We start from the raw sequence: 72,089 nt of genomic DNA, 5'->3' as shown, positions 1-72,089 counted from the left end.
CATTACAAAGAGATGAGTGCAGATCATGTGCACCAACATGACCACTCTTACACAGATATAGATGACGTTGCCACTTAGCAACATTCTGCCCAGCAACACAATGCCGATCTCCCCCTACGGAAGTATCAGTTGGTCTGTGCCATCGTGACATAGGTAAGTATGCACATTGCTCAACTGATTTCTGATGCCATCCACTATTTGCAGGGGTCGCGCCCACAAGACACCCAGTGGACCCGGAGAAGTCCAACAGGGCCCTGGGGTTTCCAGCTCGGGTTACGGGCCTCTTTCAGTCCTACAGGGTGCCCGTCCCCCCTAGCAAGGTTATACCATCGTGACATATGTAAGTATGCACTTCTCTCAATTAATTTCTGATGTCATCTATTGTTTGCAGGGACCGCCCCCGCAAGACACCCAGTGGACCTGGAGAAGTCCAACAGGGTCTTGGGGTTTCTAGCTCTGATTACAGGCCTTTTTCAGTTCTACGAAGCACCCTTCGCCCCCAACAAGGTCATTAGGCCCCCTATTAATTGGGCTTTCATCAAGAAGTACTGTGCCCCCAGGCAGGCGTAGGGCGAGACACCACAGCAGCCTGGGGATAGCTGACAACGAGCAACAGGCACACCGCCACCACCTCTAGAGTTCACCATAGCTCATCCACAAAAAGGTTAGAGCGTTGCCTACGACACATGGCCGACCAATAGGCGACCAAGTCCAAAGCCAAAGGTAAGCAAAGTACTAGGTCCGTGGCCGACAAGTCATCACACGTCCAGCTCAAGACGTCAAAAAAGCGCTACTAGGAGGAAACCTAGTACCTTTTAAATTTCTGCTTGTTATTTGATCACCTTTGTTTCTCAAGTCATAGTAGGACACAACTAGTTGCTCATGATCCTAGGAATTTAAATAAAACAAGCACAAGCTCGGAAGGTAGTCATACCTCACAAAATATATATATGTATGTTTAGGTAGCAAGATACCTTGGATATGCATGTATATAGAAAAAATACCTCGCAAAACATATATATGTATGTTTAGGTAGCAAGATACCTTGGATATGCTTGTATATAGCAAAAATACCTCACAAAAATATACACATGTTTAGGTAGCAAAAAAAAAAACAACAAAAACAAAATCAAATTCCCAAGAACACAAAATATATCTTTCGGCTGAAAAGCCAGCATGCTTTTGAAAAGAATTAACTTCCAGCTTTTCTTTGAAAGAAATTCACTGATCATGACCAGTTTTTGAAAAAAAATGTGTATGCACTTGAAGGGTGAATGCTGTGAAAATTTTCCCAAACGTCCAAAATAGACTCGGATGAATGTATGAATTGATAAAAGAACATGTTTTGGAAACATTGGGTTGACTTAAATAGGAAAAAATGAATCTTGAACCCTAGTATCACGTGACCATAAAAACTTGGTGCTTGAGTGTCCACATGGGTGCATGCATGACCAGTTTTGCATGAAATTTCCTAATCATCATTGTTGCATGTGTATCATGGAAATAACGTGGGACATCCCCTTTATCCTCGAACCACTGGCCAAACCCTGACATATATCACGTCCAGCCGTTCTACAAGTCTTGAGCCAAAATCCCAACTTACCATAAACCTTGACCCAGGCTGAGAATGTCAATCCTTGCCATCGGAAAAAAACAAAAAAAAAAAGAAAAGGAGAAAATTCCCGATCAAAAGAATCGGAAGAAAGCAAAAAGAGAAAATTCCCAATCAAAGATTGAGAGAAAGCAAAAAGAAAAAATTTCCGATCAAAGATCGGTAGAAAACAGAAGAAATATGCAAAAAGGTCTTTGGACCAGACAATATCTGAACAATACAGAATTGTCACCAAGTAAACAAGAAAAGAAAGGAAACCATGACCTAAAGTGGTCCTCTCCCTTTGATTGCCAACCAAAATCTTGTGCGTCGGCGACTTGTTCACCTCACACTAAACAAAAACAGAAAAGGAAAAGGCCAAGAACACTCAAAGCCAAATTTCCCACAAAAAAAAAAAACCATTCCCAAGAAAAAGTCCTATTGATCCATGATCACGCATGTAATCTTTGATTTGATAGGAAATGATTTGCAAAATCAAGTCATGACATATATATGGTTCGGAATTAGGATGAAACACTTACCTGTGAGAGATTGATACACTTTGAGTGATTTTTTTCTATTTTTGTTGGACCCAGTGTTTCCTCTAAATGGTCATTTAGAAACGAAATGCTAACATCCAAAATCTCATTTATGGTTATGAGAAAATTTCAACAGCATACTCTCCTTCCCCAATAGACGCTTTGTTTTTCATAAAAAAAAAATCATATGTTGCTCTGTCAAGCACTAACCCGTGAAGTTAAGGGACAAGCGGAAATACCCAAGTGGTTATCCGTATAAACATTCTTTTGCTATCTCTAAGACTCAATGCATGATAGCATGCAGAGACTAACATCGTCTTCTGCACCCTTTGTCAATCGCGGCCAACAAGCCCATTGACACGCGAAGATTTATGTCATCTTCCGCACAGACAACCTCTGTCAGTACTAACCCGTGAAGTTAGGGGGCTGGTGGAAATACCCAAGTGGTTATCCGTATAAACATTCTTTTGCTATCCATCAGACTCAGAGCACGATAGCATGCAGAGACTAACATCGTCTTCTGCACCTTTTGTCGTCCTGACCCGTGAAGTCAGGTGACATGCGGGGGAACCTTATGGTCCCACACCTTTTGTCAACCAGGGGCAAACGAGCCCGTTGACGCGCAGAGACTAACATCATCTCCTGCACCTTTTGTCGTCCTGACTCGTGAAGTCAAGTGACATGCGGGGGAACCTTATGGTCCCACACCTTTTGTCAACCAGAGGCAAGCGAGCCCGTTGACACGCAGAGACAAATTATGGTCATCCGCACCTTTGTCTTCGAGAGGCGGCGGACCCGATGACATGCAGCATCGGGGGAACCTTATGGTCCCACACCTTTTGTCAACCAGAGGCAAGCGAGCCTGCTGACATGCAGAGAAAAATTATGGTCATCTACACCTTTGTCATCCAAAGGCGGTGGGCCCGATGACATGCGAGGAACCATTTGGTCCCACACTTTTTTCACATTTTGTCATCCAGAGGCGGCGGGCCCGATGACATGCGGGGGAACCATTTGGTCCCGCATCTTTTTTTTCACTATCCAGAGTCAATAAAGTCCAGAGCCCCATGAATTGATTGCCAAGCGCTAATCATGCATCCTCCACCATCAAGTCCGGAGCCCCATGAATTGATTGCCTAGCACTGTTCATGCATCCTCCATCATTGAGTCCGGAATCCAATAAATTGATTGTCTAGCACTGTTCATGCATCCTCCACCATCAAGTCCGGAGCCCCATGAATTGATTTTCTAGCGCTGTTCATGCATCCTCCATCATCAAGTCCAGAGCCCCACGAATTGATTGCCTAGCGTTGTTCATGCATCCTCCAGCATCAAGTCCGGAGCCCCATGAATTGATTGCCTAGCGTTGTTCATGCATCCTCCATCATCATGTCCGGAGCCCCATGAATTGATTGCCCAGCGCTGTTCATGCATCCTCCACCATCAAGTCCGGAGCCCCATGAATTGATTTCCTAGCACTGTTCATGCTTTTTCCATCATTGAGTACGGAGCCCCATGATTTGATTGCCTAGTGTTGTTCATGCATCCTCCACCATCAAGTCCGGAGCCCATGGAATTGATGGCCTAGCGCTGTTCGTGCATCCTTCATCATCAAGTCCGGATCCTTATGAATTGATTGCCTAGTGCTGTTCATGCATCCTCCACCATCAAGTCCGGAGCCCCATGAATTGATTTCCTAGCACTGTTCATGCATTTTCCATCATTGAGTACGGAGCCCCATGATTTGATTGCCTAGTGTTGTTCATGCATCCTCCACCATCAAGTCCGGAGCCCATGGAATTGATGGCCTAGCGCTGTTCGTGCATCCTTCATCATCAAGTCCGGATCCTCATGAATTGATTGCCTAGTGCTGTTCATGCATCCTCCACCATCAAGTCCGAAGCCCCATGAATTGATTGCCTAGCGATGTTCATGCATCCTCCACCATTGAGTCTGGAGCCCCATGAATTGATTGCCTAGCGTTGTTCATGCATCCTCCATCATTGAGTCCGGAGCCCCATGAATTGATTGCCTAGCGCTGTTCATGCATCCTCCACCATAAAGTCTGGAGCCCCATGAATTGATTGCTTAGCGATGTTCATGCATCCTCCACCATTGAGTCTGGAGCCTCATGAATTGATTGCCTAGCACCGTTCATGCATCCTCCATCATTGAGTCCGGAGCCCCATGAATTGATTGCCTAGCGCTGTTCATGCATCTTCCATCGTCAAGTCCGGAGCCCCATGAATTGATTGCCTAGCGCTGTTCATGCATCCTCCACCATAAAGTCTGGAGCCCCATGAATTGATTGCTTAGCGATGTTCATGCATCCTCCACCATTGAGTCTGGAGCCCCATGAATTGATTGCCTAGCGTCGTTCATGCATCCTCCATCATTGAGTCTGGAGCCCCATGAATTGATTGCCTAGCGCTGTTCATGCATCCTCCACCATCATGTCCGAAGCCACATGAATTGATTGCCAAGCGCTGTTCATGCATCCTCTACCATCAAGTCAGGAGCCCCACGAATTGATGGCCTAACGTTGTTCGTGCATCCTCCATCATTGAGTCCAGAGTCCCATGAATGGATTGCCTAGCGTTGTTCATGCATCCTCCATTATCAAGTACGGAGCCCCCAGTGAGGGGAAAATACAGTTTTTGTTATTTTCCCAATTGGTTCCTTCACCAAAAAATGTTTATACGTGTATATTATGATATTTTTTGTTCTGTGTTGTTTGGAGAGAAAGAAGGAGAGACGGGAGTCAATTATTTCAAATCTTTTTGGATGGAACTATTGTAATTAAGATCAATTAAATCCCCATGATGGGCAAAGGATGGCCTTCGGAAATCATCATAGATTAATTACGGAAAAGGCTGAGACAGACGAAATCAGTGTCTTATCTTTACTTTCCTCCTATCTCTGATAAAAGGTAAGTAAATAAGGGCAACTGTCATACCCTAATTTCGTCTGGGGACCATTGTTTGGTGGCATGCAACCTTCGCTTGACCGCCTTGATGTACTTAACCCACATCATTAGGGAATCCGTAAAGTTCCGCAACATTCCGGAAGTAAAAAAGAAACATTGTTGCGCAATCCGTAAAGTTCCGAAACATTCCGGAAGTCAAAAAGAGCATTATTGCGTAATACATAAAGTTTCGCAACATTCCAGAAAGAAAATGGATGTCGTTACGGAATTCGTAAAGTTTCATGAGATTTCGGAAAGAAAACAGCTAAAAACACAAAAATGGGGGGTGAACTTATCAAGATAGGGGTGTAAATAGCAATTTGAGTCTAGGCCCTTCCGGAACATTTTGGAAGTTGGATTGCTTAAGGAGGAAGCAACGGGGCGGCAAGCTCCTCCACGTTTTTGAAAAATGGTTTCCGGGGCTTCCCTGGCTTCCATAAAATTTCTGAAAACCTTGGGTAAGCATATTTCACTTAACATTGATGAAAGGGAAGAGAAAAAAAATATGAAAATCAAATCCAAAACACTTCCGTAAGGCTTCCGTAACTTTTCCGTAAAATATAAAAAGGGCGATGAACTTAGTAATTCAGGTGCGCTTAGAAATCTTCTTCATTAAGTCTTTGGGCGGCAAGCACCTCTCTTTTTCCCTATAAATAGGGGAGGGGGCTGTTCCAAAAAATACTCGTCACCCCTTAGCTATGCATTTCGGCTATTTTGGGCAAAAAACACGATTTCGTGAAGAAAAAATCGAGTCGAAGTGCTTCCGTAACGCTTCTGTAAGCGATTCTGTGGAAATTTTTCATCATTCTTCACCATTCTTCGTCGTTCTTCGGTCTTCAACCGGTAAGTTCCCGAAATCGAATCTTTCAATTCATTCTATGCACCCTTAGTGGTCCCTACTTGTTTTGTGTACTTTCACTTTAATTTCGCTTACTTTCAGTTTTCTTTTCTTCCGTTTTCTCACCTAATAAATGATAAAATGAATTTCAACCGATCATTTGCGTTGTAATCTCGTTTAATCACTGTTAAAATAAAATCTAACCGATCATTCACGCTGTAATCTCAGTTAAACCAAAAAAAAAACAAAATAATGATAAAACAATCAAAATATCTTGAAAAATAATAATAAAATAATCAAAATATCTTTGAATAAAATAATAAAAAAAATCAATCAGATGTTTTTCTTTGGAAGTTTCCTTGGATCAATAAACTAATAACCAAAGTGAACCTAAGGCTAAAATCAACTCACAAATCAAGCTTTGTCCGCAAAAAATCACTAAAAACCGTTTTAAGGTCCAACGCCTTAAACGATCCTCTTTGCTTTTATCGGTTAACATGGACCGTTCAAAAACATAAAATCAACATGTAACTTTACCGCTTTTGCGAGACGCATGGGGTGCTAATACCTTCCCCGTGCGTAAATACAACTCCCGAACCTTTCACACTTAAAGTTCGTAGACCACACCTTTCCGATTTTTCCGACGTTTTCCTCGAATAAACGTTGGTGGCGACTCCGCGCATTTTCCTCCCATGGAAGACGCACCCATGAGCCCCGCGTCGCCCTCCCGCCGAAGGGTGGGTTGCGACACACGTGGTGAAGCCTCGTCGTATTCTAGATCAGCATTGCACTCCGCAATTGACAGAAAGTGCTCGTATATCCAACACTATAGAGGTTACATGAAAATCATACAAAATTCAAATGAATGTCTAAAATACCCTAATTAGAACATTGTTGTAATTAACTTATCAAAAACATGTTAATTACCTGTAACAAGGTGATGTAACCAGCAACCTGTCAGCTGGTGCTGGTACAAGCATCATTCAGGTGATCGTATATATACACTAGTGCAGCAGCTCCCCATGCATACCTCCCAGACTAACTGAGGTCGCACAGAGCATCCAAGAACACAACATGAACATGGGTTGCACTCTTGTTAGCAAAAAGAGTGCAACCCAAAAGATGAAGAAGATATGCACGAGCTGCAGCTGTCCAATATCCAGCTTGACATCTGCACTGATACATATCTTGTAGCCAAGATAGGCATACGTACGGTCCATGACAATGTCCAATCTCGGCCCTAGCTGCCTCTGCTGAGACCAACATCAGCATCGCCTCATCGACGTGCAGAGGCTGGAAGGTATGGAACTCGCCAACGATAGGCAGATGAATAAGAGACGCCACGTCGTCCAGTGTGATGATAACCTCCCCCACAGGAAGATGGAAACTACTCGTCTCCCGGTGCCACCTCTCTACAAATGAGGATATAAGTCCCTGATCGCCGGTGTCTACTGAACACGCGATCAAAGGACTTAGTCATGTCCCAGCAACTAGCCCCTCAATGGCAGGGATAGGCCTACCTAATTTTTGCACTTGCTCCCGTGGGAGGACAACTTCAACTCATGACGTTTTTTAATTGAAGTATAAAGGAACAAACAAGTCATTAACATAATATTTTAAAGGAACACAAATTTCATTTCAATAATAACACATACTTAACAAATAACTTTAATTGAAAATTATAAATACCTCTCCCATACACACGCTGGCTGCAACATGCTCAACATACTCGGTAAGCATGGATGTGTCGGTCGGTCTACCAGGAAATCCCTCAGCCTCATCTGCAGCAGCCTCTGCACCGGTGTTTGCACCAGTGTCCTATATGTGAGCATCTACCATCGACTCATCAGCAGCTACCAAAGGCTCAGCCGCAGGTACCACAAGCAAGTCCGCAGGTACCACTGGCTCATCATCAGCAACAGTGACCGGTACCCGTTGCCTGCGTGCCGATGCGGTAGGCCTTTGCTGCTGGGGAGCACCGTCAGAATCATCACGATCTCCTTTGCCCAGACCTCTGTCAACAACCCTACCTAAGGCATGACCTAAGCCTCTAGTCCTAAGCATGATCTGCAAATGTCTACCACAAATTCCATCACTAAACAACACAAATTCATCAAAATATTAACTTGTTCAAACAAAACAAAAATTGAAGGTGGAATTAGTTCTTCATGGGAAGGCACTCAAGAATATGACAAGTTGAAGTTAAAGGTGGAAATTTAATAGCTTCTAAAGTTCTTCATTCGAAGGCATTAAAGAATATGAGAAGCAAGTTGTCAAAGTTCTAAAGTTCTTCATTGGAAGATGTCGCAACATGCCCTTTTGCGGGCGAGCGGGACGAGGCTCACGGGTGCGCTTTCCAAAGGAGGAAAATGCACGGAGTTGCCACCAACGTTTATTTGTGGAAAACGTCGGAAAAACCGAAGGAAACCGGTCATAAAGAATATTCCAAGTTCGGGAGTTGTATTTACGCTTGAGGAAGATATTAGCACCTCTCACGTTTGTCCCAAAGGACAACAGCCTTAATTTAGAATTGTGTGAAATTGTGTATCTAAACGTTTATTTCTTTTTATTTTTTGAGGTTGAAAAAAGCGGGGCTCTTGCTCCTACGTACCCTCCATCAAAGAGGAAATAAGACCTACGTAGTTCTTTTTAAGGGTGCATCATGCGATTCTTTTTACTTGGAAGGTGATCATTTTAAGGCGTTGGACCTTAAAAACGATCCATTTACTTGGTAAGAAAAACTGAGATATTGAACTTTCAAATCCTTTTTAGTGATTTTTTGTGGACGAGCTTGACTTTGCGAATTGATTTTAGCCTTAGTTTCACTTTAGTTATTAGTCAATTCAATTAAGAAAGAGAAATCCCAAAGAGAAATGTCCGATTGATTTTTTCGCTTTATTTTACTAAAAGGTATTTTTTCATTATTATATTATTATTTTATCTCTTTTTATTTCCAATGTGGTTACGGCATGACTGAATGGTCGGATTTCATTTTTATAGAAATTAACGGATATTACAAATCAAACGATCGGTGGAAATTTATTTTATTTTTTTGATTAGGCGAGAAATAACTTAAATAAATGACTGAAGCACGTCAAAAGGGGGTATGGAAAGTAAATGAAACGAGAATAAAAGTACACGAAACAAATGGGGACCACCACGGGTACATAGAATGAATTGGAAAGCTCGATTTGGGCTACTTACCGATTGAAGACCGAAGAAAAACGAAGAACGAACGATGAACGTCGAAGAACGGTTGAAAATTTTCGCTTAATTACCCACGGAAACGTTACGGAAACGTTACGGAAGCGCCTCGGCTTGGATTTTCTTCACGGAAACAATTTTCCTCATAAATTTCAAGTGAATATGAAGTGCCAAGAAGTTTGAACCCTTTTCTTCTTCACTCCTCCCCCTATTTATAGCAAAATAGGGGATGATCTTGCCACCCAGCTCGCCCAGGCGAGCCAGGTTGCTTCCTCCAGAAGCAACCGCCTTCTGGAGGAAGAATCTGGAAGGCCCAAGTGGGCCTGGTTGCTATTTGCACCCTTTTTTTTACTAAATACACCCCCTTTTACTTTTTTTGGTGATTCTTTTTCCGTAACGTTATGAAACTTTACGAATTTCATAACGATACTTATTTTCTTTCCGTAAGGTTACAGAACCTTACAGATCATGTAATTACTCTTTTTTGGCTTTCGAAAAAGTTACGGAAACTCACGGATTGCGTAACAATACTTCCTTTTGATTTCCGTCATGTTACGGAAATTTATGGATTGCGTAACAACGCTTCCTTTTGATTTCCGGCACGTCTCGGGACTTCACATATTGTGCAACAAAGGGTGCCAAGTACTTGAAGTGGTCAATTAAAGGTTGCATGCCATCAAGCAATAGTCCCCGGACGAAATTAGGGTATGACAGTTGCCCCTCTTTACTTACCTTTTATCGGAGATAAGAGGAAAGCAAAGATACAACATTGATTTCGTCCGTCTTCGCCTTTTCCGTGATTAGTCTATGATGACTCTCATCTCTCCTTCTCTTTTTTCTCTGCACAACACAAAACAAAACACAAACAACAAAAACACCAATAACATAATATACATATATACAGGCTTGGCGAAGGAACCGATCGGGAAAATAACAAAAACCACATTTCCCAGTCACCGGAGGCTCCGCACTTGATGGTGGAGAACACATGAACAACGCTAGGCAATCAATTCACGGGTCTCCGAACAAGATTTGAGGGTGGAGGATAGGCGAATAGCGCTAGGCAATCAATTCGCGGGGCTCCAGACTCATTGGTGGAGGATGCATGAATGACAATCAATTCATGGGGCTCCGAATAAAAGTGGAGAATGGAGGATAGGCAAGCAGCGCTAGGCAATCAATTCGCGGGACTCCAGACTCGTTGGTGGAGGATGCATGAATGACAATCAATTCATGGGGCTCCGAATAAAAGTTGAGAATGGAGGATAGGCGAACAAAGCTAGGCAATCAATTCGCGGGGCTCCAGACTCATTGGTGGAGGATGCATGAATGACAATCAATTCATGGAGCTCCGAATAAGATTTGTTGGCAGGACCAATGGTCCACCGATTTTTTCCACCTAAAAAGGCAAACATGCTTTTGCAAAGAAAAATAAATCATTCGCGAGAGCACCATATCTTAGAGAAACAATATACCCATGCCAAAGGTAATTTTCCTTGTAACTGAAAATGAAGGGCAGGATGTCAACATTTAGCTTTTAAATGAACATTCAGGGGAAACATCGGGTTAAACTGAAACTGGGGATAAATCACTCATAGTGTATAAAAACTCACATAGGCAAGTGTTTTACCCTAATCCCAAACCATAACTGCACCTTGACTTTATTTTGCACACGATTTCCTATCGAACCAAAAGATCACACGCCCGATCACGGATCAATAGGATTTTCTCGAGGGTAGTGTTTTTGGAGAGGAAGCTGGGTGTTTCGATCTTTTCCTCTTTGTTTAAGTGGTACGGGATATCACCAGACGAGAATGACTTTGAATGGCAATCCCAAAGGAAGAACCACCAAAAAAATGGGTTTTCCTTTGCCGGCAATCATTTACCTTGCCAAAAATTTATCTGGTCTAGAGATCTTCTATTCTCTTTCTTTCATTGATCGGGAATTACTCTGTTTTCCTCCGATCTTTCCTTTTTACTTTCTTCCGATCTTTTGATCGAGAATCCTTCTTTTCCTTTCTTTTACTTTTCTTTCTTTTCATTTCTTCCTTTTCTTTCTTTTTGTTTCTCCCTCTCCATTTCTTTCTTTGGGAAATCCGGTTTTAGCATTCGTTATTTGCTCTCCCTTGAGGAGATTCCGTTGTCCTTTGCTTCGGGGGAAAGGATGAGGATTCTTTTTATAGGCCAAGGTTCAAAGTAGTCTAAGGTTGGGTCTCAACGGGGTCTTTTATCGTGGGAGCCCAATCTTGATATCTGGGGCAAAACAAATTCGTGGGTCAAGGTGTCGGTCTCGGATTGAACTTCCATATTATTTCCGAAAGGCACGCGCAACAATGATGATTTGGAAACAACGTGCAAAATTAGTCACGGCTACTGCTAGGTGGGCACTCAAGCATCCAGCTTATGGCATTGTGATACTACGGTTGGGAATTTACACAAACAGACCCAACGTTTCCAAATTACGTTCTTTCATCAGTTCAATGAGTCCATCCATTCTTATCTTGGTTATTCGAGAAAATAAACTCTTAGCGTCAGTCCCTTGTTTCCAAAAGATATGTTTGCTCTCTACGAATGATTTATTCTTCTTAACCATAACATGCCGACCTTTGAGGTCTTTCTTTCTTTTTCCTTTTTGTTTCATTTTTATATTCACAAAACTATACATCCATTGCCATCTACGAGAAAAACTTTTCTTTGTACACCTACATTCCTATACATGACGAAATTTTTCTATATACGCATTAGAACTCTTTCTTTTTACATGAACACGGTCTATATACAAACCCTATTCATGTTCAAAGATCTCTTTTTTTCGTTTTTCCCAACACACACCCGTAGTTTATACAAAAATTTCTTTACATACACTTGTCGCTCACACACACAAGAATTTCTTTTTCACACATTATTCACACACACAAAATCCTTCTATACACATTTTCTTTTACATATATAAAAAACTCTTTTCTTTTCTTTGTATACATAGACACGACATTTGTTCACAACAATTCTTTCTTAGTTCATTTTATTTTTAGGACGACGTCCCTAAATGAAAAAAAAAACTCTACACGGTTCCGGAATTTCAACAAACTCTATTGCCAACAACGAAGTAAGCACTAACGTAATAGTTCAAATGACATGTATGCACAAAACAAGAGTCAATCAAAACGAAACAAACGTTAGTCCCTCAGTTATACAAAATAAAACGATACATAACAGATAAAAGAGGAAACATAAAAAGAGAATATGGATCTAGGGATCTCCTGGTCATGTGGCTCCGCTCCCTCCCAAGAAATCGAGTAAATCAGTCATCTCCTCGTCCATGCGGGCCTCGTCTGCATCGCCGGGAGCCTCTGCGGGTGCCTCCCCTGCCTGGGCCTAAGGCCAATCTCCGGGCCATGTGACCTCTGCCCTGAACTGATCCGGAGTAGGGCATGGAAAAGAAGCGAGACCCTGGCTCTGCAGGCTGAGGCTGAGCTGGTAGAGACAGTCATGGGTCTGCACGTGCGCCCTGTGGTTGGTCGCCTGCTGGCGAACCAAATGTCGTAAATACCGCTCTGTGTCAAATGACCCAGCTGGATCTGCTTGAGGAGGTGGTGGCGGTGCGTCAGGGGCCTGCGGGTCGCCACCTTGTGCCTGTCTTGGCGTGCAATACTTCTCTATGAAAGCCCAGGTGATCGGCAGTCGAATCACTTTACTAGGTGTGACAGGAACCCCGAACGACTGGCAGAGACCCGTGATCAATGCCGGAAAACCCAGGGCCCTGTTAGACTTATCTGGGTCTAGAGGGTGCCTGGTAGGTGGCATACCTGCAAATAAATAAATGGCGTCAGCGATCAACTGAGCCACATGAACGCTCATCCGTGTCCGGATGGCATACACCAGCTGACAATTCGACAGAGGGAGGTAAGAATTATGATCGCTGGGTAGGATGTTGCTGAGCAGCAATGTCATCTAAGTCTGGGTCAAGGTAGTCATGTTGGTGCGCATGATCCGCACCCATCTCCCGGCAGCGGTCCGGGCAAAATCCTGACCTGGTATACAGAGTAGCTGAGCAATGGCCTCCTCATCAAATCCATCGGCCCAGTTCCGTCTCTGACCATATTCGCACTCCTGGCCCTCCTCCAATACTAGTGGATATCCCAGGAACCGACTGAAGGCGTCTGCATCGAAAGGAATCCACTGGCCCCTCACCCAGGATCGCAGGTCCTGTACGCCCTCCTCTGTAGGCCAAGCATTGGCGTAGAACTCGAGAACTATATCTGGATCAAACTTCGCCATGGGCGTGACCAGCGACGTCCAACACCGGCGAGCTATCTCCTCCTGGAAATCTGTGTACTTGTTGTCCCTGAGCTGGACGCGTCTCTCTCGGTGGAAGGACCATCCCTTGATGGCTTTGAAACGCTGTTGGTGCTCAGCGCTCCTGAAACGATGGCTATCAAACTCGGGAGCGGCACTAGTCTCTGCGGCTGCGGCGTCCTTCCTAGATCTCTTCGAGGAAAGCTTCTTCGGAGCCATTTCCTATGAAGATAGACAGTTGCAAAGTTAGTCTACAAGAAAATGCTTATTTTAACACAAAAATGACATGCTAATCTTTCCGATTTAGAACAAACTCATGCACACATTTAATGTAGCACATTTATGAACATGCGTATGTGTAAAATATCCTACTATTTATGTCAACATACAAGGACATTCAACACATTCTAGTTACCACACATATATACATCTTTGAAAAGAATACACATTCCCGTGCTCAAGGCATTGTGTCAAAATTACACCTATTCACATCCTAAATATTTTGTTATCACAAACTACCTACACATATTTGAAGTACTTAACATACAAATTTTTGTTGTATAACTCGCACTTATTCATATGCACATTGGAAAGCTAATTACGTCATGCACATACTTGCATTTGAAAAGGGAATTCCGTGCCATCATATATTCATTTAGGAAGCTACTCATTCACACTTTGCAAGGGATTTTATGCCATATATTCACATATATACACACCATCGAAAGGTGTTTTCCATGCTACCTATATTCACACACATATATACATACCATTGAAAGGTATTTTTCATGCTACCAAGGTGCAAAGTATCCCTCATGGGGCAGCCAAATTCGAGTAAAAACCCTCTCAAGCATGTCCTAATTTTCTTGCCTTTCCACTTCCAAAACAAAAATTTAGATTCTTAGCCATAAGTATGTTTCCTTGCATTGAAGCTAAGAGCTTGGGTTCCTAAGCTTAGAATTGCATTTGGGCACCCATTTTGAATCCTTTATGCTGTCCCTATGTATACAAAACGGTCCCACAATCCCAATCTTACAAAATCATATTCATATGTCATTGGGGCATTTCACCGAGCACTTGGTGGGCGCATGTTTAGGCATAAAATGCAACAGAATGGGGGCAATGTGGCATGCCCCATTGCTTCAGAATACAACATAGGCCTAAGGCCATCCCCTACAACCCCTCAACTCTAACAAATCAAGCATAAAAAACAACCCAAAACTGCCCCACAAATATGAGCACATTCTCACAATTTATAGCACCAAAAGATGAACAAAATGCACCAATGGAAAGCTAAAAACTCAAGGATTAAATACTTACTTGCTGGAGTGAGTAGGAATACCAAAAATGAAAGCAAAATGCAACCAAAAAGTGGCTTGGAGGAGCAAAAACCGCAAGCCTCGTGAGCTCTCTCTTTTTGAATGAGGGGGGGAAGTTTTTTTAGGTGCAGAAAACGTTCCCCTCCCTCGTTTTTTATAATCTAGTGCAGGGGTTGCTCGTCCAAGCGAGCTCAGCTCGCCCAGGCGAGCTAACCTGCAAATTTTTTTTTAAGGGAAACATAACCATGGCCCCCTACAGGTTAGCGTTCGCCTATTCGAACCTACTTAAGTTAGATCAGGCATCCATTACTTATTTTAAATAAACAATAGTAATAATTACTGTGAATTCAAAGGATACTGGGCTGCCTTGCAGCGACGTTTTCTGCTTGTCCAGCGCCGGGAAGGGACGACGATCTGTCGGTCGTGACCCTATCCTCCATTCGCATCCGTCCCTAAGTACCTGCAAGTAAGAAACAAACAATGTGCAGCCAATCGTGACCGGATCGTCATCTTACCTTGGTTGATTTCTGCCGTCAACTTTGTCTCGAGTTCTGACCGTGGCCTAAGATGATTTTGCCCCTGTTATCACAAGATATGCATGTGCATGCATGAATGTTTTTAATGCAATGATCTTCTTAGTGAAAGCTGATTAGGTTCAGTTTTATTTAAGCGTTTGGGGCACCCCATGAACTGAGCGAAAAAGGCTCAGGTTATTACAAACTAATACAAGGTTTAAAACCAAAGTGAGGACTGAAGCCTCAACCCATGTTCTCTTCTTTTAAAGAAACGTCACGGGACAATTTACAGTGGATGGGAATCCCTGGAGGAAACCAAGAAGAACAAAAAAAACTCAGAAAAAAAAAGAACATGCAGCGGTTCCCTCAATTGCCCCAGACTTCAAGCGTAATATTGCTTAACGACATCAGAGTTCACGGGCGAGGGTAGTTCCTCGCCATCCATGTTGGTGAGTACCAGAGCACCCCCAGAAAAATCCCTTTTCACAATGAAAGGGCCTTCGTAATTCGGGGCCCACTTCCCTCGATTATCCTTAACAACGTGGGATATCGTTTTCAGCACAAGGTCCCCCTCGTTGAACTTACGCGGGCGTACCTTCTTGTCGAACGCGTTCTTTATCCTTTGTTGATACAGGCGCCCATGTCTCATGGCCGTCAAACACTTACCTTCTTGTGTGGGGCAAGTTGAAACATGGATGCCAGGATGGCCAATGCATCGGCCATTTGGTTCTCTTCCCGAGGTATGTGGTGGAAAGAAATGTTGTCAAAGAATTTGGCTAACTTCAAGATGTGAGTTTGATAAAGTATTAACTTCGGATCCCTAGTTTCCCATTCTCCTCTCAACTGGCATATCACCAAAGTCGAGTCTCCATACACTTTGAGTAGCTATACATCAAAACCAATGGCCACTTGAATCCCAAGGGCGCACGCTTCATATTCGACCATATTGTTGGTACAATCGAAACCTAGCCTGGCCGTGAAAGGGATACACTGATCATCCGGGGATACAAGGACTGCCCCTACTCCCTGACCCAAAGCATTAGATGCCCCATCGAAGCAAACAATCCATTTGTCTATCTCCTCGTGCGTCCGCTTCTCTTCGAACAGGGCCATGATGTCTTCATCCGGGAACTTGTTGGACAAGTGGCCTCAGATATCTTAAGAAGGGGGGGTTGAATTAAGATATTACAAATTATTTCCCCAATTAAAAATTCTATTCAAGTTATTAATTCCCTTAATAATGAATTTCTTAAATATTGATTCAAATAGAACAATTTGAATATGAATATAAAACAATAATAAATGAAGGAGTTTAAGGGAAGAGAAAGTGCAAACTCAGATTTATACTGGTTCGGCCACACCCTTGTGCCTACGTCCAGTCCCCAAGCAACCCGCTTGAGAGTTCCACTATCTTGTAAATTCCTTTTACAAGTTCTAAACACACAAGGACAATCCTTCCTTTGTGTTTAGAATTCTTTCACAACAAGAGACCCTCGGTCTCTTAATCCCTTTTCAGAATAAAGAAGAAGAGAAGAAGAAATCTCTCTTGAAAGAGATAGATTGAACAATTTGAGCACTCAAATAATTCCTTATTGAATCACAAGTGTTTTGGCCAAGGAATTTTTCAGAGGATAAAACAATTTTTCTTTTTAAGAGGATAAGACCTTTTTGTTCTGAAAAACTCTTAGCACATTCGTGTCTCAAGTCACATATATATAGACCTTTGATGGCCATTCAAGAACCAAATGAAAAGATGTGACAATTGAGAATATTTTCTGAAAATCTCCTCTGGTAATCGATTACAGTATGTGTGTAATCGATTACAAGCTTTAAAATTTGAATTAAAAACGTTCAGTAACTGCTGGTAATCGATTACCAAATATGTGTAATCGATTACACAGTGCAAATTTTGATAGTAAACTTCTTGCTTAGATAGTAAATGGCTTGTTCCTTTTTCCCAGAGTCATCGTGCTGACCCAACACACACCCCATAGACTCGTCTAACACAGTCATGTATAGGAAAAGATGTCTTCCTGTTACAGGTGGCATAAGCACCGGGGGATTTGCGAGGCTCTGTTTGATCTTCTCGAAGGCCTCTTGGCAGTCGCTGTTCCACAGGACCGCCTGGTTCTTACGTAATACCTTAAAAATGGGCTCACATGTAGGGGTGAGTTGCGAGATAAATCTCACGATGTAATTCAACCTGCCCAAGAAACCTCGAACCTGCTTCTCCATGCGTGGTTCCGGCATTTCAAGAATGGCCTTCACTTTCTCGAGATCTATCTCTATCCCTTTCTGACTTACGATGAATCCCAGCAACTTCCCCGACTTTACCCCGAAGGTGCACTTGGTTGGGTTTAGCTTCAGTTGGTATTTCCGCAACCTTCTAAACAACTTACACAGATTGACGAGGTGTTCGTCCTCAGTCCGAGATTTGGCAATCATGTCATCTACGTAGACCTCTATCTCCTTATGCATCATGTCATGGAACAACGCTACCATGGCACGCTGATAGGTTGCCCCAACATTTTTTAGCCCGAAGGCCATCACTTTGTAGCAGAACGTTCCCCATAGGGTGACGAAAGTAGTTTTCTCCACATCTTCGGGTGCCATCTTTATCTGATTATACCCCAAGAAACCATCCATAAACGAGAAAAGGGCGAACTTGGCTGTATTATCTACCAGTATATCAATGTGTGGTAGGGGAAAATTATCCTTAGGACTGGCTCAGTTTAAGTCCCGATAGTCTACACACATTCGCACCTTGCCGTCCTTTTTTGGGACCGGGACAATGTTGGCCACCCACTCCGGGTATCGAGCTACAGCTAAGAAACCCGCATCGAACTGCTTTCTCACTTCTTCTTTGATTTTTAAAGACATCTTGGGTCTCATCCTTCATAGCTTTTTCTTAACTGGGGAAGATCCAAGATTCAATGGCAACTTATGCTGCACAATGTCGGAGTCTAGACCGGGCATGTCTTGGTATGACCATGCAAAGACGTCTTGATGTTCTTCAAGAAGGGTTATCAAGCCTTGGCAGATAGGTGCGGTCATACCAGCTCCTACTTTTACTTCTTTCTTTCCCTCTCTAGTCCCTAAGTTTACCAGTTCGGTTTCCTCTTGGTGAGGCTTCATTTCGCATTCTTCCTGAGCGATCAATCTCTCCAACTCTGGTGAAAGGATGTCCTCTTCCTCTTCTTCGTTCATCATTTGGCTTATATCTCGATCGAAATCGATTGCCAAACCCTCATTGTTAGGATCCTCAAAGAATCAACCCTTATATATATACCAATCAAGACAAAAGAAACAAAAACATGCAAAATGATATGAGAAAAGGTAGAACTACAAGAACAGATGAAACAAGATCTCTTTGTTTATTTAATAAGGTAGGTTTCACAAAACAAAAGAGAAAGGAAACTATAGCCTCCAATTACATTGAATCAGCGGTATAGACCTCTGACTGGCTTATCACGCGCCAGTTCCCCACTTGGGAATCAGGATGGCATGGTCGCATGAAATTTGGTGGGTCTTGAGGGAACTCCTCTCCTATTGCTGCCACCTCTTCCTCGAACATTATTCCGGCACTGGTGAAACACTTGTTTACATGGCCGGGCCATGCCCTATCCTCCCGGAGTCTTGACGGCGCATTCCTCCTTCCCGGCATTCCGGGTTCATATCCCAACCCATATTTGTATGGGTTTCCCCTAATATCGACCACGTCGGCATTCCCGAGGTCATCCTTGCCCAGACCCATTCCGGGCTCATAACCGTGCTTGAGCATCACCCGTGCCACCGTTATGACCGCATTAGAGAGAGAAGGTAGCAACGGGCTCGTTTCCACAGAGGCACAACTCACCACCTCGAAGGATTGGAAAGCTGTTTCCAATGATTCTTCCGCTGCTTCTACATATGGTGCGGAGGAGGAGCAGCTCACTAACATATCCTCTTTGCCTGACACTATCACCAAAGTCCACCAACCGCGAATTCAATTTCTGGTGAAGCGTCGAAGGGACCACTCCCAGCGCATGAATCCAAGGTCTCCCCAAGAGGCAGTTGTAGGCGGGATTTATGTCCATCACTTGAAAAACCACATTGCAAGTGTGGGGGCCTATCTGAATGGGGATGTTGATTTACCCCATCACTTCCCGCCGACTTCCGTCAAAGGCTCGTACCACCATCGAACTGGGTTTTAGACGCGACGCACTAAAAGGAAGCTTCTCCAAGGTGGTCTTTGGCATCACATTTAAACTTGAACCATTGTCGATGCGTACTTTAGCAACGACATGGTCCATACATCTGACTGACACATGTAGAGCCTTGTTGTACCCTCTCCCCTCAATGGGAATCTCTTCTTCCGCAAACGCGATATAATTATTGGTGGTTATATGATTAACAATGCCTTCAAAACCCTTAACTGAGATGTCGTGTGCTACGTGGGCTTCGTTGAGGACCTTCATCAATAGTGCACGATGGGGCTCGGAGTTTATGAGCAGTTCAAGCAAAGATATTCTTGCCAGTAGTTTTATTCAGTTGCTCAACTACTTTAAACTCGCTTTGTTGGATGAGACGAAGGAACTCATGAGCCTCTTCCAAAGTCACCGCCTGTCCTTGAAGACCTTCTTTCTTCTCAGCTCCTTTTACCACCGGAGAATCCACTTCTTTTGAGTGGGTGGCTACGTCTGTGTGCTCTTGGATCATGGGCGCCTTCCCCTTGGAGGGCAATTCCGCCGAGTGAGGGGGAGCGAACACCCGACCACTGCGGGTTACGCCACTAAGGCCGGTGATGTTGGTCACCTTGGTTGATAAAGAGTCAACATCGGTTGCAACTCTTTCTCCAAAAGCGGGAGGAGTATACTTCCACGGAACGGCCTTATTGCTTTGATATGCAAACGGTGTTGGCTTGGGCGCTGTCGGGGGGTACATGGGCCTGGAGCCAGTCCCTTTCCTAGTGAAACATATTACTAGGGCTTTGGGGGTTGGGGGAACCTTCTTTTCTTCCGACTGCATGCAAATCTATGGTTCTTCCCTACCTCTTTTGGATACTTCGAGCTTCCCCCAGTCCATGATTCGTTGAAGCAATTCTTCCACCGCGGGACAGGTTTCAATGTCATGTGATTCCCCGAGGTGAAACAAGCATTTGTCCCTTTCATCTCCGCCACGAGAGACCATGCATGCCGCTTGCAGCGACTGGTAGATGAACCGTCTAGATGTAGCCACATCTTTTAATCTCTTTGCCCCTGACAGCCCACCCTCTTTGATGGCGTTTACGCTAGCCCCTCCATGACTAGCTAGTGGATTGGTTTTAACGTTGGGACCCTCCTCTTGGAATGATAGCCAGCCGGCATTTATTAGGTGTTGCACCTTATATTTGAACAACACCTTATATGGGTGCCTTTGCGCTTTCTTAGTTATGGTGAGTTCCCTAAAGAAACAAACAATGGTGAGTATGCCACCAAAACATGAATATGCTAATGAATGATCAGAGCACTTGGATCCACCTCAAGGTCTTTTTTAGATAACATGATGAGTTTCAGAACTTCTCATTTTATAAAAAAGAACAAAGCTTTTATCTAGCCAAGATCATACAAAAGTGTTACAACAACAAAACCTAACGGTTTCTAATTATATGGGCCATCAAATCTATCATGTGTTGATAGTAAATGATTAGCCCGTGAATTTCCTCAGGGGCTGAACACACTTCAGCGATGGCCTTTGCTTTGGCTAGTAGTCGCGGGAGGTCTTGACTTCCATTTAAGGTCAAGGTGAACCTATCCATCCACATAGTCGCTTCTTGATGCAATGCATCAATCACCCTCCCTCTTGCTTCCTTTTCAGCGTACACTTGTGCGAAATCCTCTACTAGCTTTTGTTCATGGGTCACAGACTGGTTTAACTCTTCCTTGTACTGCCCTATGATGGCTAGCATGCTTCGCTCCGTGGCTTCCAAGTGTTGAGCCAAACTCCTCTTGGATCTTGAGCAAGCAGCTAATTCTTCCTTTAAGATCATGCCATGTACCCGTGACTGGTCTCTTTCCTCTCTCCGGAGCTTGAGCTCATTGTTGCTACCCCACAAAGCTCCTCGTAATTTATCTCGACCATGTTCTTCCTTGCGGGCCCTCTTGGTTTCTTGTTCAAGGGCTCTTGCAGTGGCCGCATTTTCCTCTCGTAACTCGGTGCACTCTTTCCGGATGTTTGTAGCGGCTGACTTGAATTTTTCTGTGGCGAGTCTTGCCTTCCCTAGCTCTAATTTTAGAGCTTGGATTTCTTCATCCTCTTCTGAAGCTTCGAAGTTCTCCTCATTGACAACTTTCAACTTGGAGAGCCAATCTAACCCTCGCGTATGAACTTTTAGCCATTCGTGATAGCCATCGATGATGCCATTACGGATGCCCCTAAGTTCTTTATCTTTCCTCAACGGACTTCTCCACGCCTTGTGGACTCTTTGTACAACTTTGAGACTTTGCGCGCCGAAATCTCTCACAAGGAAAGGCGAGAGGCTGTCTTCCGTTGGCTCTCCCCTCATGGGGTACCCTAGCTGTCTTATGGCAAGTGCGGGATTATAGTTAATACAACCCCTTGTCCCCAGCCAAGTGTTAGTCCCTATCGACTCTTCTTTTTTCGACGCACGAGCAATAACTTTGAAGCGGACACGGGTGTCTTATGTCTTGTTGGAATAGGTGCGAAACCAACCACACACACAGAGCGGGTAAGCAGCAGACGATCTGTGCACTGTTCTTCTCACACCTTCGGTCAAATGTATCAAATAAGTCTGCCAAGATGGCCACCACTGGGCTCTCCTTGCTATGGTGATATGCAAGGAAAGCATCAATTGCGGCTAGGTCCACCAAACCGTCCACGTTCGGAAAGAGGACAACCCCAAAGATTAGCAAAGCTAGTATATCCGCAAACGGGACCCACTTTTCTTGACTTGCCATATCTTTTGCCTTGCCTTCCAAGTATTTTTGGGGTAGGCCCACTACGCCGTTTCGAGTTTTCTTTATGCGATCAAACTCTCTTGCTGAATCTCCGACCACAGCTGCAATCTTACTCAAGGAGGGAAGAAACCCGGAGAAAAGATACGGTTTTCTTCCCCCAAGAGGGCATCCTAATATCTCCTCAAACTCTTCAACAGTCGGTACCATTTGGAAGTCCCCAAACGTGAAGCATCTCAACGGCTGGTCATAGTATTGGGCGAGGGATACAACAGCTTCCGTAAATACCTCTGCTGCGATCAAATCCAAAATCTTTCCGTACACTTTGCGGAAGGCTTGCCTTTGGAGGGGTCCCATCAACCGTCCCAACTCCTCAAGGCTGGTGACATCTAGACTCTTAATCTTGACTTGATAAAATCTTTTTCCGTTTTGATTTGTCCCCATCATTTACCTAAAAAAGGGGTGGATCAAGACTCCGATATGAATGATGCAATGCGTATGCATGAAACGGAAAGAAAACAAAACAAAGGGGTAATTTACATATACGAGACCAAAAAGATCCATCTTTTTAATACTACGTTTTAGGCATCATGGTGCCTCAACGTAAGTATTAAAAAGTGACGTATTACTCTAAAGAAACAAAATATCACTAGCAAAACTATAATTTACGTGCTATTCGCAGAAGAATGCATGAGAACAAATGGCATGGAGCGTGTTTGCTCCATGCCCCTATTTGGGAACCTATAGGATAATATATAGGGGTCTCTAATTACTACTCCCAACGATTCATAACTCACACGGCTGTTTTCTAGAGGTGTCATCACTCTAGATAATAATATTGTGGCAGTATGGAATACCAGCGACAACACATTATAAAGAGAGAAAGCTCTAGACGAGGTTTCACTATTGTCAAGCAAGTCGGAGACCTAGCATGACCATAGATTCACCTCCACTCCTTAGATTCCCATGAACCCGGGTATAGGGCCCCTTTTTTACTCAAACCTATGGGTGCTTAGAATGCAGTGTAAAAATGTGGAATAGACAGCAGTTATTACATTTTACACAGTTTCAACAAATGCACACACAAAGTTTCACAATTCCACAATTCCTTAAAATAGGCCTAACTCACAAAAAGCAGTCCCCAGTGAAGTCGCCAACTGTCGCAACATGCCCTTTTGCGGGAGAGCGGGGCGAGGCTCACGGGTGCGCTTTCCAAAGGAGGAAAATGCACGGAGTCGCCACCAATGTTTATTTGTGGAAAACATCGGAAAAACCAAAGGAAACCGGCCATAAAGAACATTCCAAGTTCGGGAGTTGTATTTACGCTTGAAGAAGGTATTAGCACCTCTCACGTTTGTCCCAAAGGACAACAGCCTTAATTTAGAATTGTGTGAAATTGTGTATCTAAACGTTTATTTCATTTTATTTTTTGAGGTCGACAAAAGCAGGACTCTTGCTCCTACGTACCCTCCATCAAAGAGGAAACCAGACCTACATAGTTCTTTTTAAGGGTGAATTAAGCGATTCTTTTTACTTGGAAGGTGATCATTTTAAGGCGTTGGACCTTAAAAACGATCCATTTACTTGGTAAGAAAAACTGAGATATTGAACTTTCAAATCCTTTTTAGTGATTTTTTGTGGACGAGCTTGACTTTGCGAGTTGATTTTAGCCTTAGTTTCACTTTAGTTATTAGTCAATTCAATTAAGAAACAGAAATCCCAAAAAGAAATGTCCGATTGATTTTTTTGCTTTATTTTACTAAAAGGTATTTTTTGATTATTATATTATTATTTTACCTCTTTTTTTATTTCCAACGTGGTTACGGCACGACCGAACGGTCGGATTTCATTTTTACAGAAATTAACGGATATTACAAATCAAACGATCGGTGGAAATTTATTTTATTTTTTTGATTAGGCGAGAAATAACTAAAATAAATGAATGAAGCACGTCAAAAGGGGGTACGGAAAGTAAATGAAACGAGAATAAAAGTACACGAAACAAATGGGGACCACCACAGGTACATAGAATGAATTGGAAAGCTCGATTTGGGGTACGTACCGGTTGAAGACCAAAGAAAAACGAAGAACGAACGATGAACGTCGAAGAACGGTTGAAAATTTTCGCGTAATTACCCACGAAAACGTTACGGAAGAACCTCGGCTTGGATTTTCTTCACGGAAACAATTTTCATTAGTAATTTCAAGTGAATACGAAGTGCCAAGAAGGCTGAACCCTTTTCTTCTTCACTCCTCCCTCTATTTATAGAAAAATAGGGGAGGAGCTTGCCACCCAGCTCGCCCAGGCGAGCCAGGTTGCTTCCTCCAGAAGCAACCGCCTTCTGGAGGAAGAATCTGGAAGGCCCAAGGGGGCCTAGTTGCTATTTGCACCCCCTTTTTTACTAAATACACCCCCTTTTACTTTTTTTGGTGATTCTTTTTCCGTAACGTTACGAAACTTTACAAATTTCGTAATGATACTTATTTTCTTTCCATAAGGTTACGGAACCTTACGGATCATGTAATTACTCTTTTTTAGCTTTCGAAAAAGTTACGGAAACTCACGGATTGCGTAACGATACTTCCTTTTGATTTTCGTTATGTTACGGAATTTTACAGATTGCGTAACAACGCTTCCTTTTTATGTCGGCACGTCTCGGGACTTCACATATTGTGCAACAAAGGGTGCCAAGTACTTGAAGCGGTCAATTAAAGGTTGCATGCCATCAAGCAATAGTCCCCGAAATTAGGGTATGACAGAAGGCTTTGTACACATAGGTGGAAGTGCCTTTTTTTATCAACCTATACACTTTCCCTAGTCTATCCTAGAAACCCTAAGTTTTCATTACTTGACACGCTGTGCAGCATTACTGCTAATTAAGCACCACCATCACTACCTTATAGGGGGGGGATATAAACTTATTTGGGTGTAGGTGTTAGTCCTAGGAATGTCCCAGTTTAAAACCTCAAACAACAATTTTTGGGTATCTACAATCACAATTGTGGATACATTTGCTACATTTGTCTGCAATTTTCCACAATACCAACAATTGCAACTGTAACATCCTAGAAAAGTCTACCCGGAATTTTTGGAAACGATGTATTTTGAATGATTATATATATATAAGTATTATTCAGTGTATATGCATATATGTTCTTGGTAAGGGTAGGAATGGTGGGGGGCAAGATACGCGGGTTAGACTAATTAAGGAAGAGAAATCCATAACTGGGAGGTTATGGGTTAATTCTTAATTAATTAGTTTAAAAATCGTCGTTTTGTGTGCGACTTAGAATTTAACGAAACCAACCTCTGAACCACGCTCGGGGTTTTATTCTAAGCGTTTTGATATATATATTGGTTACTTTCGAAAATTGGCCCCGATGGACGCAGAGAAACGCGAGAAACTGGAACCAGAGAAACGGCACGCAAACCAAGGCAGGATTTTAGCGTTTCGAAGGTCAGGTTTTTCTCACTTTTTGTGGCTGAGTATGGGTCACCATCAAAAGAGAAAGTAGGCCCTTTTTGCTCCACTTAAATGGAGACATGTGGCATAGTTTATAATAAAATAATAGAAAAAGAGAAAACCCTTTATATTTAAAACCAAAAAGCTTTTCTCTCTCTTCACTCAGCCCCCACACTTTTCAGACAGCTCTCTCTCTCCCTCACGTTTCCATTTTCTTCTTCTTCATTCTCCATTGAAGCTTCAAGCAAAGCTTCAACCTTTGGCCATCGTTTCTGCCCCAAATCGCGAAAGGAGGGCATTTTCGGGGTCGTGAAGTGCGTGTCTACGAGTGGGACTTCGAAATTTCAGGTTTGGGTGGACTTCTTTCTCTCTTAAATTTCGTGGGTATGGGGTTTTGGGAGATATGATGGGTGGTCTTGCTAGTTTTCTGCTTCATGATAGTTATTTGTGAAGAAACTTGTTGAAATTGCCAAGTTGGATGAGTTAAACATACCCATTCTGTTTTAGGGTTTTTGTGATGATGTTTGTGATGTTTATATGCTGAAATTGCCCATGGAAAACTGTTAGAGATGAAATGTAGAGTTAACCTAAGGTTGGAAAGTGAGAATGTGGTGTTATGAGTGGAAAAAAGAGTGAGGCTTTGAGAGTTGGAAGGTTAAGTCTGAATTCTGTGGTAAATGGAGGTTAAAGTGAGTTAATACTAGCTTGAAATGTCATTTAGGACTTGGGAGAAAGCTTGGACTGTGCTAGAGAGAAGAACAAATGATCAAAGTGAACAAAGAGCCATTTCTAGGGCAAAATTGGGTGTGGAGGAGTCAAATTTTGATTCGGTGGAATTTTAGGTGTAAATTCAGTTTGAGCAAGTTTAGATTGATGTTATGGACTTGTGTGAGGTGAGAGTTTGCTTCAAATTTACCTCATTCTAAATTTCACTTTTCAAACCTAGAAAACCCATTGAATTGAGGGGTTTTGGACACCTAGATTCTGTGTTGCTGTGTTTTGAAGCTTGATTTTGGGTTAGACATGATTGATACATGATTTGGGACTTGTAGGAATTGATTTGGGCAAGATTGGATGAGAGGAAGTGTGATTTTCGAAATCTGCACTTTGTGCAGATTTTTGCTGTGAAATTGTGCAGCAGGATTTTGCACAAGTGCAGAAAAATGCTATGTATTTGCTGGTTGTGGAAAGAGTAATGTAGAGTGAGTTCTGGATGTTTGCTAGTAGATCCCAACGGTCAAAATGTGGGCTTATGTACTAAAGATTTCCAGTAAACGTTTCGAGTCGATCCAACGGTTAATGAACCGGAACGAAGGAATTGTTACTGGGGTCTTTAAGTGAGAAAAGCTGTGATTTGGTTGGTGTTTTGGCAGAGTTTTCTGCCTTTGCTCTGTTTTGCTTGGCTGTGATAGCTTGTGCTGTTTGAATGTTGTTTTGCTTGGATGTTGTGGAAGCTTGGGAGGATTGATGGGGACCCGGTATTGAGAGAAACGAGGATATGGGCTACGTGGGAGTACGTGAGCTCAATTGGAGGTGGGCAATAGGGGATGGTGGGTTTATGCGCGCATTGTGGATGTGGAAAACTTGTTGTGCACCATCGCCCGACCGCCACCTAGTACCACATGTGATGGGTACCCCATAATCCTACAAGCTTGAGATGAGGAAGTGTTGAAGGGTGAAACTTCCTACTTTTATTGTTGACCACAGAGTGGTACCTGGAGATATGTCGCGGGGGTCAGGAGACCTTGGGGACGTCAGGTGGGGTGCTATTGCCCAAAACCAAGCTTGACCAATCCCGACCCAACCCGGGCATAGTCGGTCAGTGAGAACCTGTGATGTACCTAAACAGGCGAGCTCCTGGCAGTCAACAGATAAAAGGAACAAAGACCACAAAGCAGGGGGGCTTGTGGTGGCTGGCCAACTGTGAAACTTGATTGATATGTGAGATATGGTCTCTGGTAATCGATTACCAAGGGTGGGTAATCGATTACAAGGCTTAAAAATGAAGACAGGAGGCTAAGATGGTCTCTGGTAATCGATTACCAAGGGGTGTAATCGATTACCAGGCTTGAAAACGAAGTCAGGAAACTAAGGGAGCCTCTGGTAATCGATTACCAGCCTGTGTAATCGATTACATAGAGGGATGGGTCACTGGTAATCGATTACCAGGTATGGGTAATCGATTACACAGTGCATTTTTGCATATTTCATGTCCTGAGGCTGTGTAATTCAAGTTTAGCCTCTGGTAATCGATTACCAAGGTTGTGTAATCGATTACCAGAGATGGAAAGCCTTAAAATACCCCTTTTACTTGCATGTAGTGGTTATGAGACAAATTGTGTGCAGCGTAGTTAGATTCTTGTGAAAGAGTCTACCCCTCTCTTTTCTTTCTTGTAGATCGTGATGGCGGCGCAGCTAATCCGTGATCGAATAGAGATGGAGTGCCTAGAGGGAGCTTGGGAGACCCTCGAAGGCAACACGAGGTGCCGATTTCGGGGCATCATTCGATTCACGGCTACTTCTTTGGTGCATCCAGATGAACCTGCACGGACGCTTCAGCGCACGGTGGAGTGGATACTGCCCACGCCTACACCATATCGTCTAGTGGAGCCCGTCCAAGTGATTGAGGTAACGTCAACCGAGGAAGACCCTGAGGAGGATCTGGAGGAGCTACCTCCTGAGCCTGCTATGGATGCCCTTGACTTTCTGGAGGGTGATGAGGATCCACTTCTTGAGGTGGATTCTCCTGAGGAAGTCATGTCGGCATCTGAGGCAGACTCTACGGAGGATAGTGGCCCGGGGGAGATGGCGATCAGCGGAGGCTCTTCATCATAGTGGACAGTTCCATGGATTAGTTATATATATTTTTGAGGGTGGGTGTATCTAGGACTGACTGTTAGGTTTACTCTTTTGTTTTTGGTATGGGTAGACCTGATGTATAGGAATTTGATGATTGTATACATGTGGCTGAAGCCAACACTATGAACACCTTTGCTCTGGATGACACTATATATATTTTGTAAAACTCCCATATTTTGGACAGCTTTAAATGATGAATGCATTTATGATCAATCTTGTTATTTGAAAAGAAAGTATTAACAACTTTATTTGTAAAAGAGTTTATCGACTGTATTTTATCCTTTTATTTTCACGTGACGACCTAAAGTAATGGCTGGTATATTCTTCATTTTGAAACAGCAAAATAGTTTAGAGATTTTGAGCGGTACGAAAGAAATGACTCCGAATAGAGTTGTGAACTGGCCATTCAGGACTTTATAGTGAGGATTTTCCTTCTACACCTAGTTATTGTGAAAAAGAGAAAGATATGAAAAGGGAAAACAAGAAAAAAAAATCTACCATGGTTTTTGTTATTTAAATCATTACCACCAAACCAGTCATTAATTTAGGGACGCCACAGCAACAAAATCTCAAACAGCAACCACAGTTTAAAACCTTGCTTTTTATTGCCAAAACTTTGCACCATTGTTCTTAGTTTCAAAGGAATTCATATAAACCATTGTTAATTGATCGCATCCAATTAGTTCCTTTTAGTCTACCTAATTGATCAATGAAATGGAATTGTGAACACACATCACTAGTTAGACTAAAGCATTAAAGGAGATATTTTTTCTGGAAATTCAGTTTGAACATTTGAACCATCAAAGGTTTTGAATTCTAATTGGTGAGATTGAAGGCTGAAAATGAGAATCCCTCTAAGCAGCCTTCGTTGACTTATTTCAACAATAGAAGAAATGATAAATTGATTATGAGGAAAAAGCTACACAAAACTGAGTATTTTCATTGTCTAAGGTAATGGGTATATACAATGTAAAACACATGTAAAATCGAAGAGAATGTCTTTCACAATAAATAGGTTTAACATAAGTTCCTTAAGAGAGGACATACGTTCCAATCATTATTTAACCAGATTATAGGCATGTTATTCATGCATGGGAAATGAAGTACCACAGTGAAAAGAATGTACAACATATGGGAATGCTCAAATATCAAAGATGTGCAGTAAAATAGAAGGCAATGGGTTGTGCAGTAAAATAGAAGGCAACATATGCTCAAATATCAAAGAATGTTATACATTTTTTAAAATTAAAATACACATTTACGGATCAAGTTGATCCGCAATAAGCTTGCAGATCAAGTTGATCCGCAACCTTCTTACGAATCAACTTGATCTGCAAAGAAGCTTATGGATCAACTTGATTCGTAACAAGGTTGCGGATCAAGTTGATCCGTGAAGAAACCTAATTTAAAATGAGTACAAATTTGGGGAGAATATATGCTTTTCTGGATTGTTGCAATATTGGATTTGTGTCCACCATTAGAAAATGGATGTGTTTGAAATTTGGTGCATGCATATGATGTCTACACGTCATATTTATGAAATAGTGGATTTGTTTGAAAAACTACTAATCATAATGCTTTTGAAAAAATATGGAATTGGTGGAATCAAAAAAGGATTTTAATTCCACTACTTTGTAGTGTATTGGTCTTTCAACAAATTGAAGAATCTCTAAGGCCACGATAACCAACTTTTCATGCGGCAAGCTACACAAAAAATTAAAGACAACATCAATCCATATATGAAATGGAAATTGGAAGAGCAAAATGATACTACAAAGCTAGCTATTAATTTCTAGTGTATTAGACAACCTCTCTTCTCATGATGCTTCCCACTTTTGTGTTTATTCAAGACACAAGTAGGATACTATACTTATCTCTTAATTTCTAATTCATCACTCAAACAAATTTAGAATCAATTAGTTAATTTTATTTGGAAACTATTGAAGTTACATTGATCGGAAAATTAAACTTAAATCATCTAAGTCTTAAGTTCATATTTTGTAGACAAAAACATATAATTGAGAGAAAAAAATCTTATTATCAACAACTAGTCAAAAAATTTAGTAGAAATTGATTATTGATAAATCTATTAAATATTTTATAACATCATCAAAAAAACAGTTTATTAAAATTGACAAAGCATAACATTGCAAGCCTTAAAATATTTCGTTCTGCATGTTACGGATCAACTTGATCCGCAGGAAGTTTGCAGATCAACCTATTCTCCTTGCGGATCAACTTGATCTGTAAGTTCAACACCTACTGTGGATCATCTATTCCTATTGCAGATCAAGTTGATCCGCAAGTTCAACACCTACTACGGATCATCTATTCCTATTGCGGATCAACTACGTCTCTACTGCGGATGACCTAAATCCTTAAGCAGATCAACTACATACCTACAAACTGCACTACACAAATAAAAATGGAAGCAGAATGACACAAGAAAAGGGACATTAGGCTTACCTCGATGAAGAACAGAATGGAAGCTCGCGGAAGAACAGAAGAAGAAGAAGCACTCACACGAGGGACAAAGAGGCAGTTCGCAAAAGAAGAACAGCCACCTCGCGGATGAAGCAAGGAGGCTCGCGGAAGACCCAGGCATAGCTCGCGGAAGAAGAAGAGGAAGCTCGGGGGAAATCACGGAAGGAGAGGAAGAAGGAAAATGGCAGAATAAGAAAAGCCTGGTGCACAATTTTTTTTTTTTGAAATACAAAAGGGGTATTTTTTCTTTTCGCATTAAGTGCTTGGTGCACCAACAATAACGCTGGGTGCACCTAGCATCAGCCTGAAATGTGCATGTGAAACAGGAACATGCAATTTTAGGTTCTTTTTCGTTGACAGGTGTTGCTAGGTGCACCTAGCATTTTATCAAAATGCCAATTTCGCCCCTCCCTTTTTTTCTTCAAATTGGCAGCGCTGTGTGTATTATTTTATGTTTCAAGCTTTGTTTCTTTCATTCTTGTCCGGTTTCTGCCGTTCGTGGTGGTTTTTGCAAGTGTTGAGAGAGTTAGCGGTTCGATTCGATGAAACTCTTACCGAGTGGTGTTTTTTTTTTCAGCGGAGGTACACATTTTATGGCTTTTCTGGGTATCTTGTATTTTGGTAGATCTATTCGTAAGATGTAACATACGGAAGAAGTTCTTCCGTAAGATTTTTACGGAAGAACTTCTTTCGTAACTGTAAAATGCTTCTTACGAAAAAAGGTCTTCCAAAATTAGCTTACGGAAGAACTTTTTCCGTAAGCTTTTTACGGAAGACCTTCTTCCGTAACTGTAAAAAAATGTTTCTTACGAAAGAAGGTCTTCCGTAAAAAGCTTACGGAAAAAGTTCTTCCGTAAGAAGCATTTTACAGTTACGGAAGACCTTCTTCCATAAGCTTTTTACGGAAGACCTTTTTCTATAAGCTTTTTACGGAATACCTTCTTCTGTAAGAAGCTTATAGAAGAAGTTCTTCGATAAGCTTCTTAGTTTCATTTTTTTTTAGTTTTTTTAAATTTTTTTAGTTTTTGTTTTAGATTTGTGAAAAAATTAATATTGATGAATATTATATAATTGAAGTATAATAATTTGTATTTATGGATAATTGTGGATAATTGGTTTAATTAGGTATAATATTAAATAATTTAGGTATAATAATTGTATTTTGTTGTAGTAGTAAAATGTTTAATTAGTTGTTAGTTATAGTTGTATATATTTTAGTTGTTAATTAGGGTGCAAAATTTGTATTTGTTTGAAGTATTTTTTGTGAAATTAGATATTTGGTAAAATTTATTATTATTGTGTTTTTTAGTACGTATTGGGTAATTTGCTGTAGAAATTTAAAATTAGGTAGTTATTAAGAATTTAATATATGATAAGTCAAAATTGAAATTATTTAGGTCCAAAATTTGTATTTAGTTTAAGTAAATTATTTAGTTATAAATTTTTAATGTAGTTGTCTTAGTTGGTAATATGTATGTAGTTATTATTTAGTCTATTTTTAGTTTTGCTAATATGGTAATTTGTATGTAGTTGTAAATTTTGAATGTACTTGTGTATGATGTGTAATTTATTTATTTGTCGTTAAGATGGACGAAGATCAATGGACGTATGACAATATGATGTCTCAAGAAGTTGATATGGATTATGAAAATGAACAAGAATGTGGTGTGAATGAACCACCACATGTTGATTGTTCGGATGCTTTTAATACTTCGCAGGTAATTATGTTCATTAGTTTGAGTCATTTGGTTGGATGTATGTTTTGTATAAAAAAATAATATGTCGGCATTACGTTGTAGGTCTTTGGTACCCGAGATGATATTTTGCAGTGGGCTCGATCGATTGCCCATGAAAATGGATTTGTTGCAATCATTATGAGGTCTGACACACATACTGGTAGTAGAGCAAGAAGTTCATTTGTGGTAATTGACAGTGAAAGGAGAGGTCAGTATTAGTGTAGGAAGAAAGAATTTGTTAGAAGAGACACTGGGAGTAAGAAATGTGGTTGTCCCTTTAAACTTCGTGGGAAACCAGTGCATGGAGGGGAAGGTTGGATGGTGAAGTTGATTTGTGGGATTCACAATCATGAATTGGCCAAGTCCTTAGTCGGACATCCATACGTTAGGCGATTGACTAAGGATGAGAAGAATATTATTGCTGATATGACAAAGTCGATGGTGAAACCAAGAAACATCCTGCTAACGTTGAAGGAGCACAATGCCAACAGTTGCATCACAATCAAACAAATTTACAATGAAAGAAGTGCATATTGTTCTTTCATTAGAGGAAGTGATATTAAAATGCAACATCTAGTGAAGCTTCTTGAACGTGATCAATATATTTATTGGCATAGATTGAAGGATGAAGTTGTGGTACGCGATCTGTTTTGGTGTCACCCAGATGTAATGAAGTTATGCAATGCATGTCATTTGGTGTTTTTCATAGATAGTACCTGCAAAACAAATAGGTACAGACTTCCACTACTTGACTTTGTTGGGATGACACCAACGGGGATGACATTCTTTGCTGGGTTTGCATATCTGGAGGGTGAACGTGTTAATAATTTTGTATGGACTTTGGAACAGTTTCGAGGTCTATTTTTAAGACGTAATCGCCTCCCTGTAGTTATTGTTATTGATAGAGACCTAGCATTGATGAATGCAGTGAAAACTGTATTCCCCAAGCGTACACACTTGTTGTGTAGATTTCACATTGACAAGAATGTCAAGGCCAAATGCAAATCTTTAATCGGTCAAAAAAATGCTTGGGAGTATGTCATGGATAACTGGGGTACTCTAGTTGATTGTCCTTCTGAACAGTAATTCCTTGAGTGCCTTCAGAAGTTTCAAATGGCTTGTTCACCTTGGCCAATGTTCGTTGACTATGTTAACGAAACATAGATTATCCCACACAAGGAAAAATTTATTACAGCCTGGATAAATAAGGTCATGCACCTAGGCAGCATAACAATAAATAGGTATTAAAATGTTTCATTTTTTATAGTAATGTTTATTAATTCATGGAATTTAATTATTGTATATGTTTACTGTTTTTTGTCTATTTCAAATGTAGGGTTGAATCTACTTATTGGGCTTTAAAAAGAGTGTTACATAATAGCCTTGGAGACCTGTGTAGTGTTTGGGATGCCATGAACAACATGATCACGCTGTAGCACACCCAAAATAAAGCATCCTTTGAAACAAGTACACATGTGGTTGGACATGTATTTAAAAAAACCTTATACAAGAGACTTCTTGGAATGATTTCAAGGTACGCTTTAAATAAGATTGCTGCTGAGTTTGAACGTGTAGATTATGCTGGCAACAATCCCTCTTCTTGTGGTTGTGTGATGAGAACCACGCATGGTCTTCCTTGTGCATGTGAGCTATCTAGGTATGTTGTTGGTAGCATCCCACTTGATTCAATCCATATGTTTTGGAGGAGACATAGTTTTTCAGACCAAGGGTTATGTGAGGTCGAAGTTAGCATCAAGGAAGAGATGGAGACCATATCTAAAAGATTTGAGGAATTTGATGTTGGTGGTAAAGTTACTCTCAAGAGTAAACTTCGAGAAATTGCATACCCTGATAAAAAATCTATGTGTCCTCCTCCGTCAAAGGTCAACACTAAAGATGCACCGAAGAAACCGATGAACAGAAGCCAAAGATCCACAAAGCGTGATCCGTCTTATTGGAAGTATGTTGACGATTTTCATTCTGTTCAGAACAGCAACTATTCAGTGAAACATAGTGCATCATCTTCTGACCCGCCAAAGCCACCGAAGCCAACAAGGATCATCTCAATGTTGGATCAATTTGAGTCATTTATACAGGGTTTCATTCATGACGTTGTGGATGTGAAAGCGGACAGTAACTGTGGATATCGGTCCATTGTTAGTTTATTAAGTATGGCAAAGATTCTTGGTCGTTGGTGCGTAACGAATTGATTAAAGAACTTGGAAAATGGTCGCATGACTACATCAACCTCTTCAGTGGCACGGAGAGATTTGAAGAATTAAGGTTGTCCCTACTTGTTGATGGGTTTTCCAAGGTATGTTGTTCAGGTTATTTTTTTTAAGAACAAACTTTAAATAACTTACATGTGTATGTTTGTTTGATTCAGGTTAGTGTCAACAAGTGGATGGATATAACAAAGATGGGGTATGTCATTGCATCATGGTATAATGTAATCCTTGTATCGTTGTCCCGACAACAAAGCATGACATTTTTTCCTCTTAGAAGTCAACCGCCACCAGATTCTTTTGTGCACCGCATGATATGTGTCGGTCATGTGTTTGGAAATGATTTTTTTCAAGTACATTGAATATAGTTAGTCTCATTTTTAGATTTATGCAATCATTTGTATTCATTTGAGTTAATAATGTTTGTTCATGTACAACATGTTTATTTGAAAGACCGTTGTCCTTTACCGCCTCTAGCATTATTGTGGTCTAGGAATTGTCATCCTCAAGCAAAGTAGTGGTCAACTCCATATATTAGTAGAATGCAGCAATATAGTAGCTTCAAGAAGTTGAAAAGAGACTATGTCGACCAAAATGAAGACTGAACATGCATCGTTGTTATGGACTGTGATACTTGTTTATCTAATTTTATTCATTATGTGATATAATTTTTTGTCAAACGTTTATCCTTAATTATCAAGTAATTGTTGTGTTAAGAAATAAATTAGTTGGTGCAACTAAAATCAATTACCCATGTATGATACATCGTTGTCAGAATTGACAACACATAGTCAAATGCATGCATATTAAAGTTTGAGCGTGACACGACATTGACTGACTTGACAACACATTGATAGCTTGACATGACACCATATTGGTTTAGTTGGAAACACAAACACGAAACACCTGCATGCGTCTCTATTTTTTAAAAAAACAAACTGAAGCAATGTTGGTGAAAACCATCTATATATATGAGACACGACAACACGCTAAAAAATCAGACGTTCTCTCCCAATTCTTACAACAAAGTATGGCATTTTTAGGAGAAACTAGCAGTAAGATGATTGTGAACTCAAGTTTGGGTTTCATTTTTCCAAATGGATCAATTATTCACAATGATAGTGGTGTTTATTTTCAAACTTTCACTCCAGTAGCCATTCGAGTACCAAACCCTTGTGATTTTGCAACGCTAAAAACTAGAATACACAATACCCTTCAGCTAATCGACAAACAATTTTTGGATGAAATTTACTACCGACAGTCATTCACAGATACATGTAACCAAATTCTCTTTCAATGTATGCAATTGAAAAATGATGACGATGTCAACACATTGTTAATGTGTAATCATCAATTTTCATGTGTTGGTTCGATTGAGTTATTATGCACCATTGGTAGAACACCAAATGGAATATTAAACTTACTTGAAGGCACTATGACCCCTACTCATGATGCGCTTCAGTATTACAACGGGAGGTGGAACATGCCACGCCAAAACAACTTTGTAGGTTATGCGTTCATATGAAAAAATCTAAAAAAATTTGACATTCCTTCAGGATGTACCATCGATGAACTGAAGGATTTGATAAAGCAAGTTGCACCTCAAGGGATTCCCCTTCATGGAATTCATGAATCACAAATGGTAAGGCAATTGTTTTTTTGACAACCAGGTCATTTTGAGTATTCAGACAAAGTTATCAAATTTGAAATTATTGAGCTGAAAACTAACAATGACGTGTTGAAGGTCTTAGTATAGTCTAACTATTGGAAACAATTTAGGCCAATAGAAATTTTAGTTGTTTTTACTAAACAAGTTATGGAAATGGAAGACGATGTGGCTACGTCGCTATAGGATTGAATGCAAGTTTTATTTCTGAGTTTTTCATGCAAATTTTATTTCTTTCCAGCATGTTGAAGTGAATGTAATGTTTGAATGCAGATTAGAATGTCTTTTCTAAATATTTACTTAACAAAGTCAATTTCATCTCAAGGATAGTTTAATGCTTAACGCGAATTTCATCTAAAGGAACCACAAAAATAGAAATATGAATAAATATGTATTGTACTGCAACTGGCCAAATAACTTCTTCCACCTTCTAATATCAAATTAGTTCATTCTTGATTATTTCCTTATTGACATGCGCAATTCACAACACGATGTCGAGGTGTAGACCCATAAAATCTTTCCATTTTCATTTTTTTTTACTGAAAATCTTTCCATTTCTTAAAAATATACTAGTTTGCAGGGCTTTAATATATGTAGTATAGTAGTATATTGTAACTCTAATATAATATATGGGGTAATCTATTTGCAAGAACAGGAGAGGAACAACGGAAAAAATAAAAAACATACCTTGAGTGGACGTTGGGCGAGGCGGGGGAGGGAGGAAGAAGGGGGAGAGGGAGGGGGAGGGGGAGTGGCGGAAGGGGAAAGGGGAGGTCGCGATGGCGGTGGCGGAAGGAAGAAGAACTCTATGGAGACAGCTGCAGCACTCAGCTTTCTAGACAAGTATAAACTGATTAGGTCGTCAAATGCATACGCCCATTCACTGACATGCAAACACCTCTGTTCAACTTCCGAAATACAACTCCTCCACGACGCAAAACCGAAACTGAAAAAGGAACAAGTTCATAAACAGTGAGCAAAAAATAACCACATTAGATGCGATTGTCTTAAACACTAATATGCAACATGTAACACTTACTAGAAAACTTGAAATCAAGGAATAGAAAAGCTCAAAATACACCGATTAAAAAACATAAAAAAATAGCACATAATGACGCGATTATCTTAGCCATGAATATGCAACTAACAAGACTTGAAATCAAGGAATAGAAAGCTCAAAATACATACACCGATTGCAACGTTAAGAGGGTAAAAATGATGTACTATGTAAGTAGAGAAAGATTGGAATAAAAAAAACCGAAGAGGAAAGGACAAGATTGTCTTGTGTGAGTGACAGTGAGTGGAGCGAGTGAATTGGCACGCCTTAATTAAAATATAAAAAAACATATCGCAAAAGTAATCATCAATACATAGGATTATATTTCTAAGTATATATAAATCGTATAGTTTGAGGACTGTGCCAGATTTATTTACATGGGAACCAAAAGAGCTAACGAAGGACCACTCTACTTTTTGTGTCATAAAAATCGTATCAATTGAATTTAAATAATTTCTAAAAACTATAAAATGTCAACCTCATTTCTTGATCACGTCCGCCATGTGTAGTGTAACTAACTGCCAAATCATCCAACAAATTTTCCTACCTCAATGAAGGCTATATAAGGTTTATGTGCTACCAGGTAGCATTCAATTTTTTCGTCATCCATTTTCCTCATTCTTCTACTTACTTGAGCATTTGGGTGTTTGTAGGTGACCACCACCACCATCAAAATTCTCCTTACCTCTAACCCTTGAATTTCAGGGTTAGAGGTAAGGAGAATTTACTTGACATTTTTTAATTAACATGTTACTCAACTAGGGAGCCAAGTCTAAGATGCAAGGAAGTGATCTTAAAGACTACATAACATGTACATAAGAATAAATAGAATCACAACCATTAATATTCACATTATTTTTTTATTTGTTCTGTTCTACTACTTGTACAACATTGGTCATCGCTACTAGACTTAATTCTTTTTCCACTCTTTTTTTTCTTTTTTAAATCTAGATCTAGTTATGTTTTAAACTTTTTGATATTTTTAATCTTAAATTACTTAGAAGTTAGAATAATACATCTTTTTTATTTTATTTCTATTGTGTACATTTTTATGTTATATTTTTTATATTTCTTTTTTACGTCATCGTATTATTATTTATTAATTTTATCAATTTTGGAAGGTGTGTGATATAGAGTGCACAAAAAATAAAATAATGTAACAAATAATTTCAATAAAAGTTATAACCAAAATAATGTAACAAATACAAAAATGTTGTCAAATACAAGACATAACATGATCTCTGAATGATCTGTGCGCCGTCTTCGTCGCGCCCTAACATTTCCATTTGAGGTGTCACCCATAGAGATCCTGAGGCAATCTTCCATGATCTCGTGTAACTCTGTGCCTTCAGTGACCATCCTTAGGTTGAGCACACGCTCCAACCTTTCTGCGATCGCTTCACAACCTTCACAACCATCCTATGGCATTCATAAAAACACATTTATTACAACATTTAAAATAAATAACATTTTATAAAACATTAAAGCAACTATTCTTACCACTACATGTCTAGGGGGATCAGATGCATGTGACAGTCCACCTTCTGCTCCCACTAGAACCTCCGGGATACCTGGCTCGACGTATTCCTCATGCTGTGGGGCAGGTGGATGTCTGTGCTCATCACCTTCCTGGGTAAGTGTGACGAACGGATGAGATATCTGGAAGAACCACTCCATGTAATCTATAGATACCTGCCCAGGCACAACAAAAATCTCACCCGCAGCTACTAGATGGTCCGAGTAATGCATCCACCTGTCATCGATATCCTCATATGACAAGGAGGCACTAACAGGCGGTGGAGGGATGGTTTGAACGTAGCCAAACTATCATACCACCCTTTCTGGTCGAACTGTGACCATAATAGGACCCCATCTAAGCTGGCCCTGGAAGCAAGAAATGAGGTCAAACCCCCTAACTCCTTGGTGGTCACCATAGGGCATCCAACACACGTCAGTGATCGTCAAAGCATCTAAACATGTCTGGTACAACGCTGCTGGTAATCCCTTCATATAAGCCTTCATCGTAAGCCACCGGTAGGCACGTGGGGATGTCTCATTGTACGCATCGTCAATGACGCAGTCATGGACACTAGGAAAGTGCTCATTTATCTAGCACTATAAACATGACATGAGAATAAAATCAATGTCAAATACACATAAAAAAAACATATTTACATCATAATCCAATTTAACATATTACAAACACAAAATTTACCTGTAATAAAGTCAGGTACCTAGCAATTTGCCGTCTACTGCTCTGAGAAGCTTCATTTAACTGGTCATACATATGCACCAATGCGACAGCTCCCTAGGCATAGCTCCCACTCTCACCCAGGTCTCAAAAAGCCTATTAATGCACTACATTAACATGTGTTGCACTCTTGATAGCAAAAAAACTGCAACCAACCAAGTGGAGGAGATAAGCACGAGCTGCTACAATCCACCGTCCGGCCTCGCATCTCCTCAAATAGATATCCCCTAGCCACGATAGGCGTACATATGCCCCATGCACTCGTGCAGTCTCAGCTTTAGCCTCCTCACCCAAGACCTCAAGCAACTCCACCAACAAGACGACCGCCTCGTCCATAAGTAGAAGCTCGAAGCTCTGGAAGGCGCCTGTGATCGGCAGATGGAGGAGTGACCCCACATCATCCAGTGTGATTGTAACCTCTCCTAACGGAAGATGGAAGGTGCTAGTCTCCCTATGCCACCTCTCCACAAAAGCGGATATAACTCCAGGATCGCCGGTGACTACTGAACACTCGATTAAAGGAGTTAATCTTGTGGTAGCGACTAACCCTGCAATCTCAGACGCTGACCTCCCAAATTTCTCTACCTTCCTTTCGTGGGAGACCAGCTTCAATTCAGGATGTTCCTGAATTGAAGAACACATGATTCCAAATAACAGTATATCAAAAATTTGTTATCACAAACAACTCAACAATAACAAATAATTAACAATTAACTTTATGTAAAAATTATAATACCTTTCCACTCCATATGTTGTGTGCAACATGCTCCGCAAACAAAGTCAGCATTGATGGGTCCCGCGGCCCACCTGGGAATCCCTCAGCATCATCAGCAACTGATCCTATAGCAACATCACTAGCTAAGCCCTCTACTCGAGTTGTAGGTACGTCCGTAGTCATCAGAGGAACATCCTCAGTCATATCAGCAACGTCCTCAGCAACAGAAACATGTACCCATTGCCTACAGACAGATGCGGTAGGCCTACGCCGCCAGGGAACATCATCTGCATGATACTCATCCTGTCCACCCTGGCCTCTGCCTATACCCCTACCTAATGCACGACCTAAACCTCTCGTTCTAACCATGATCAACAAATCATGTATTTTTTTTGTCAAATTCAATATTCATATATTTATAAACCTACATAACCCTAATTCATTAGCCCTACATTATAAATCCTAATCACACTACCCTAAACACTACCGCCTATGCACTACATAAGCTAAACCCTAGACACTAAACCCTAACCTAACCCCTAACATCTAAACTAACCCCTAACCTAAATCCTAATCAGTAAACTAACCCTAACCTCAACCCTATCAACTAAAAATATCCCAACCAACTAAACTAACCCCAAGCCTCAACCCTAACCAATACATATCTACCATTTCTAAAACTTAATAACATAACACCATATATATATATATATATATATATATATATATATATATATATATATATATATATATATATTAAAACCTAACCCTACACCTAAACCCTGATGAATAAAATACAACCTAACAACTAAAATAAGCTCAAAGCTCAACCCTAGCCACTAGAATAAACCCTAACAACTAAACTAAACCATTAGCTCAACCATAACCATTAAAATAAACCCTAAACCCTAACCCCAAACCCCAAGCTCAACCCTTGGCACTAGAATAAACCCTAACCACCAACACTACCCCTTTACATATCTACCATTTCTAAAACTACCTACCAACAACATACCACAACATATATTAAACCCTAAGCCCCACACGAAACCCTAATGCCACCCCTAGCCGCTAAACTAAACCCTAACAACCACCCTAACTACATACCATCATATATATTAAACACTAACATCTCAACTAACCCTTACGCTCAACCCTAACCCTAACATAAAACACTCCTCTACCCCCTAAGCTTTACGCCCTATGCCCTAACCACACAGTCAGTCCTAGGCGCCCTTAACTAAACCCTAGCCACTAACCCTAATTTTTCTTTTGATACAAATATATTAAACATCAAAAACAAAAATGTTACCTAATATATACTATTTTGATGCAAATATATTAAACATCAAAATTTATTTCATACTCCATGCAATCATACATATTTTTTTCATTAAAAAACAAAACATACCTATCTTTAATACAAAACAAACAACTACAATAAAATTAAAAAAAAATAACTAAATTATTAAAAAAAATTCAAATGTTCATACGGAAGAAGTTCTTTCGTATGAGTTTACGGAAGAACTTCTTCCGTATGAACCTATAAGCCATCACACGGAAGAAGTTCTTCCGTAAGCAAGAACTTCTGCTTACGGAAGAAGTTCTTCTATAAGCACAACAACGATTCCTATTCCATTTTTTCCCAACTACGGAATACCTAAATCCTATATCCTACAACCATCTTCATCTAACCTACAACATCAAAGGCCATTAAAGGGGAGGGGAGAGACGTTGTACTAACCTCGATGGCGGAAAGGCCACAACGAAGCTCAAAAAAGGCACTGTAATGGCTGCAAGGGAGAAGAAGTTGTGCGGAGAAGAAGGAGACCAAAGAACCACACAAGAAGACAAAACGTAAAGGCTGGGTGCGCATTTTTTAATTTAAATTTAACCCAAGGGCAATTTTGCCCATTCAGTTAATTGTTGGGTGCACCAACAATGTTGTTGGGTGCACCTAGCAACACCCTTCGTTGACACATCTTTTGTCATGAGACTCAATATGTTTACTGCAATTTAAAATCATCATCTTTTCTATTAACTATAAGTAATATAGTATTCTATAAATTATATTCAAAAGAAGTTGTTTTATTGCACTCATATAACTATCTGATTAAATTCTTCAATCCGAATGCAAAAAAAAAAAAATCAATAAATATATAAAGTCCAAAATAACAAATTCAATTTGGACAATTGCTTTGTGAACCCATGTTTTTTCTTGTACACCTGACATTTTTTGTTATTTCCAAAAACTACCCACAAAACACCCCCCCTCTCTTTATCCCTCTCATAATTCTCTTATCTCAAATAATTCTCTTTTTTCCAAGAACTACCCGCAAAACACCAACATTAATTAATTTATCAAAAGTGTTGTTATAAGAGTGTTTTTCTCTTTTCTGGGGAAGAGAATTATCTCAGTGAAGATAATTATGAGAGGGAGAAAGAGATAAGGGGAGTGTGTTTGGAGGCGTAGTTTTGGAATAAAATTGAGAAAGGGGTGCATTAGTAGAAGGAGGGAATAGAAATAACAATAGCCTTTAAAACAAATCTATTTTCGTAATAAATTTTTAAAAGAGACTCAAAAGGGTAATCACTCTAGTTAAATGCCTTTACTTGACTGAACTTCCTATTCGAATTGGATGATATGTCATATTTGTAATTTTTTTATTTGTTTGTTTCTAGACGCTTAGCCCTTCTAGATCAGGGAAAAAATATGCCCAATTTTATTTTTTTATTTAATTTTTCTTTAAAAAATATATGTAACAAATTAATTGATATTTCAAGAAAAAGAATAAGTAAAATAAGCGATTTTTTTATATAAATTGAAATTGATAACGAATACAAAACATGGTGGCACTTGCTATTTTCACTCCCATTTTATACTAATATACTACCTCTTTTCTTTTCCTTTTTTTACCCATACAAAATGCACTCCCCTTTTTCTTTCTCCCCAATTTAATTAATTTCTGGAATATAACTCTTCTAGAATAACACACTCCCCTTCCACCCACTCAACATCCAGCAACCTGTTCTGGGAGAAAAACCCATCACTGACAAACCCGTCGTGGTAGGGACACCGGAACCCGAGCTTTCTGTCAATCGATGACTCAATTGTGGTGCACTTTGTGTGATCCAATCATAGACATGCATCAATCTCTTCAAAATCAACAAATTCAAACAAACATGGAAGATTGAGCTTGAGAGCTTCGTGGGAACAATCTCTTAGACTGAAAGACCAATTTTCCCACATACCAGATTTAATTTTGCCTACCCCTTTCTTTCTCTCTTCATTGAAGTCAAATAACGCGATGCAAAGGGAGATTTTCTCTTAGCATTAGGCTTATACCCCGAGTTTCTCCATCAAATCCATCAATTTATTAGCATCCCAGGCACGCCTTGAGTAACAAGAAACTGGATCCTAATACTGAAAGTGGCTAATTGGGGCATACAACCCTTCACCTGGCACCCTGCGTCCCTGCCTCCCCCAGCAAACCCTAGCCGCCATCAAGCCTCCATAACCACCGTGCACCCAACACCACGTGCCATTTCAGGATGACATCTCCACTACTGAGGACTGGTGGAAAACCCTTAATAAATTTGGGGAGTGTGTTTTTTTCAGAAGAGTTATATGAGAGGAAGAAAGAGGGAAGTGTGTGTCTAGCAGGTAATTTGGAAATAAAAAATGAGAAAGGAAAGTGTATTAGTATAACAGGAGAGTTAAAATAGCAATTACCATCATGGTTTGTTAGTAATTTTAAAATGTTAATTAGGAGACATTGTTAGGCATAAAGTTAAGGGACTTTAATTTGATGTGCTCGTTACGTGTCCTATTCTTAAATATAGTTTTTGGTTTTATAATTTTCGTGCAACTTTCATTTTCTCATCTTCGATTCACATTTGCGTAACTTTTTGTTGTACAATATTGATAATAAGGTGTATAACTTAAAAATTAAAGGGCAAGAGAGTGTCACGTGTAATATGTAAAGATGAAAGAATGTGCATGAAACAAATATTTTTTTATAGTAGTTAAAACAAATGTTGACGTACAGATTGAATTTGCTTATATTAAATTAAATGAGCTTTTTAATGATTAGTTACGTGCCACAAAGATTCCGTTTCTTCTCAAATTATGATCCAAAGAGATGGTTCAATTTCTTTGTAGGTACAAACTGGTGAAATCCATGTTGTAATAATAAAGACCCCAAAGAATACCGAGGAGCTTGGTATGCCACAAAAGCCTAGCAACCCACAACAAAACAAGCTCCGAGGAACACGAACATGCATGCAAGTATCAACAATTGTAGCATTACACGGGCAATCACATGTTCTCTGTAGTCTATGGTGTCTCCAACATTAGTATTAGTATAAAATGAAAGTAAAACCAGGGCAACGGTTGCTGTCTCGCTTTGGGGTAGCTTATACCTCTATATTTAAAACATCTCTCTATTCTACTGTCTGGCTTCTTCGTTCGCAGTTTCTTTCTACCTGCCTATGGGTAGTTAGAGGCCCAGAGAGCGACCAAAGAAGACAGATAAAAAAATAAAAAAATAAAATAAAAAGAAGGAAAGAGCCAAATATTTTTGTAAGGCTTTCCTTCTTTCAGCATGGCCTCCGATGATATCTCATTTGAGGACCTCAAGAAGGAGAATATTGATCTTGTGAGTATAATAATAAGAATAAATTACACTAATTACTCGTGATGTTTCGTGAAGTTATATAATTTTTTTCTCTTTTAATATTTAATTTTCAGCATTCTCCCTTATGCATTAGTGTAGGGATATATTTTTGGCTGCTAAAAAGTGTATGAATAAAACTATTGTGTAATTTCACAAAATTTTAGGAATGATTCATGTTATTTGCTCTAGTAATAATGACAACAATAACTAATACCACAATTAATTTGTTTATTCAGTTTACAATTTGAATTTGCTCTTTCTTTCCATGACGTGCTACATTGATTGTATATGTGTAGGAAAATATTCCCGTTGAAGAGGTCTTTGAGAAGCTAAAGTGTACCAGAGAGGGTCTGACATCAGCAGAAGGAGAGAAGAGGCTCCAGATTTTTGGCCCCAACAAATTAGAAGAGAAAAAGGATAGCAAGCTCCGAAAGTTCTTAGGTTTTATGTGGAATCCATTATCATGGGTTATGGAATGTGCAGCTATCATGGCCATTGTATTGGCCAATGGAGGGGTAATTACAATTCTCTCATCCCATATCTCTAGTGTTTATTGAGTTGTTCTGTAATCAATAGGCTTCGATACAGTAGTCATATTTTGTCATAGCCATGTAAAAGAAAAGTATTCACGTTGGTCACTCTACATACAAATACTTACAATATTACTAATTATATTTTACAAATTTTTCTTATATGCTTTTTAACTGATATCGATATAATAAATAAATTGTATCATTTTATAGCATTTACAATGTCAATGACTTTGTTTTTTATAGATCCATTCTTTCTTTTGATTTAATTAGATTTTCATTTTATGTTAATTTTATATTAACTTTATAAATTGTATTATAGTCATGTTGCAAACAATAACAAAAACTTTATTTGCAGTTAAAAAAAAACTTTGTTCCACCAGATAAGATTGAATACATAAATTATGTGGTGTCATTCGACTTTGTTAAAAACTAAATATTCATATATTATTTACTATGACCTCTTTTAACAAGAGTAGCTGCAAAAGAGGAGGAAAGGGAAATGTTGGGGGCATTAATTAGAGCATTGTTTGATACATGTAATACAAAGTTGAAGCCTTATTCTCATGCATTAACTCAAGGTGTCAAAAATATTGTTTTCTAAAGCTATCATGCTTGTATTTGTTAATTTTTGGTATCCCTCTCCCCTTTTACATAAGACTAAAAATCATGCAATTTGCTATCCTCATTGGTGCCACCAGTGGCCATTTATAGTCATGTCTAACGTCTTTAATTTTTAAATCGAATTTTTGTATACATGTTTTTTGTTGTGTCTATGGTTTCTAGTCTCCAACAAATCAGTTAACTCAACAATCAGTTTAATATGACAGGGCAAGCCACCGGATTGGCAAGATTTCACCGGCATTGTGGTATTGCTTATCATTAACTCAACAATCAGTTTCATTGAGGAAAACAACGCAGGCAATGCAGCAGCCGCTTTGATGGCTGGTCTTGCACCCAAAACCAAGGCAACACACATTTGTTCAGTCATTTCAATTTCTAGAATACTAACGACACACTACTAACACTCTTTTTGACTCTCAGGTTATGATTTGTTCAAATTTATTGGAAATCACCGATTTTGGTGGATCCACTTATCATTTAATGATATTCTATGATGATTTAGAAATGAGATCCAATAAAATGAGTTATTTATAATAAATTTCAGCTAATCATAAAGAGTGTTAGAAAAAAAGTGCCACTAGAATTTCTGTTTCAATTTTCCATGTTGATTGGATTGCCATAGACTCATCTACAAAGTACAAACGTTCACTGGCTAAGAAAAAAATTCCAATGTTGTGTAGGTGTTGAGGGATGGAAAATGGAGTGAAGAAGAGGCAGCAATTTTGGTCCCAGGAGATGTGATCAGCATCAAATTGGGAGTTATTGTCCCTGCTGATGCCCGTCTCTTGGAAGGAGATCCTCTCAAAATTGACCAATCTGCCCTCACTGGTGAGTCCTTGCCAGTCACAAGGAACCCTGGTCAACAAGTCTTCTCTGGTTCCACCTGCAAACAAGGTGAAATTGAGGCTGTTGTCATTGCCACTGGTGTCCACACCTTCTTTGGTAAGGCTGCACACCTTGTAGACAGCACCAACAATGTTGGTCACTTCCAAAAGGTATCATATCATACATATCTTCAAACTTTAAAGGCCTAATTGGTTAAGCTTATCTACAAACACTTTTAGGAGAAGAAAATAATATAAGTTTTTCAATAAGCTAAATTAACTCATGCACAGGGCTAATTTGTAATAGTTCTCTCATCTTTGGAGAAGTTATATGAGAGATCATCTACAAATTAACTCATCCATAAGTTAATTTTTAATTTATGGAGAAATTTATTTAATATTTTTTCTTATTTTCTTTTACTAGAAGTGTTTCTGAATAAACTTATCCAAACAATCCCTAAAGTCAAGTGCTTTAAATTTTTTAAAAAATGAGATTGAGCATGATCCAAATTTGGACTAATTTTTTGGATTTGTTTTTGGTTGGCTTGCATTAGGTGTTGACATCCATTGGTAACTTTTGTATCTGCTCAATTGCTGTGGGCATGTTGATTGAGCTCGTTGTCATGTACCCTATCCAGAAGAGGTCTTACAGAGATGGTATTGACAACTTGTTGGTGCTTCTCATTGGAGGAATCCCAATTGCCATGCCAACTGTCTTGTCTGTTACCATGGCTATTGGGTCTCACCGCTTGTCCCAACAAGGAGCCATCACGAAGAGGATGACAGCCATAGAAGAAATGGCAGGGATGGATATTCTCTGCAGTGACAAAACTGGAACTCTCACCCTTAACAAGCTTACTGTGGACAAGAGCTTGATTGAGGTTAGTGACTCACCTACAAGATTTTATTTGCTCAAAATATGATAACGAAATAATACCACTCATTAACGAGCCTTTTATATTCAAAATCTTCAAAGATGCATAGAATTTGTTTTATTCCTATGTTTAATGAAACCTTTTCCTTGGTATGTTTATGGATTTCTTTTTCTTTTTTTGGTTTAAGACTACAGTATCCTGCATTTGCTTAAACTTATTATGTTTATGGATATTAAATAGAGTAATAACCACATGGCAAATGCTCATGTTAATGTTTATGGAGTTCAAAATGGAATGTTTTCATTAAAAATTGACATTAATGTACATATACTGTAATTTCCAATACACTTTCAATTTAAATTCCAATAAACCTTCTATTTTGAATTTCTTAAGGACATTGGTTAACAAGACGCTAAACATATTAATGTTCCATTAGTATTAGATTCCAATATCATCAAACAAGAGCTTCCTTGGTTCTAATAATTGATTGCTTGGAAATGCAGGTGTTCCCCACTGACATGGACAAGGACACCCTTGTCTTATATGCAGCCAGGGCTTCAAGGACTGAAAACCAAGATGCCATTGATGCATCAATTGTTGGAATGCTAGATGACCGTAAGGAGGTACTATGGTTCACACTCTTTTATGTTAACATGAAATAGAGTATGCATATGCAATTACTAAGTGGCTTAACATTGCAATTGGGATCTATTATGTTCTTTCAGGCAAGAGCAGGAATCACCGAGGTGCATTTCTTGCCTTTTAATCCTGTGGACAAGCGCACTGCTATTACGTTCATTGACAACAATGGTGACTGGCACAGAAGCAGCAAAGGTGCTCCTGAGGAAGTAAGGCTTTGTATATAAACATTAGAATTACCATAGAATATTTGTTGTTAAAATAAAGTGTTATCTGACTACCCATTTATGTGTATCAGATCATTGAACTTTGTGGCCTCAAGGGAGAGACTCTGAAAAAGGCCCACAAGGTTATTGATGAGTTTGCTAACCGTGGTCTGCGTTCCTTAGGTGTTTCTCGCCAGGTGAGTGAAGGGTATAAACGTTAAAAAGGGAAATTATTACATACTCTCGGCTAATCTTCACATGACACAACCAAATTTTATTAGTCTGGTGAAGATTAATAAGGACTGTAGACATGTGATGGTCCTAGACTATATGATAATTTCTCACATAATAAAAGGACATGAATTAATTCATTACTAGAAATAAAAAATGAGAAAATTCTAACAATTAAAGTGCACTATATTTGTTGGCAGACTGTTTCTGAAAGGACCAAGGAGAGTGCAGGAGATGCATGGGAATTCTTGGGTCTCCTACCCCTCTTTGACCCTCCAAGGCATGATAGTTCTGAGACTATTCGTCGTGCTCTTGAACTTGGTGTCAATGTTAAAATGATCACTGGTGACCAACTTGCCATTGGCAAAGAAACCGGTCGCAGACTTGGAATGGGCACCAATATGTACCCTTCATCCTCCCTCCTTGGTGAATCCAAGGATAATGCCCTTGCAACAATGTCAATTGATGAACTCATTGAGAAGGCTGATGGATTTGCTGGAGTCTTCCCCGGTATGGACATTACATCTATTTATGCTCAACATTGTTACTCAGGTTTAAATGATGGTTGTGGTAGCCTTTATTGTTGCCTTGCACTTAATAAACTACACAGGCAATTGTAATTATGAGATTGTCCTGACTTATACATTAAAAACATTGATATCTCAACTGTCATCTGATCATAAATTGTCATATATGATAAAATTATTGACTTTTATAGTATTTGACTAAAGATTTCTAATTAATTAACAATAGTATGATCCTATCAAAATTAATTGACAATGTAAAACCTTGATGACAACAAATTAAGAGAGAAATGAATAAGGTTAATAAGAAAAACTGATGAGATTTTCTACATGTGCAGAGCATAAGTATGAGATTGTGAAGAGGTTGCAGGATAGAAATCACATTGTTGGAATGACCGGAGATGGTGTGAACGATGCACCAGCATTGAAGAAAGCAGACATTGGCATTGCAGTGGATGATGCAACCGACGCAGCAAGGAGTGCCTCTGACATTGTCTTGACGGAGCCCGGACTCAGTGTGATTGTGAGTGCTGTGTTGACAAGCAGGGCTATCTTCCAGAGGATGAAGAACTACACAATTTATGCTGTTTCTATCACAATCCGTATCGTGTTTGGCTTCATGCTTGTTGCTCTGATCTGGAAGTTCGACTTCTCTCCCTTCATGGTTCTCATCATAGCAATCTTGAACGATGGAACCATCATGACCATCTCAAAGGACAGGGTCAAGCCATCTCCTTTGCCTGACTCATGGAAGCTTAAGGAAATCTTTGCCACTGGAATTGTTCTTGGAGCATACATGGCCATCATAACCGCAGTCTTCTTTTATGTTGTTCATGACACTAGTTTTTTCTCTGTAAGTAACACAGCCCCAACTTCAAAATTCACAAGCACAAATACTTTCATTTGCTTCCCGAATCTGATACCGTGCTTTTCGATGCTTGACCAGTACATATATGCAAAGTATCCAAGTCTAGAAAAGCTACTAAAATCAAATATAGCTACATATGAGACATAGAAGCATATATAATTTAGAAACATATCCCTTGTGGAATCTCTCCTCTTTATAGATGATCACAAGAAAGGAATGAAATTCAGATACTATTCCAATTTGTAGAGAATAGAAAGAGATTTATGATGGCAATGATTTATAATTTTTATTTTGTTTTAAGTAGAAGCATGGTTTAGTTTAAATTTGCAAAACTATACCTATATACTACACTTGTAATGTTTTGAGCATTGCTACATAGTACGAAATTTATCCTACACGAATTACACGAAAAGGAAAATGAATAGTGGTTATTTTTTACGAAGTATTCATTGAAAATTTGAAAACATGCAATTTGGAATTTGTTACAAATCAACAGCTGTGCGGTTACACGAAAAGTACATTTGTACTGAATAGCATTTTCTTATTTTTGATGTTCTTTTATACATATCAAGATATGCATCATACATGTAATGTATGCTAGAATAATTTATCGTTGTATCAGATTCATATTGTATGATACACCTACTGTATCTATGCATCATTCAACACTACCCATTATAGAATCACCTCACGAAAGTGTGCTTTCTCTCCCTCTTTCAGAACATTTTTGGTGTCAGCCCAATTGCAGAAAGCGAGGAGCAGCTGAACTCTGCTCTCTACCTTCAAGTGAGCATCATTAGTCAGGCACTCATCTTTGTGACCAGGTCACGGAGCTGGTCATACTTTGAACGCCCTGGCATAATGCTCTGTGTAGCCTTCATTTGTGCGCAGCTGGTAAGTTTCTTTATACAAAACAATTTTTTTTTTCATTTTTCTTGTCTTCAATGTGAAAATTCAAATTGGTTTTAACCAAGAAAGTGTTCTCAATTTATTAGGTTGCCACTGTCATTGCTGTGTATGCACATTGGGACTTTGCAAGAATCAATGGAGTTGGATGGAGATGGGCTGGTGTAATCTGGATCTACAGCATTATTACTTATATTCCTCTTGACATCCTCAAGTTTTTAATCCGCATGGGACTCACAGGCAGTGCCTGGGACAACATGCACCAAAACAAGGTTTAGAAATATTAAATTGATACCTAATCTTCCTTTTTTTTTTTTAATCTATGACATTCTTTTGTGAAAAAAAAAAACTGAAACACATCAGGTTCTCAAATTCAATAGTGACATGTGAACATTATTTTGTTCGGAACTTGTTCTTGATGAAAGCTATTTAATGTTGACAAAAGAAGGATCCACATGTGTTATTTGGTTGACTACTTATATTCATACATTCTCACTCACTTTTATCCTACCTTTCTCCTACTTCCATCTCATTCTCTTCTTATGTCTCACTTCATTTTTTATTACCTTGTGTTTGGATGGAGCAATTTAGCAGGGAAATTCATTTTTTCAAAGAATTTAAAATTATTCATGATAAAATAGCTTGTTTGGATAGAGTATTTGAAAGGAGATTTAATTTCAGATATTTTTATAAATCATTTTGATTGACTAAAATAGTGGGATTTCAAATTCTCTCAAAAAAATATAGAATTTGAAATTCTTTTTTTGGAGATACTCACTCTAACTCACGTTCATGCTCGCGACTCTTTTTTGCTCAACACTCACAACTACAGGTGACCAAAGTTTTTACGGTCGATATCGACATAAGTTGTTTTTCACTGACATTGGCCGAAGTTTTTCTGTCAGAATTTTTTTGTATGATGTCAACCAAAGCTATTTTTTGTCGATATCGACTAAGATTTTTTTTAGATGATGTTAGTTATGGTTATTTTCTCATTGACGTTACTCATGGGAAATTTTTGCTAATGTCGGCCAAGGATTTTTTTGGCCGTTGTCATCCAGATTTTTTCAGTTGATGTTGACCAATGATTTTTTTGGACAACATTGGCTAGATTTTTTCTACTGACATCAGTCATGACTAATTTTTGAGTAAACACTTGTTAGGGTTTTTTAGCTAACGTCAGCTAGGGTTTTTCGGCCAACATCAGCCAAAGCTATTTTTAGCCAATATCGGTTAAGATTATTTTTTAGCCGATGTTAGCTAGGGTGTTTTGGCTGATGTCAACTAGATTTTCTTATCCGACGTCAGTTAGGATTTTTTTGCTAGCATTGACTAGGGTTTTTTGGCTGACATCATTCAGAGCTATTTCTTAACCACATTAGCTAGGTTTTTTGGTTGATGTTGGCTAGGGTTTTTTCTGCTAACATAGGCTAGGTATTTTTTACCAACATCGGGCATGACTATTTTTAGTCGACATCGACTAGGTTCTTACAGTCGACATCCACTAGAGTTTTTTTGGTCGACATCGGTTTTATTTTTTAGCCAACATCAGCCAAGGCTATTTTTATATCCGATGTTGGGTAGGGTTATTTGCCCAACATTGGTCAGGGCTATTTTTTTAGCCAACTTCGACTTGGAATTTTTTGGCCAATGTTGACCAATGATGTTTTTCGGTCGACATCGGGTAGGTTCTATTGGTCGACATCGACCAAGCTATTTTTTAGCCGATATTGGATAGATTTTTTTGTCAACACCTGCTAGGATTTTTTAGGCCGACGTTGGCTAAAAATAGCCTTGGTCAATGTCATTCGAAAAGACCCTAGCCGGTGTCGGCCAAAAAACCCTAGTCGATGTTTGTAAAAAAAATTTAGTCAACATCGACTGAAAAATAGACTCAACCAACGTTAGCCAAAAAATAGCTCCGGCTGATGTCAGTTGGCAAATATTCCTAACATACTTTGACAAAAATAATCCTATTTGATGTCAACCAAAAAATAGCCTTGGTTGATGTTGGTTTAAAAACATCACTGGTTGTGGTCAAGCAAAACAACCCTAGTTAAAATTATTAATATTTTGTATTTATAAATTATTAAAAATTGAAAATATTTTTTAATTAATATTTCAAAATTAGATTGTGTTTATTTTCTATAAAGTTTAATATTAAAATTTCATCTATTTAAAATATAAAATTGAAATTTTGCATATGGAGGAAATTGAATTGCTCTATCCAAACAAGAATTTAAAATGGAAGAAATTTGAATTGATTTATCCAAACAAAGCATTTGAAAAATAAAGAAAATTAAAATCAAAGCAATTCAAATTATAAGCATTTCAAATTCCTTGAAATTTTGAAATTCCTAATCCAAACACAAGGTTACATCACTTGTTACATTTATCACTTTTTGTCTCTACCTTCTCTTTCTGTCTTCTTGGCCTTCTCTTCTTTCACTCGAATCAATCTCAAAATGGTGTGGACGTATATAATTTTCCCATTTGGTTTGAAAACTTGATAAAAGAATGCCATAACTTAATAAAATAAAAGGGAAAGGGAAAACATAGGTCAAGTTTTTCTACTTTTGGTTATTTTTAAAACTACTAGACTTGTTTGAGAACAATATTTAAAAAAAAAAAATTATATTTCCTTTTTAATTTTTAAATAAAAATACAACATGTCTAAGCTATTTAGATTCCCAAGTTGTGTTTTGGACTACTCATACTCTTTCTTCACTTTCACATCTTCAACTTCAATCATCAATGTGTGTATCGACCTAGATTGCATTCACAAACAATAAAGACTACAGTAAAGGTGAAAGGGAAGCCCAATAGGTTGTGGCTTAGCGCAGAATGCATGGTCTTCAAGCCAATGAAGTCCCCAAGAACAATAGGGTATTTATATCCTATACCTCTTAACATACTCCAATAGACAAAAATACCACTTTACAAGACACTCCCATTTCAGAACAACTATTTTGGAATAAGGTTATTTTCTAGAATAAATATTCCGGAATATGGATTTTCACATTCCAAAATACCTATTTTGGAGTAGGTTTCTACAATGCTTAATCTATTCCATAATAGCTATTATGGAATATGATTTTGGTGTTTTAGAATAGCTATTATGGAATAGGATAAGCATTCCAGAAAATTATTCCAGATTGTTATCATGGAATATGAAAACCTATATTTTGGAAAAGTATCTTATTCTCGAATAACCGATCCAGAATAGGTGACAAGACCCCCAACCTCGATTGTGTGTGATTATGGTGGTGTGTGGTGCGATGGTGTGTGGCACAATGGTGCTATTTTGATTTGACATTTTGTGATGATGGGTGATGTGTGGTGTAGTGGTGAGCAGCACAGTGGGCGATGACATTATTAGAGAATGCTGGAGGGCGGGGTGGAGGTCAGTGCAAGGGTGGAGGGTCGATGCGTGAGAGAAAGAAGACAAAAGAAAGATGGCGGAGCATTTTTTTTCATTCACTTTCTTTGAAAGGTGCATGATTCAAAATGGGGGTTGAGGATTAATGCTGAACAATAGCCATGAGCATTCTAAAATTGTTGCGCATGCCAAAAGATATGCTGAGGTTTCTAGGTCAAGTACCCTAAACTTTGACTTTTTTTTTCTCATTTTCCTTTAATGTACAATTGTGGTAAAAAAATCATACCTAAATATATAACTATATCCAGTACAAAAGCTTTACTATCTAGCAAATTTGATCAATTATATAACTATAAGAAACAAATAGATACATTTTTTAGTGTAATTATAAAAAGTACATACTCATTTTTAAATATATTAAAACATTTATATAAGAATAAACAAATACATTATGTATACCTTTAATTTATTGTGAAGTTTACTAATGAGACAATCAATCACTTCATATACAAGCGGATATATTCATTGATTTATTAACAATTTAAGTCAATTTCATAGGTGAAAAAATTTATTCATAAATTTTTATTAAATATAACCAATACTTAAATTATTGAATTATATGGGTATTACTATAATAAAATTTAAATTTATGATATTAATTTTAATTAAAATTAACTAACTTAGCTATTTTTTGTTGGTCTTGATATGCTAGTTATTTATTTCTTTTATACATTAATACAAGTATAATAGAAAAGAGATAAATTAGATGTATAAAATAATTTTGTATAATTATGTTGACACTTTAACATTACAACTACTTTATTAAAATATTTATTTCTCTTTATCTTACTCTTTCTATCGCATTATATTATCCATTATACATACATGTACTTTTCTCTCTTTTTTCCATTTTGCTCGCTAAGTGTCAACTAATATGTTTATTTTCATATATCATTTTTCAATATTTAATTTTATAAATTTTAGGCGAGGCATAATTTTCTTTTACAAAATATTAAATGCAGTTTGGAAAAAAATTAGAGAAGCCATGGCCTCCATGTCTCCCCTCCTTTTGCCTCTGCATGCACCTATCCCAACCATCCCACTTCTAATTCGATCCTAGTAATTTACCCTAAACTTTGATAGAATTATGCATCATACCTATATATACAAGAAAAATGACATATACCTACAGACAAAAACTGTCACTATAAATAAAAAATCCGTAGGTAAATGTATGATAGACTTTGTCCTACGGACGTTTCTTCTGTCAACTTTGAGGGGGGGGGGTATAATGACGACTAATTGTGTGTCACTATAGGTTTTACCTACTATGTATAATGTGTAGGTAAAAGTCATTAACTTCTACTTACAATTCCTAACTGTAGGTAAAAAGTTTTTAATATGTATCTATCATCTTCAACTGTAAGTAAAAGTCATTAACTTCTACTTACATTTTCTAACTGTATGTAAAAGTCTTTAATATGAACATCACTTGAGACCGCAAGAACCTTCTTTCCCATTAACCGATGCCACAAAACTGCACTGTTTAGAAACAAGGCCAGAACCTAGGATTAGATATGTTCAAACATGATGTAATAATCACTAGAAATCTTCAAGTAACCTTCAAGGAAAAAAAGTATTCTCTTTTCGTTTGTTGCAATTTTCAATTAGTACTTACCTGTAGTAGTCAGGATTGGGAGCAAAGGTGATGGTATTGAGAAGGCCATAGTTCCCTCCAATTAAAGTCTCCCTGCTATAGACTTTAGTGCTGTAGCAGGATGCTATTCCAAGTTTATCTAAGTACCTGAGCCATTTAAATTTCAAAACTTACAATAAATCACAACCAATTTTATATTTAGCAACATGTTTTGCTAAATATAACAGAAAAAATATCATAATACATCCTTTAGAAATTAAAAAAGAACAAAAACTAATGGAAGGAATGGACAACCAATTTTACTCACCGGAAGTTGTTTAGAAATCTGTTAGAAACATGATTGCCACCACTGTTGTATGCCCCTCCAGCTTCTCCTACCCATGCAGAAGACCAAGGACCATATATTTTAATGGTTTCTGAAAGATTGCTGAAAATTGATTCCACCCTGCTCAAGCGCTCAGGATCTAGAATCTTCCTTTCAAGATGCTCATCACTATCTGAAAGAGAAATCAACTTAGAAACAATGATCAGGAATGACAGACAATAGTATTTTTCAAGCAAGTGAACAAAGTATATCACCCTTGGTAAAAGATAAGCTGATAAGGTTAAATATTGAAATGAATATATTATATATCAGTTGCCAGTGCATATCTTTCAATGCAAGGAAAAAGTAAGCACTTATGAGAAAAACAAATTAAACAGAAATGATCAGTATTAAAGTATATGATGGGATAGTTCAACATGGCACAATTTCATGTTGGCATTCATATTAATGTAAACATCTTTCGGTAGCTTTGAAGACAATCAAGGAGAAGGGAGGCTAAGACGTATCTCTACATAAATTAGCAAATCCAACCTTCATATATTATCTCTCCAGATAATATCAATTTTTGTCAAAAGAGGCCTTTCATAGTCTATTTTAGCAAACTCTCTTGCAATTATATGGTTTTTCAGACTTGACAACATTTTCTTTTTGAATGTAATATATAGAAATGGAACAAACAAATATGAAAATAAACATCATCATCATGTTAATGAAAGAGAAGCAATAACCTACCAATTAAGCATGACTTATTGCCTCAACTGATTTCATGCCAGTGTACCACTACTCACAAGAAATGAGAATAGAAACAAAGGAAGGATTGTCTAGATATTTTAGATTATCAAATATTTGGTAACAAAGCCTATATAGTAGAAAGAATTAAGTAAGTGACAATCAAACCTGGCCCAAATTATATAAATGATGAGTCAGAACATTGATTATGCCTGAACCCGAAACCTGAAGAAGCCTTTCATACCAATATTTTTCATAAAATCCCCCAGGTTCGACAAGTGAAGGCTTGAACTTAGAGCTCTCGTATAACGTGCTTAGAATTTGTTTAAGCTTTATCAAGTCTTTCCCATATTGTGCAACACCAACACTTGCACCAATGCCCTTACCACTCAACTCATTACCTACAGCGCCGGATGCAAGAATAATGTTAAAACAAACAAAAATGAGCATAACAAAACTTAAGAAATGTAAAAAATTCCAAGAAATTCACCCCGTAAAGAACACTTCAAGAAGGGTTAATTCTTTGGATAACTTCTAATTAATATATGTTAGTAATGATATGTGTAGACTCATATATTGAACAAAAACATCTTACCATTATGCACTAATGAGATAAGAAAATTGTGGAATCTATGACAGGTTTGCTGCTATCACTTAGCTGGTTCATCATGAAATGATACTACAGCTTGTGGCCTTGTAGTATAACTGCAGTAAAGGATAAAAGAAAATTTACTAATAGATTTTCTGAAGCTACATTATTGCAAAACCTGTTAAATTAGCACTACCTAATGATTAGTCATGGTTAAATTGTTAAGTAGAAACCAGAAATTAAAAAGACTAAAAAGGGAATATTATGATAGTCTAATTTTCCCGAAATGGAAAATAATAATACTCATAACTATTTACAAAAAAATAAAATGAAATGAATATTATGATCCCTCATATTGATAATTTCAAAACATAAGTTAGCACTAGTTAGTTGATGGTAACAGTGAAGAGCAACATTTGTGTCCCTATCATGATCAATAGTGTCCAAAACAACTTTATTATACCAAAAAGCAACAACAAAAATTGAGAACTGCTTCTCAAGATTTTGAGCATTGCAAAAGCACTTTCAAAGTCAGAATTCTTATTATTATGTTGACAATAACTTATATAAAAGTTTCAAATTGAGAAGTTATTATGACCACCGAACTTTAATTGATAAATTGGAACCTCCATCAACCTACCACAAACCAGTAAGAATCCAATCAAAATCAGTACCACAACAAGAAAACTCAACCAAACTATTCAAGAAATCAAAAGCTACATATTAAGCTATTCATTAACCTTCGGTATAGTTAAAGTAAATATATTCGGGATGAGAAACCCTCCGTTTTGAGGTGGCGCGGAATTTTGGTTCCCATTCTCATCTTCCATGACAACCAGTTGAGTAGAATATGATTTTCTAGAAATGCTGACCTCAACACCTAGAATTGAACCCTGTGAAATTAAATCTGCAACACATTAAAAGCATTACTCAAATTAAATAAAACAAAACCTCCATGATTACTTCTAATAGAATTATTAATTACCACTATTAAATTTAAACGAAAGGAATCCTTCAAAAAGAAATTATATGTGTACCTGGTGGCTTACGAGAACAGCGATGCGGCAATCGCAGGAGCGGCTTCCCAAGTAGTCAAAAGTGTTTGTAGGCAAATGTCATTTTTCTTATGGTGTATCAATGTTTACTCGTGCTGCACTCACTTCCTGACCTTCTGGTTTGTGATTCTTGACATCAAGAAAAATTAAATGCTTGATTACAATCAGCATCCCTGTAATTTAAGTGTGAAAGAACTAATTCAACACATATCAAACAGAACCAGTGAGGAATTAAGATATATGAGCGTATAATAATATTTGCTTGACCTGCAGACTCTAATTAATATTTAATAATAATAGCTTTCTAATTTACACTGAAAATGAGGACAACGACTAAAAAATGCAACATGCTCCCTGAATGCAATAAGCTCTTGAGGACAAATGCAACAAGTGGTCAAGTCAAGTCAACCAGCACCCAACACTCACATGAAGTGTGACATTTTGAACTTGACACAGCAACTGATATGGAAGATTGGGGTAGTTTGGAATCTGTGATGTTGCTGTTCTTCTAGTAGAAGCTGCCACCTGTTCATATTCAAATAAAAGGAAACAATATGCTTCAACAAACCAAAACAAACAAAGTCATCACCTCAGAATCTTGGCTAAATATTGAAAAGAAACTAATGAGTTAGAGATTAAAAGAAGCAATGTAAGAAAAATTATTAAGACATGATGCTGCATTCAAACACTCACAAGTCACAACCCAATTCATCAACACTAGTTTGCAATTTTAACTTCATCATATAGATTCAAACATCACTCAATAATGCATTACAAACTACAGAACTTACAAACCACAGTACCATCAGCTTATCCTAACGTTTCACACAAAAAACACCGAAAACAAACTATATTAATTAACTCTAGAAATACGATTGCTCTGTCAATCAATCGGTCGAAGCATCACGAACAAAAAAAACAAAAGCCAATAACATACTTTGTTTCCGTCATTATCCTTATCATTAACCTTATATACTCAATCAATAGTTGAGATATGTACTTGGCAGAGAATACTGGAGAAATTTTGATGATCCTAAGCAGCAAACGAGTTCCTCTGTTTGTTTTTTCTCAGAAACAAAAAGCGAGGCAACAGAACAGAGTTTACGATAAGTTATTATGGAGAAAAAAATGTAAAACGAAGTAGAAAACAAAAACTGAATCGAGATGCTGGTTGGACCAGCTAATGCTGATATATTTTACATTGTGGATTATCCTATTCCAAAGTCACAAATAATCATTTTTTTTTCATCTTACCATTTAATTTTTATTAACTTTTTATATTTGGTTTAGGTTATTAAGAACTTGATTAGATCATTTAAAATTTAAGCAAAGATAGCAATCCATATGATCTATATTATAAAAATTAATTTAACCCTTAATTTTCATCATATGTTAGACTGGTTTATTTTACAAGATAATTAGGAATTCCAAAAAATAGTTTCTCTCCTCTTCTGAAATTTTTTTCATTCCTAAACATGCATGCACGAAACTTTAGATATATAGAGATGTAGTGATGCATTATCATGACTTCTTTCTTTAAAAAAAGGAGAGTAATATATTAAAAAAAAACGGAAGAAAGCTGAATAGAAGCACAAGGGATGCCGTGGTTCAGCATACATAGTCTTTTACATATATGTTCCCATAAAGAGACAAATAAAAAGTGATGGCCCAAATTTTTGGTATCTACAATGTAAAATATATCAGCATTAGCTGGTCCAACCAGCATCTCCCCTGCATTTAAAAATTGATGGCCCAAATTTTTGGTATCTACGTGCTAATGTAACTGTTAGAATTGATGGCACCTATAACTACATGCTAATGTAAAATATATAAAGAATTTAAGCTTCCAATAAATCTTGATATCTACAATGACGTACGAAATTCAAATCAATACCAAAATACGGTTGTTATATTATCCACAAATCCACATCATCATTACTAGCCACAAACACGAGTCACAAGTTCATGAGAAGAATACAACGGAATAGTATCCAACCTTTCAAAGCAAGGATTCTGGAATTTGGATTCATAAGAGCGGAATCTGCCGTAATAGGCCTTCTCAAAGGCTGATTCGGCATGTTCATATCAATGATAACCACACTATTCTGCGGAGCCATTTCTCGAACGCATATATACTTATCAGACTCCATCGTCACATGCGTGAAAGTGATGAACTGCGGATTTATGTCAATGCTTGGCAACTGCAATCACAAATCACATCACTCTCACTTCACAACACACGCTAACTCTACAGTTTAGGAAAAACACAAGAAACATCTAGATCTATGCAAACTGAAAAGCAAGAAAGTAAAGTAGTGCAGTGAATGAACTTTGTAATGGCACCGATCAAATCTATCGCAGAATACTCAATTCGGGAGAGAGAGAAAAAAAAACAGAATATAGTAAAGCATGATAGTTATTATTCTACTGCTACTTATCACAAGATAGCAGGTTTTGTTGTAGTTAAGTAGCGAAGTGGAGTTGCGAATTGAGCTAAGGAAATAGGGAGAAATAGGGAGAAAAAGGAAGAGTGCGGAGAACTCACGGTGAGAGCTTCTCTCATGGTGATCGGAGCGTTGGCAGCCGCCATGACGGCTTGGATAGGAGAGTGAGATCTGCGGCGGCGAATGAATTGGAAGAAGAAGAGTCAAAAGAGTGATCCAAATCGGTGCGAGATCTGGAAGCAAGTTGGACCCTCTAAAGAGAAAAGTGAGAGAGATCTACGGGGGAGAAATAAACTCTTAAAATAATTATTTTAATATATTTGTTTTATTGTATTTTACTTACACTATTATTTGTAGTAGAAACTTTTTAAATTTTATTTACACTAATAGACTGTAGGTACAAGTTTGATAGGATTTTACCAACACTAAGTAATCGTAGGTATAAGTTTTTTGAAATTTTATCAACACTAAGCATCTGTAAGTAGAAGTTATTTTGAGTTTTACCTATATCAAATAATAGTAAGTACAAACTTTTGAATTTACCTATGACAAACAATTGTAGGTATAAGTATTTTTTGACTTTTACATACACTAATTTATATGTGTAGGCAAAAGTCTCTGTAGGCATATGTCATTTTTCTTGTATTATATAATGATAAGAGAAGTGCTAGGAATATACTCATTCAAACACGATCTTTATTGGTTAAAATATATTAAAAATTATAAAGACAGAATAATTAAATATGATATAAAATTCAATAAATTTTATAATTTTTAAAAAATTTCAACAATTTAAAAGAATGTGGCAGAAACAGTTATGAATTGAAAAACAGCTCCATGTGCTGGCGGTGAAGTTGTTGGATCCAACTCAATCATGCTTATGTGGATGTTATCAAATTTTGCAAGTTGAGAGAGCTACACTCAAGGGACACGTTGAATTGGTTGTAAAGTTGAAGAGTCTTGACATTGACACCATCCAACAACACTACACAATATTTAAAAAAGACTAGGGATGGAAAATTAATGAGCCGATTCATATTTGTAAAACAAGCTAACATAGGCTATTCGTGAAGGTGTGATCATGCATATGCTTTAAAGCGAAGATGAATGAATATACTTTCACTCGTCTTTAGCTTATTAGCCTCCTTTTTCTCCTATAATCTAATCTATTGTCCTTCTTTAAAAATTGAGGTAAAAACTGAGAATTGGTTTCTTCATAGAATTTATGAAATTCATTAATAGACATTTTATTCCCTTTTTTTTAAGAGGAATTCGTATTAATACTTAGCACAACGGTGGTATATATAAAAGAATTTTAATAGGTTTAAAAATACCATAGTAGGATTATAATGAAGGATAAATTTTAATTAGTAGACGACTTGTTATTATGAAAGCAAAATAAAAAAATGATTAAAATCATATTTTTATTATATAAATATAAAAAATTATGTAATACTATTTATATATACTAATTGTCTAGCCACTATATATTCTGCATTGCATTCTGTCCCAAATTTTTGGAATTCCAATTAGTCACCTCTTTCGCTATGTTTCCTTGCCCCTAACTACCACCGCCAACATCCTTTTGTGCACCTCCACACTCCAGCTACCGCTCTAGTGTTTGCATTTTACACAGCTACCACACCAGTGTGTGACGCCTTTATTCAAGACTAAGGTTCTCTTTGAGCCCTTCCACTTCGTGCGTGCAGTCTCCATGATGAACATTGTCACACTCTATGTCACTATTTGGTAGCCACCCTCTCACTCCTTTTTTCAACGTGTGACCTCCAACCACAGTCACCTGTTTCTGGTGACCGCCACACCGTCTAGCGTGCAGCCAAAGGAAATAGGGGAAAACCAACACAAATAAAGAATCAATGGAGCTAAGGGGAAAACACTTGCAATATGGATGTCTTGGGTTGAAGTTTGGGACCCTGGGTCTTTGATCTCTGCTTCTTCTCTTTCTTGCTTTTCTCTTCTTCTCCTCTTCTCCTTCTCTCTAATTTTCTTTCTTTTCTTTTTCTCTCACTAACTCTCATATCCTTCTTCCATATAAATCGTGGGTGTGTGTGGGTCTCTTGGGCCTTGGCCTAACTCGGCCCTTGGCTCCCCATTTGAGTTCTACTCTTTTATCCTCGTCAATTCCTAATATAAGATATTTATTTTTAATAATGCTTAAGGGTATCCTTTAACCATTAATTATAAAAACGTATCCTTAAAAGGTATCTTTTATTAATATTTCTTAAGTCCATAAATTTAGGATGTTACATGAATCATGGTTATAGGCCCTCCAATGGTAATGAGTATTATCTCATGTATCACAATATATTAAGTCTTTCAACTTAATGAACAAAACACATGTTTACCCTAGGTCATAGCTGAATGACATTTCTCAAAATAAACAAAATTGCACACCTCATCACACAAGTTTGCTTTTAAATAACCTTTGTGAAAAATTTGTTTCTTCAAGCATTGGACAATAGTCTTTTGTTTCCAACAAAACTTTTTTTTTTCATTTATTGGACGATACCTTCAATAGCTTGGTTTTAAGCATATCTTCCTGTGAAAAAGTTTTCATATTTATCTAATGCACTATTCAACCTCTCTTTTATGAGATATCTATTATTTAACTTGGCATCAGAGCTTAACCTCTCAGGTTGAATATTTAACAGTATAGAGGAAAAGATCTAGCCAAAGAAAGAAATGGAAAAAGATATGCTACCAGCAAACTACCATTGTTCAAAGGAGTCAAGTATGACTACTAGAAAGAAAGGATGATTGCATACTTCAAGTCCACACACACTGATCTATGGGACACTATAGAAAATGGATTCTACATTCCATACGTTGCTGAGCTAGATGAGATCGATCCCAAGAAACCAATGGACGGATCGGAAGAGCAAAATCATAGATTTTTGCTCTACTCCAAAGCTTGAAATGCTCTATCGTGTGCCTTTTGAAGAGGAATACACCAAGGTCTACAACTTCAAAAGTGCAAAGCAAATATGGGACACACTGGCCATAACATATGAAGGGTCATCATAGGTAAAGAAGAACAAGTTAAGTCTCCTCATGCGTAAGTACAAGTTATTTACTATGTAGGAAGGTAAAGACATACAATGTATGTTTGGAAGCTTTCTATTAACCAATTATTTTGGACTACTACCATGGCGAAAGTGAATAGTTTGAAGTCTAGAAGCAGTGTAGTACTCTTTCTACCACTATGTTAATACAGAAAAAATGGTTTCAAACCATATTAAATGAACTAAGATCTATAGGTATAACTATTGACAAAATTTTGAGAAGTATGTCTAGAAGGTGGGGACCACAGGTTACAACTTTGAAAGTTCTAAAGAATCTCGACATGATGTCCCTTGAAAAACTTGTTCGAAACTTAAAGGTTGATGAAATAGAATTTCAGCAAGTTGCAGGAATCCTAGAAAGCAAAGAAAGTTCCATCATCCAAGGAATCCTCATCTAGATCATCGTCCAAAAACGCATCTAAAGCACTGAGTCTAGACAACTCTTCTGATGAAGAATTTGATGAGGATGATGAGTTGGCTTTAATCTCAAGAAAGATTCAAAAGATGTGGAAGAACAAGAGTGGGTCCAGATGGAGGAACTCCTCCAATAAGGTATTCAAAGATAAGAAAGACAGAGAAAAGAGCCCTATAGTATGCTACAAGTGTAAAAAGCCTAGATACTTCAAGTCAGAGTGCCCAAAAATGAAGAATTCTAAGGACAAATACAAGCATTACATGTCTAAGGACAAGAAAAGTCTCATGAGCACTTGGGAGGACCTGGACAACACCACTTCTAATGAAGAAGGAGAAAAGGAAGCCAATCTATGTCTAATGACCAAAAAACTTCTTAAGGATCAAAATCAGAACAAGAGGAGGTAGATCTCAATGACCCTAAATCATGAAAACAAGATTATCGTGAACTACTTTTGTAACACCCTGAAAATTACAACTTAATCAGTGTGTGTATTTAGTCCTTATTGAGTAATTTCATGTGTTTGATTTGACTATGGGCTATAATTTTATTTAAAATCACAATGTTGAGTTCTTTTTTCTGTGAGGGGTAAGTCCTTAATGAATTTCTTCCTTTGTGATTGCTTACTTTTTAGCGTTTGCTCGCAAATTATTTTGCGTATGATAATTTGCAATTGATTAAATCTTTTTTTAGAAAACAAATAATTAGATATTGGGAATTTCCTTATTTATATAAATAAAGAAACTTCTTAAGTGGTAAGTTTATTAAAATTAGTTTATTGGTTTTATTTATGAAAGTTAACAGAGAAATGTTTTTGGTGGAAGAAATTTATTTTCATAGTGCAGGGTTACACTGTGTAAATTAATTACACAATGTAAACCACTTTTTAGCCATCATTGCATGGAATCTACACAAACATGGATGATCATGCTTGCACCACCCTCACCCAATCACAACACACTCACCATTTCAACACTCCACTTCCCTCCCTCTCTGTCAAAACTCACAACCACTCACTCCCACACATATGCACTATAATGACCCACCTTGTCACTAGGATATCACCACTCTAAACCGCTAGAAATTTTTCTATTTTTAGATGAAAACTCTGTTAATTTGCTTATGAAAAATAAAAGTAATTTTTTTTCAGCATACATTCACCAAACAACGCACCATTACTTAAGTATATATATATATATATATATATATATATATATATATATATATATATATATATATACACACACACACACACACACACACACAGGAATAGTAACTCAGAACTCATTATACACATAATGGAAAAAAAATTTGTTCATACATATAATTAAATTTGTGATTTACATCTTCAAATCAACAAAAGAGTTATGGAACCAGCTATGGAAGAGTTGATTAACAAAACACAACTCCCTCGGAAAATAATCCCAACGTCATCACGTCGGCTCAGCGACTCCACAAAAGAATCTCACTTCTCGTCCTCTATTGTTGTCATTCTGCTCCCACGAACAAAGGTTCGCAATCATCACAGGTACCAACCACACGGTACAAAAATTGCGAGGGGTGAGTTTATTATAAAAGAAAATCAATACAAAAACCAAATAACCACAATTAATAAGAAAACATTAACAAATATCATAAGCTTACACAAACATTCACTAGTCCAATACACACTCAACAAATAGTCATTATCAGTCCATATTTCCAATCAATCATGCTCAGTATGATGCATGCACCTGACCTCAACTCTCAAATGCAATGTGGTACCATCCCCAAGGAAATAGCCTAAGGGTGTCCACACGACACTCTCACTTAGGAAAACTAGGTAGTAAGTGTCAAGGTCACCTTGTCGTGCACATGCAACTCCCACCCATGGTGATCAGCCTGAGCCTCAAGGGAGTTCCAAACTGAGTGACATGCCCCCTAGTACAAGTATTTCTCCTCACGAGAATCTACAAGTACTTACTGACAAAGTTTATACTGTTTCCATGTCATATGAAGTATGAAACATGGGCACCATCAAATGCACTGACCGTGGATAATTAAAGATTCTAAGCCATCCCTCTCCAGAGATGCTTAAAACTCTTTAATCACTTTATTTCCCCCACCAGGGATATCCAACAAGGTCTCTGCACCCCCCATGAACATACACAATATACAACGTATGAAACATGGACACCATCAAATGCACTGACCGTGGATAATTAAAGATTCTAAGCCATCCCCCTCCAGAGACGCTTAAAACTCTTTAACCACTCTATTTCCCTCACCAGGGACATCCAACAAGGTCAATGCACCCCCGATGTATATACACAACATACATCATCAACATTTATCTCAATATCACTCTCAACATCAACATCATCTCATCTCAATGACATTATCAACAACAACAACATCATCTTATATTTAACATAATCATCAATAACAACATCAACTCATATTGACATAATCATCAATAACAACATCATCTCATTTCAATATCATCATAAACATCAACCTCACCTCATATCAATGAATGCCATCAATAGCAACATCAACAGTAAGTCACATTCCGCATATACATACATCTATAGTTCATGCTTGAGATTCACACTTCCCAGGTCTTCAGACCACACAAGTCTAATAGTAAGGTTATTAATCAATAATAGATACGTCACATCCCATTAGTCAAAGACATTGTTTTCTTGAAAACCAGCATGCAACAGGGACAGGCGTACATCCCCATAATTAGGTTCCCTGACCCCAACTATGGCATTAAAAGCTGCAAACTATAATAAACTCTCTTCACCTATTGTGAGCTCTCCTTCAGTTCCTCTTTGCGTTGCTCAAAGGTCTCTCTCGTTCACGCTCGCCAGTCCAAATGAAAGGTTCTATATGCCAAATTGAAGGAAATTTAATATAGATTTCCGAAACAAGGTAATGACAACATTCGGTGTCAAATACCCCTGTCAAACATAAAGGGCTGAGGGGTGTTTCGGATTCTACAAAAAGGAAACATCATTTTGAAATTCTGATCACGCCAATGTGACCGGGGTTCAGTGAATGTTACAAAAATAACATCAATGTTATAAAAAGATAACTTTTACAATGTCTCATTCTCTAGGGTTTTTGAAAGGAAGTATAAAAACACCCTATTACAGTACCCAACACAGAAGAGATATTAAGAGAAACTCAAACTAACTAGGAGAAAGGCTTAGAAGTCAAGATTACCTCAGAGAAGCTATGAAATGGAGGATTGGGGGATATTCTCCACTGAATCCTTGAGGAGGATTCTGAGAATTTCGCTCCGATTAAAGTGTTCCTCTTGATGTGGGGGTTCGGCAGCAAGCAACGGTGGCTTGCAGCAGCCACTAGTGGTCGTGGGTGGTGGAAAATGAGGTGTTATGGTTTGGGTGGCGTTTTGGAGAAGAGGAGAGTGAAAAGTCATGTTTTTCACGCCGAGGAACGTATTTATAATCTGCAAATCTCGCTTAGCAAGCTCATCTCGCTAAGCCGGAGTCCATTTTTCGCGCTTAGTGCAACAATTCGGGCTTAGCGTAACTCCCTTTGCACTAGGGCTCGCTTAGTGGGCCAAATCTCGCTCAGCGTAATTCCCTCTCGGGTTGGAATTGCGCTTAGCACGCCTTTCTCGCTTAGCGATGTGGAAGCAAAGTTACCATGATGATTCACCAAGATGTTTTGATGATGCCAAAGCTCAAAGAGTTGTTTCAAGATTAAATAATCAAGCATTCAAGATTCCACTCAAAGATTCAAGAATCAAATGAAGAAATCAAAAAGCATTAAGCAAAGTCAAAGTAGGTAGTAAAAAGTATTTTTCAAAAAAACATCAAATAGCACACTTTTTTGTTTTAAAAAAGATTTTCTGAAATCTTCTAAGTTACCATAATTTTTACTCTCTGGTAATCGATTACCATTTGGTAGTAATCGATTACCAGTGACCAGGATGGTTTTCAAACTGGTTTCAGTGCTTTGCAACATTCCAAAATGATTTTCAAATAGTGTAATCAATTACACCATTATGGTAATCGATTACACCATTATGGTAATCGATTACCAGTGAATGTTTTTGAAGAAAATGTTAAGAGTTATAACTCTTAACATGGTTTTCTCAAAAGGTATCAAGGTTCTATAAATATAAGACCTTGGCACGCATTTTAAATATACAATAACACAAAAAAACACATCTGATTACACAGAACTTTTCACTGCTTTTCTCTTACAAAACCTTTGCCCAATTCATTATAAGTTTTTGTTCAATCTTTCCTTGAAGAAAGGAAAATTCTACAATAAAACAAAAATTGTGTTATCCTTCTATTTTTCTCTTTTTCTTCTTTCCTTCTCCTTCTTGCCATAAGAATTCAAAGAACTAACCGTCTGAGAATTCTTTTGATTCCCCAAACAAAGAATTCAAAGAACTAACCATCTGAGAATTATTTGCACCAACACTAAATTCAAAGAACTAACCATCTGAGAATTTTGTGTAAGAAGCGTGTAGCTTCTTGGTTGTAATAGTGAACACAAGGGAGGGTACATCCTTTGTGGTTCGCTTCAAGTAGAGGGTACATCTACTTGGTTGTTCAAAGAGAACAAGGGAGGGTACATCCTTTGTGGCTCTTTGCTTGTAAAGGATTTTTACAAGGAAAGGAAATCTCTAGAGGTTGCTTGAGGACTGGATGTAGGCACGGGTCATTGTCGAACCAGTATAAAACTTGTGTTTGCTTTCTTCTTCCCTACGCTCGTTACTTTTCCGCTGTGCACTTTTTATTTCAACTTTACTTTTGTCTAAGTTATTGTTTCTATTCTTTACTTTCTCATAACTTAGTAGTAAAGCCTAATTGAATCTAGTAACATTAAGAAGGATAAATTTTTAATTAGTCAAGACACGTTCATAATTAATTCAACCCCCCTCTTCTTAATTATTCGAGGCCATTTGTTCCAACAAGCGAGACACCAGAAGTTGTTATGGTCAAAATCCCAACGGTCATAATGTGGACAAGTGGCTTGGAAAGCTCTAGACAAAATTTGCAAATGATCCAACGGTTAAAAAATCCGGGATCGTGATTTTACTGAGATAGGTTTGGGTAAAATCTGAAATCTCATAATTCCAACTTAGTTCAACAAACTCCCCATGACTCAGCATCCACATCAAGGAATTCATACATGACTAATTCAAGTCATACCTCAACTCATTCAAGTCAACCATATAGTCAAATAACACGATAAATACAATTAAACATCAATTTATAACTAGTAATATTTCAGGGTGTTACATGCACTCTTTTTTCTTTCTTTTCAATCTTTGAACACCGAATGCTCTCTTCTCTCACCTCTCTTCAGCTGAACCAACACCAAAAGCAAACTGAATTCTCCCCTCTGCCCCTCTCAAATTCGTGAATCACCAAGAGCCAAGGGTGATCACACCAAAAGTTTTAGCAAAAGCTTTGTTGTGGTTGCAAGGTCAAGAACTTGTACCCTAACTGTCCTTTCTTTTTCGTTGGAGACTAAAACTCACTGGTAAAGGGGATCTTTGTATTGAACTCAACCCTCATGGTTGCCTTTGGGAGGAGGCAACCGTGGTGTATTGATCCTCCATTGCATTGCATTCATCAAAAGTTGCTTTCTTGAAGTTGTTTATCTCACTGTTTTGCAAAGCCAAGATCTTTTCACTTCATGCATGCCTTCTCTTCTTCTTTTTGATCATTTTTGTTCTTTGGAAGAGCTCCTAGTACAAAGGATACTTTGTACAATTTTTTTGTTTAGATTTTATAAAGCAATTTTGTATTTTTGAAATTAGGTTATGAGAAGGGAGAGGCTGACTGGTAGATTTTATACTCTGGATAAGTCTTGGGGTTTCGAGCCTAGAACAAAATCTAACGGTTTGATTTTCATGAATCTTGTATTTTCTTTTCTTTAGACACAAATTGCAAAAACTTTTGTGTTGAAGCCCTTGAGAGGTGAGGTCATTTTGAGGTCCATCTATGACATGCAATGTGACTATCTTGTTGTGCCAGGAGTGTTTGGCAGTGCTCGATATTTTTTGTAACTTTAGGCTTATATGGCTATCATCTGAACCAAAGGTTTACTTTTTATGAAACTAGAGAAAACATTATTTCCAAAGATGTAAATAACAAAAAATATGGATCTCATCTTCATTTTATGAAGGCCCAAGGCAAACAAAGTTGTTGCATGAAGTACAATTTTTAGGTCTGGAAAAAATGTTAGAAAGAAAATTTTACATGAAACCACATAGGATGAATTTTTGTGTAAAAAGTAGACGTCATTTTGGTTTTGGAAAGATATTAAAATTTTGTTCAATTATGTATGAAAAAATTTTCAATTATAAAATTATTTGCAAAGTTTTTATAGATGCTTGAATCTGTCTGTTTTCTAAAAGCTAGGGTTTTTAATGCATGTTACTTGAATGTATTGAATTGTTTAAATTTTGACCAAGTATGGATTATTTGCCTTGTTATTTTTGTCTAAGTGTTGTGTGATGATTTGATAATTTCCATGGGAGTTATAATTTATTTGTGTATGATTGAAGGACTAGGGAAGTGTGAATCCCTGACAATTGTAATTGTGGAATGTGAGGCTTTAATTGTAGACTGGGAGGGTGTGGAAGCAATGCCTTCCAAGGTTATTTTGATGATGCCAAAGAATCAAGAGTTAAGCAAAGTTTCAAGCAAAGATTCAAGAATCAAGTTTCAAGAATCAAGAATCAAGAAGAATCAAGATCAAGATTCAAGAATCACGAGAAGACTCAATCAAGATAAGTATTAAAAGGTTTTTCAAAACATTGAGTAGCACATGAAGTTTTCACAAAAATATTTTACCAAAGAGTTTTACTCTCTGGTAAT

General features: G+C 38.2%; 3 protein-coding genes across 3 annotated transcripts; 1 reads left to right on the top strand and 2 right to left on the bottom strand.

Moving 5' to 3' along the window:
- Nucleotides 1–13,617: 13,617 nt before the first annotated feature.
- LOC114386034 lies at nucleotides 13,618–41,025 on the bottom strand. Its single transcript, XM_028346046.1, has 9 exons — nucleotides 40,678–41,025; nucleotides 40,098–40,565; nucleotides 39,906–39,998; nucleotides 39,524–39,799; nucleotides 39,191–39,382; nucleotides 38,925–39,109; nucleotides 37,321–37,579; nucleotides 15,268–15,331; nucleotides 13,618–13,655 (listed from the first exon to the last, which is right to left on the bottom strand). Exons 1-9 carry the CDS (start codon nucleotides 41,023–41,025, stop codon nucleotides 13,618–13,620), a joined length of 1,923 nt encoding a protein of 640 aa, XP_028201847.1.
- Nucleotides 41,026–45,075: 4,050 nt separating this feature from the next.
- LOC114387284 (ATPase 8, plasma membrane-type-like) lies at nucleotides 45,076–52,054 on the top strand. Its single transcript, XM_028347436.1, has 12 exons — nucleotides 45,076–45,314; nucleotides 45,629–45,847; nucleotides 46,693–46,830; nucleotides 47,167–47,481; nucleotides 47,865–48,191; nucleotides 48,689–48,808; nucleotides 48,911–49,033; nucleotides 49,123–49,227; nucleotides 49,462–49,771; nucleotides 50,124–50,638; nucleotides 51,374–51,547; nucleotides 51,649–52,054. The coding sequence occupies exons 1-12, from the start codon at nucleotides 45,261–45,263 to the stop codon at nucleotides 51,835–51,837; spliced, it is 2,589 nt and encodes an 862-aa protein (XP_028203237.1). The 5' UTR covers nucleotides 45,076–45,260; the 3' UTR covers nucleotides 51,838–52,054.
- Nucleotides 52,055–61,248: 9,194 nt separating this feature from the next.
- Nucleotides 61,249–62,013, bottom strand: LOC114386033 (clathrin heavy chain 2-like). Its single transcript, XM_028346045.1, has 2 exons — nucleotides 61,839–62,013; nucleotides 61,249–61,494 (listed from the first exon to the last, which is right to left on the bottom strand). Exons 1-2 carry the CDS (start codon nucleotides 61,881–61,883, stop codon nucleotides 61,249–61,251), a joined length of 291 nt encoding a protein of 96 aa, XP_028201846.1. The 5' UTR covers nucleotides 61,884–62,013.
- Between the last annotated feature and the right edge of the window lie 10,076 nt (nucleotides 62,014–72,089).

This window comes from Glycine soja, chromosome 15, assembly GCF_004193775.1.
Source record: "Glycine soja cultivar W05 chromosome 15, ASM419377v2, whole genome shotgun sequence".
Lineage (NCBI taxonomy): Eukaryota > Viridiplantae > Streptophyta > Magnoliopsida > Fabales > Fabaceae > Glycine > Glycine soja.
Note: the sequence above shows the minus strand (reverse complement) of the source record. Positions and strands in the feature narration are given on the sequence as shown.

Excerpts from the sequence above, each read along its gene's own strand:
- LOC114386034 (XM_028346046.1), bottom strand. The coding sequence starts at position 41,025 with ATGGTTAGAACGAGAGGTTTAGGTCGTGCATTAGGTAGGGGTATAGGC. Across the intron at positions 39,800-39,905 it reads GGTACCTGACTTTATTACAG|ATAAATGAGCACTTTCCTAG; the intron begins GTAAATTTTGTG and ends TTATAGTGCTAG. Across the intron at positions 39,383-39,523 it reads CAGTTCGACCAGAAAGGGTG|GTATCTATAGATTACATGGA; the intron begins GTATGATAGTTT and ends GTGCCTGGGCAG.
- LOC114387284 (XM_028347436.1), top strand. The coding sequence starts at position 45,261 with ATGGCCTCCGATGATATCTCATTTGAGGACCTCAAGAAGGAGAATATT. Across the intron at positions 47,482-47,864 it reads ATGTTGGTCACTTCCAAAAG|GTGTTGACATCCATTGGTAA; the intron begins GTATCATATCAT and ends GGCTTGCATTAG. Across the intron at positions 49,772-50,123 it reads ATTTGCTGGAGTCTTCCCCG|AGCATAAGTATGAGATTGTG; the intron begins GTATGGACATTA and ends CTACATGTGCAG.
- LOC114386033 (XM_028346045.1), bottom strand. The coding sequence starts at position 61,883 with ATGGCGGCTGCCAACGCTCCGATCACCATGAGAGAAGCTCTCACC. Across the intron at positions 61,495-61,838 it reads CCATGAGAGAAGCTCTCACC|TTGCCAAGCATTGACATAAA; the intron begins GTGAGTTCTCCG and ends TTGTGATTGCAG.